This window comes from Barbus barbus (genome assembly GCF_936440315.1).
Source record: "Barbus barbus genome assembly, chromosome: 13".
Classification (NCBI taxonomy): Eukaryota; Metazoa; Chordata; class Actinopteri; order Cypriniformes; family Cyprinidae; genus Barbus; species Barbus barbus.
The window spans coordinates 24,963,680-25,032,363 of NC_136741.1; the positions used below are offsets into that span (position 1 = coordinate 24,963,680).

Genomic DNA, 68,684 nt, shown 5'->3' on the forward strand with positions numbered 1-68,684 from the left:
CACAACATGCAGTTTTTGAATTAAGTTTTTTATTATGAAGGGAAAACAAAATCCAAACCCACATGGACCTGTGTGAAAAAGTGCTTGCCCCCTAAACCTAATAACTGGTTGGGCCAACCTTAGCAGCAACAACTGCAATCAAGCATTTGCGATAACTTGCAATGAGTCTGTTACAGCACTGTGGAGGAATTTGGGGGGGGGGGATTTTGTTTTCCCTTCATAAAGAAACCCCTTCTTTTAAAAACTGCATGTTGTGTTTACTTGTGTTATCTCTGATTAATATTTAAATTTGTTTGATGATCTGAAAGTGTGACAAACATGCAAAAAAATAAAAAAATCAGGAAGGGGGCCAACACTTTTTCACACCACTGTATATATATATATATTATAATATCATCCATTTTTGAGCTAAGAATAAAAGTATATACCTTAAATAAAATAATTATGTATATAATAAAAATTGTATCTGTATTGATTTTAATTGTAACTCCATTAAACAAAAATAAAATGTTTGTGAAAAATGTGATATGCAAAAATGTTTTTAATATAAAACTACCCAGAATGACAAATGTACAATGGAAAAAGCCTTGTTTATTTAACACAATTACGACAGTGGCACAAATAAAATAGTCATTTTTCACAACATGAATCCATGAAAAAGCACAAGTTCTTTGATATAAGGATACATCCGTTTGTCTTAAAGTGAAGGAATCATACTGTCCAAGCAATAATGTGGTCCAAGCACTAAGATCCTTCTTTTCCCACCATAAGAAGTAGGTCTCCATCATCGTCACTGTCCAGTTCTTCATTGCTTATGATACGCAGTGGATTCCTCTGAAGGCACGGATCAAGTAGCTCTCTACTGGTTGCTGCTTTCGTGGCGTCTCTTTCCGTATCAGCTGCACACTGATGGTAATAATCTCCCTCTCTCTTTCTCTCTCCCTCTGTGTTACTGCCGCTAATAGAGCTTCTTTCCAGAGGCACATCCTCCTGAATCGTCAGCCCCGCCTCCAGCCTCTCTCCCAGCTCCTCAATCAACCGTCTGTGCTCTCGTGGCTCTCCACTGCCAGGCTGGAGCTCAACACAGAGGAGGGAAGCTTCAGTCACAGCATCTACCTTCAGAACCCCACAGCTAACCTGTGGTTCAAGAGGTCTGAGTTCTGTTTGGTTGTTTTCTGTACTTTCTTCAGGTTGTGTTTCTTCAGGCTGCTTTTCCTCACTCTCTTCCTCATCCTCAGAGTCACTACCACTGCTCGAGTCTTCCTCCTCCTCCTCCTCCTCCTCTTCTTCTGCTTCCTCCTTCACCACAAGTTCAGCAGCTTGTTCGAGTATCTCCAGCTCCAGGTCTAGATGGTTCTTCTGCAGTTTGGCATTATGTAGGGATTCAGCCAGCGCAAGCACATGTTTGGATCTGGTGGAAAATTAAGAAACAACATTCAATTGAGTTTATTAAATAAAAAGATACTTATGACTGGACTTCTGCATTTAAGTGGCTCGTTGCCCATACATTAAAGATCGAAAGGTTCATAATACATACTCATACTTGTATGATTTTCTTTTCTTCACAAACCGAGATAACTAGCAGATTAACCCAAATTTTCAGAAAAAAAATGTGCAAAAATTGTACAACTTGTCCCTGAGGCAGTAACCCTCAAAAGGACAACGGTGTATCTTATTTACTCATAAAAGTTTCCAAGTAGTACTTGAGGGTACATATTACTACTCTAAGGCATTAATGTACTAAGGCACTGAGGTCATTTTCTGCTGAAAATCTTGCCCTTCACCTTAATTATCAAATCTTATTTGTACCTAATTCTATACAAATAACTCTGAAACTTTGAAAGTTGCACAGGACACATTTATCATGCTTTTTGTCACTTTTAGAGCTCAATTAGCTCACCACTTACTTTGCATATTAAAGCAGCAGCATGAACATTCTGATGTACATTGCCATTCAAAAGTTTGCTGTCAGTAAGATTTTATTAAATGTTTTAGTAAGAAGTCTCTAATGCTCATCAAGGCATCATCATTATTTGATGAAAAATAATGTAAAACAGCAATATTTTGAAATTTAAATCTATTTGAAAATGTAATTCAAAAACAAAATTTTTATTCCAGTCTGATTTGGTGCTTAAGAAACATTTATTATTATAAATATCAATATTGAAAACAGTGGTGCTGATTAATATTTTCATTTAAACTATGATGATTTAAATAATAAAAAAAAATATTTAATGAATAGAAATAAAGACTTTATTTGAAAAAATAATTGCTAAATAAAAGTATACGTTTAATAATAAAAATAAAAAACAGTACTGACCCCACACTTTTGATTGGTAGTGTACCATTGCGTTCTATTGAAGAAAGAAAAGCATACAGGTTTAAAACGACATGAAGGTGAGTAAATGACAGAATCTTTACTACTGGCTGAACAAATCCTTAAATAATTCATGTACAGCCAACATGTTTTTGTGATCCAAAAAATTGGATTTGGCAGTTGAGCGAAACGTGGCAGAGTATATATTTTAGTATTCAGTTCACAATACAGATGTCTCCATGGCTACTGTAGGAAGAACTCTAGGACTTCAGCGTATGCTTATCAGCTAGTGGAGAACTCATTTTACAACAGACACTTCACAAGCACATATTTAGAGTGATATAAACATTAACCAGAGAGACTAAACATATATCTACTCACTAGCCAATAAGTCAACTGAAAAGTATCAACATACAGTTTTAACAAGCATAGAAATGATCTGAATAATAGGTCATTTATATTAATTTGATTATTAATTAGGTAATGTAACATTCAGCCAGTAGCCATTATTTTAAATTAGGTAAACATACATACATAGTATTTTTTTATTATGATTACTGCCCAGTTGGACTGATCTTGCGTGAATAATGCACAATGAGTTTTATATTTTTAATTTAATATTTGTATTATTCTTCTCTCTTTTAAACAAACAAACAAACACACACATTTTATTATGATTGCTGCCAACACCACCCTTTTTCCTTTTACTAAGATGGACTGCTCTTATGCGCATCATGCACAAAATATGTAAAACATGCAATATTAAATGTCTGGACACTACAATAAATACATCAATCTGAGTTTCACTAATATCACATGCCGCCACAAAGTTCCCCTGGGGATAAGCAATATGTAAAGCAACCTGACAAAGCATTCACCAGGAAAAAAATATATTGCTACAATACACTCAACGCAAAGATCCCAGTACTACAAGGGGCCTCGAGGCATACATTATTCATGTAGCAAATGCGACCGGGTGCTGCCAAAACTCAAGTGGCCACTATTTAGAGTTGCAAACTGCTCAAATCCTTCATCACCATGGTGATTAGCAAGCGAACGAGGGGGTCATGCTCCCTGGCGGTTTCGAGGTCGTGGTCATTCACAAAAAGGATAAAGCATGCAAGTCTGAGCCACCCTGTCTCTATTGACATGCGCCGCCGTACTCGGTGCTTCAATTAACCCACCGCTGAGAACCAAGATGCCTCGTTATCACGGCGCAGGCCTAATGATGTCCCGCACCGCCGGAGGACAGGGATTCCTAGCAGGAGAGCAGCGCTGCAGTCTCAGGAGGATACTGTGTACACAACACTTTAGTCACAAGTATGCTTGGCGCCTTCAGAAAGTGCTTATCTGAGATAAAGAGGCGGTCTGTGATATGTCGAGCTAAAGTCATGGTTAGATGAAGAAGCAAAACCGGTTGGGCACATTTCAGAGACTTTACAAGATAAATGACTCATAAAGGCCATGAAGGTGATAACATTTTTTTTGGAGAACACCACACGATGTCACTGCTAAAGATGTCTTGAGAAATGTAAATAGGATGTTAGTTTTGTTAACAGGGGAGCGGCCTGCACTTATTTATTTAAAAAAACTTTTTTTTTTTTTTTTAGAAAGCTTAGCTAAACAATGTGCTTGTGAATCATTTCATGAAATCATCAGTGAATTATCAGCAAATATGTGTTGTTTCATAGACGTTCACGGTTTTCTTTTTTTTTTAAGAGATTAATACTATTTTTATTATTTATTAACACCTACAAATAAACATCTGACAGCTACAGGTCACTGGAGTGCAGTACAAAAGTCCATAACTATAATATTATCAAATATCAGATAACAAACAAGAAGCAAACATTGAGTGTTATTTTGGCCTGAACCCTGGTTCATTTCTGACCCTGGACAAATAAAGTTCTCTGAAAAGCACCATGTGCTCTCTCCATAAAATTATTAGGCACTTCCTGGAGTAATGCGATTGGTGGAAGTCCTGCAGCAGTGGCGGCGGCGCTTCAAACATTTGCCATATTCGTTTTCTCCCCGTGGGAAGTCATTATTGAGTTAGCATTGTAGAGTCTCACTTGTTTTCTCCGTCTCCATCTCTCCCTCTCCTCCTTCACTTCTGCGGTGAGGGAATGCGTGCTTGCGGTGGAAACAAAGGCCCCTTTTGGGGTAAAGGATAATGTTGTACACAATTCAGTCATTACGATGGCACTGTTGTGGTTCGCCTTAATTAACCGAGAAGGGGCGGCTTTCAAGGTTGGGAGAAGGGGGAAATAAAAACAAGCTTGCCGCAACTAAGACACACTAGAGGCAGTTTGAGAAAATAGTAGAGACCTTTATGTCTAGAGAGACGGGGTGAACCTGCGGTGAATTACTCGTCTATTTCAAACAAAGCTCTAGGGCTGTGTCTACATTAAGCTCTTAAGATATACAAATCAAGGACACACAAGAATGAAATATACCTCTGACTTTTCAATGAGATAATTAGTCTTTAAGAACATTTAAAATGGTATTTTCACCGATTCACAGTGTCATGGAAACTAAGTAAAGTATTCATTTTAAGGCTTCATTTTTATTTAGTCATTTAGCAGACGCTTTTATCCAAAGCGACTTACAAATGAGGACAGAAGAAGCAATCAAAACCAACAAAAGAGCAACAACATGCAAGTGCCTTGGTTAGCCTAACGCAGTAAAGATAATTATTATTATTTATTCTTTAAATAAAAAGACATAGATAAAATAAAATTAGAATAGAGAGTGCTAGAGTTAGAGGGTCAAGTAAAGATGGAACAGATGAGTTTTTAGCCGTTTCTTGAAGATGGGTAAGGATTCGGCTGCTCGGATTGAGTTGGGCAGGTCATTCCACCAGATGGGAACAGTTAATGAAAAAGTCTGTGAAAGTGTTTTTGTGCGGGCACAATAATGCATCGTTCACTTGAAGAACGCAAGCTTCTAGAGGGCGCATAAGTCTGAAGTAATGAATTTAGGTAAAGGGGTGCAGAGCCAGTGGTGGTTCTGTAGGCAAACATTAATGCCTTGAATTTAATACGAGCAGTGCAAATTGATGAACAGAGGCGTGACATGCGTTCTTTTCGGCTCATTAAAGATTAATCTTGCAGCGGCATTTTGGATTAATTGTAGATGTTTAATAGAATTGGACCATTTTAACTATGAGTTGGACACATTTCAGTCAAGCCCTTACTACATTTACATTCATTGATTTTTCATTCGAAATGACTTGCAGTGTATTCTAGGTATTCATTTTACAAAATTGTGCCATTGCTTCAATCAGCCCTTTTCATATTACAAGAAGAGAGGATTCTGGGACACTAGAAGGAGAGACAGCACAGTCACTGCTCACACTGACTGTACAAGCTGAAGTGTTCAAATGCCGCTAAACCACACACTGAGAGGGAATATGATCCACTTATCTGTGTGAGCTCTAAGACCAGGATCACTTTCCTCACACCAGCGGGACACTTCAATCCCCCCCCCCCCCCCCGCCTGTCTGTCTCTCACACACTCAGAAAGACTAAGAGACTATGTCCTACAGAGAAAGGATAGTATAAATGTTCAGGACTTTTCTGTCATAGAACTCACATAATAAACAATGTAAGACTCTTGTTTGAGTGTTTCAGTAAAATCAACAAATCATAAATTAAATCTGTATTTCTGCTCACTTCTGCTCAACTAAATAATTTTTTGATATCAGTTGTCTAAAAAATAATGTTGTGATCACATGACCACCAAAACACTACTTCGTTGTAATCATGATATTGAAATATTAATACCTTTCTACATAATTATTGGATCATTCACTAAATGCAATCTTGTGGGCTTCTAAACAGAATATCACCAACTATTGTGCATTCACTGCAGGTAAGTTAATATTTTTATGTGCTGTAATTATTCACAATTTTACATAACAGCCATGTATGCTTACGATACACCAGAAATGTTTGGCATAATATTTTAAGATTAAATAAGTTAAAAAATGAAATAAAATAATGAATAATTATGTGATTTATTTCATAATGCAAAATTTGGTTTTTGTTGAAGACTAATAATTACCTAATTTTCATCATAATAAAACATGAATTTAATTAATTATTAGACTATCATTCTTATCATTATTGAAATTCAGTTGTAATCAATTTCAGCAACAAATCAGTCCTTGGTGGAAAATTCACGTGCAGGTATTTCTACATTGGCATGGGTAGCTAAAAACGTGTGTGTGATGCTAAGTCCCAAAATTGTCAGTCTAGTCCAGGGCTGTCCAAACTCGGTCCTGGAGGGCCGGTGTCCTGCAGAGTTTAGCTCCAACTTGGCTCAACACACCTGCATGGAAGTTTCTAGTATGCCTAGTAAGAGCTTGATTAGCTGCTTCAGGTGTGTTTAATTACAGTTGGAGCTAAACTCTGAGTTTGGATAGCCCTGGTCTAGTCCAACAATATTAATTCCTTTTCATAATCAGAATGCAGTCTTTCCACATTTCCCCAAACAACACCAAAGCTGATCAGTATGATCAGAAGTAAACCTCTCGAATTGGATGGCGAGCTAGTGTAATGTCAGAGAACAAAACCAAAAAGGTCACTATCAAATTCAAAGCCATCCAAACTGAAGCAACAGCAATCCTTAATAACCTAAACAGTGCTAATAACATGCACACACACCAAACTCAGATATTTTAAGCCTGATTTCCCTCAATGCTACAGGGGGATTTCACAATTCACTTAGCTACTAAAGCAAGAAGTGAAAACAGTTTCCCACACCTCTTTACTCTTTCGTGATTTAACACTAATTGACAACACTAACGTCCACTCTGGGGCAACTGACCACAAAGCTTTACGAAACCCCTGACCCATGTGGCCCCTGGAGGCCTCCTTACCCTCAAGCCATGGGCTCAAGTCCCTGGTGAAAAACACTTGGCTGAGCATCAATACTCTGACAATGTGTCGTTTCTCAATGTCAGAGAAAGCAACTTTCTCATTCTGTCAAAAGATAAACCCTTAAGCTCACCTTTAACAGGTTGCCATGGTTGCCGTTCGGAATCCGACTGACCCAATTAAGGAGTTTGAACACAAAGGGAAAATGGAAAGCAAGGCTCTGTCAGATAACAGTGCCATTTAACTTAGTGAAACACAGTAAGTTACACCTTATCTTTTCTCTTTTCTGAACCGGGCGAGGAGTCGACTCACTGGAGTGATTCTGAATGCTGGATGGGAGGGGAAGAAACGATAAGAAAATGCCAGTGGTCTCAGTAGTCTGGCACCGAATCTCAGAGCTCGGCATCAACAGCACACATTGAAGCCACACTGAAATGTATAACTGAAGTTCATCTGCACTGACCGTAATTGACTGCAGAGTTGCTATAAGGTGACTTGTAACAGTTGACAAAAGTATACATTGTATGGAAGTTTTGCAACTTAGCTAATGTCTGTAGGCAAAATTTTTTATGATTTTAGTCTCTCTAGAGCTATGAGATCATTCCATACCAGATATTTGTTAACACAAATCTTCTTTTCTTTGTCTCCCGCAAGTCTGTTGTTTTAAACAAATTTAAACCTCCGGATACGAACAAAAGGAAGCAATTTTATTGGTCTGTTTTCATTTCCAAATGTTAAATATTCCTGTTAACGATCAGAAGTTAACTAGAAGTTTACTAGAAGTTTGTAAACAAACCAAAATGCTAAACTAAATAAAATTAAAATGCATTTTATTTAATACCAAAAAGATAGAACCTTAGTGTCTATCATTATTTACTCATCCTCATGGAATTTCACAACACAACAAATTCAAAACCATTTTATATCGACAAGGACAGTCAAACTCCAAAAAGAAAGACCATATGACTTCCTATATATCTTCTGAAGATATATCATAGCTTTGTGTAGAGTATATTTGACTTTTTATGGTGTGTTTTTCTCCATTTTGAAGCTTGACAGTCTGTGATGACTATATAATTAACATTGAATGGAAAATGTGAAGATTCTTTAACAATACAATTTTTTACAGCATGTAGGTTTGGAACACCACGGGGATGAGCAAATCATTACAGAATACTATTTCAATAAGTAATTTAAATGTTATGAGTACAGCTAAAAGAAAGTTTGGATCCTCTGCAATAGCAGATGGATATGGAACAAGTTACCTGACACTATTCGAACCATTCATAAAAGTGATAGTGGCTACTTGTCAGGCATGTTGCCATCAGCATGACAGACCATGAATTCATGAATCCATGTCAGTCAAACAGCCAGAAAGGGGAGCGTCCAACCCAATCCACTTTGTTTCACTGTTGATCGGGGGGCCCGTACAGAGATTTAAATCACACTTGAAGTCTTTAAGACATCATAAATTTGAGCAAGACATTCCTGCAGTCGAAAGGACTTCAAGAGTGAGAACACCGGTCGGATTGCAGAGAGACAGTATAAATCATACCCACAGGGGCAGCTTTTATTAATCCCAGCATTCATCATGAGCATCTGATCGTGTCTGACTGCCGATAAGAGATTTGAGGAGGAACTCCTGCCACACACGAGCCTGGATAACATCTATAAACTAGAGATCTCACAAAGGCTACTTTCACACAGTCAGAGGTTAATTCACTAAACAGTTGTGTCACATTTCACGCCAAAAACCCACAGGAACAGGGTAGAACAACGATAGAACAATGCTCAGAGGAATGAATGGAACAACAGAACAATATAAGGAGGAAAGGATGGGCGAAACGATAGATTATACAGATAGATGGTATGATAAAACAATATACAGATGGATGGATGGAATGATAGAAAAATATATTGTACGGATGGATAAATGGCTAATTAGATGGATAAAATGATAGAACAATCTACAGATGGATGGATGGAACAATAAAAGAATATACAGATGGATGAATGGATGGATGGATGAAACAATCCAAATCCAAAACTGTCATCCGATCTAAGATGGCGCCGCAGATGGCAGCTACAGTGCTTTGCTCTCCAGTGTTTGTACTGTTTTTGTTTGTTTTTCCTGTTTTTTGTTTCTCAAACATGACCAGTTTTACCAGGGATGACCTGCTGAACATTCGGCAGAACACACCACAAAATCTTCTAGGCAAGGCAAGTTTATTTATATAGCACATTTCATACACAGTGGTAATTCAAAATTCTACCGGATTTTGATTATTCTGACATTTTGCTGGACATTGCTGTTGGCGGAGCCGTAGCTCTGGTCAAACGCTTCAGGACGCGCAGATGGGGGAAGCGAACAGGCGCGCTTGTGAAGTTTCGTCAGCGTGAATTTAGAACGGTGTTGCCTAGCATCCATCTGGAGAATCTCCGCTCTCTACCCAACAAATCGGACGAACTCCTTCTGCTCTCCCGGTCAAACAAGGATTTTTGTAACTCTGCTGCTCTGTGTTTCACGGAAATCTGGCTGAATGGCGACATACTGGACAGCGTGCTACATCTGGCTAACTTCCAGCTGATCAGAGCAGATCGCGATGCGGAATCAAAGGGAAAAAAAAAAATAATAATCGCACGGCGGCGGAACGTGCTTTTACATCAATGAGAGGTGGTGTACAGATGTAACTGTGTTAAAGAAGATGTGCTGTTCAGATCTAGAAATGCTCTTCATTAACTGCAAACCGTTCTACTAGCCGTGGGAGTTGTTCGTTCATTCTCGTGAGTGTCTACATTCCACCGCAAGCGCACGTCAGCTCAGCTTTACAGAAACTCGCTGATCAGATCACAGACACAGAACAACAACACCCGGACTCTGTTTTAATCATTCTAGGGGACTTTAATAAAGCAAATCTCTCATGTGAACTGCCAAAATACAGACAGCACATCACATGTCCCACCAGAGACAGTAATATATTGGATCACTGTTACACAGCGATAAAGGACACATATCACTCTGTCCCACGAGCAGCTTTAGGACTCTCTGATCACTGTTTGGTTCATCTCATACTGACCTACAGGCAGAAACTTAAATCTGCAAAACCTGTATTAAGAACAGTTAAAAGATGGACTAATGAGCGGGATTTACAAGCCTGTTTCTCTCTCACTGATTGGACTGTTTTTGAAGCTGCTGCAAACAATTTGGACGAGCTCACAGAGACTGTAACATCTTATATCATTTTCTGTGAGGATATGTGCATTCCTACCAGGACTCATCTAACTTACAACAACGACAAACCATGGTTCACTGCAAAACTCAGACAGCTCCGTCATGCCAAAGAAGATGCTTACAGAAAGGGGGATAAAGTCTTGTATAAACAGGCCAAATACACACTAGAAAAAGAGATCAGAGTGGCAAAGAGGAATTATTCTGGCAAGCTAAGGAGCAAATTCTCTTCCAGTGAATCTGCTTCAGTGTGGAAAGGTATGAACGATATCACCAGTTACAAGACACCATCCCCCAGTGCTTTGGAGAATCAGCAACTGACAGACGACCTGAACGAATTCTATTGCAGGTTTGAAAAAACACCCCACACCCGCCCTGAACACCTCTCCACACAACCATTAACACCTCAAGCAACCCCCCTCTCCCCCACACCTACAATTCAGATCAGCGAAGATGACGTGAACCAGGTCTTCAGAAAGAACAAAAGAAGGAAATCACCAGGCCCAGACGGTGTGTCACCAGCCTGCCTAAAAATCTGTGCTGACCAGCTAGCCCTCATCTTCACATAGATCTTCAACAGATCACTGGAGCTGTGCGAAGTCCCCTCATGCATCAAACGCTCCACCATCATCCTTGTCCCAAAGAAACTTTAAAATTAAATTACAAAGTCCCAAAATTACTGGACTTAATGACTACAGACCTGTGGCTCTAACGTCTGTGGCCATGAAATCATCCCGGACACCCTTCAGAATAAACCGACACAGCTCTCCATCCCCACCTCCGTCTGTCAGTGGATCAACAGCTTCCTGACAGACAGGCAGCAGCTAGTGAGGCTGGGAAAATACACATCCAGCACCCGTACGATCAGCACTGGAGCTCCTCAGGGCTGCGTTCTCTCCCCACTGCTCTTCTCCCTCTACACCAACGACTGCAAATCTAAAGTCCCCTCTGTCAAGCTCCTTAAGTTTGCAGATGACACCACACTGATTGGCCTCATCCAGGACGGTGATGAGTCTGCTTACAGACAGGAGGTTAAGGAGCTGGCTGTCTGGTGCAGTCTTAATAACCTGGAGCTCAACACGCTCAAAACTGTGGAGATGATCGTGGACTTCAGGAGAAACCCCCTGCTTTCCCCCCACTCACCATCATGAACAGCACTGTGACTGCAGTGGAGTCATTCAGATTCCTGGGCACAGCAATTTCTCAGGACCTGAAGTGGGACAATCACATTGAGTCCATTGTGAAAAAGGCCCAGCAGAGGTTGTACTTCCTTCGCCAGCTGAGGAAGTTCAATCTGCCACAGGACTTGCTGAAACAGTTCTACTCTGCAATCATTGAATCGATCCTCTGCACTTCAATAACTGTCTGGTTCAGCTTAGCTACCAAATCTGACCTCAGAAGACTATAGAAGGTAGTCCGGACTGCTGAGCGAATCATTGGTACAACCCTCCCCACTCTCCAAGAGATGTACTTATCCAGAGTGAGCAAAAGGCCTGGCAAAATCACTCTGGACCCCTCACATCCAGCACACTCCCTCTTTGAACGGTTACCGTCTGGTCGACGCTACAGAGCTCTGAGAACCAGAACGATCATCCACAGAAACAGTTTCTTCCCTCAGGCAATCCATCTCATGAACACTTGACACTAAACGTGGAACACACAACACTATTATACATTATTTATTCATCACACATACTTTTTCATTTCAAATTTGCACACATCAGACCTGTACACACATAACTGTCTATATTATATATTGTGTTTTTGCTGTTTTGTACATTGCCTATTTGTATATTTGTATATTATTCTTTTATTATCTGTGTCCTGTCCTGTCGCACTGTGGAGCTTCTATAACAAATCCCTCGTATTTATAAACATACATGGCCAATAAAGCTTATTCTGATTCTGATTCAATAGAACAATATACAGATGGATGAATGGATGGAATCATGGAACAATATATAAATGGACGGATGAACAGATGGAACAATAGAAAAATATACTGTATGGATGGTTGGATGGCTTAACAGATGGATGGAACAATAGAACAATATACGGATGGATGAATGAAACGATAGAACAATATATGGATGATGGATGGATGGATGGAATGGATGGAACAATAGAAAAATATACTGTATGGATGAATGAATGGCTAAAGAGATGGATGGAATGATAGAACAATATACAGATGGATGATGGATGTATGCATGGAATGATAGAAAAATAAAAACAATATACAGGTGGATGGATGGATGGAATGATAGAAATATAAAAAAAACAATGTACAGATGGATGGATGGATTGAGGGAATGATACAACAATATGCAATAGACAGATAGATTGATTTTGCCCAGCTCTGCTGTGAACTTAACGACAGTTTAGCATTCTAAAAAAAGACTGACAAGCGCATTCTGCTGCTGTGTGAACGCAGCCAAAGATAACTTGCTCAGATAACTGGACTGGGGCGTCCTTCTGGGAGGATTTTTTGGGAAGAGAGAATTGTTTAAATAATCTGACAGAGGATATGTCAGATGTTGAAAACGCTGTCACAACAAACCTGCTATGATAACAGGGAGTTGTCTACACAAACCAGAGCAGTGGGGATTTGATCAAACGCTCCAGCACTTAAAAGGAGGAGCAAGTCTCCAGCAGTCACTTCCCATGATAAGAGGGGCTTTGTCTGAACTCAAAGGAAAAGTTTGCAGCAGTGTTTCAAGACAACTAAAGACACTCTAAAAGGATGCAAACTGGAAATCAATTTTCAGCGTGATGTTGAGAGATGTCAAACGCCTCAAGGCAAGTATGACTAAGATACATCAGCGGCACTAGAGTGCTGTCACAGATCCTGCAAGCTGTGCCTTTCAACAGCTCTCCGGTCTGCTTTTCCTTTGTTCTGTTCAATAAAGCACGGAAGAAGGAGAGGAACACAGCATTCATTCACAGGTCAATGCTACTGATGCCTCAGATGATGCATTTAGTGATCGATGGAGAACAAGGTGCAGAATCACCCTAAAGACACTTTTTAATATTTTATATTTGTTTTATTTAAAGAAGAGGAGGAGAGAATAAAAGACACGATAGTGCTTTGCCTAATTAGTTTTTTTTTTTTTTTTTTTAATTCAGAGGCCCAGCAAATGCGATTAAGCTTTCCAGCACATTGATGGTGGAACTGTGCAGTTCTCCGAGGACCACGACAAAGAGTCCCTGTACCTACCTCCGCCTCTCTCTCTCATTTTCTCCCTTTGTCTCATTGAGAAAACAGGCACATTTAAACACACCCATTATTAATTAGCTGTCAAGGCCCCGTTCTTGCCAGAAAATCTACACTTTGGCAAAACACAGGACTGAAAAATTTCGGCATAATCCCCGCAGGACATTTATCGCGTCTGGGCACTGGGCCTACAACTTCAGATGCACATTTTTCAACTGGACTCTTTATAGACAAGCATACGACTTTAGCTGAACACCAGCCGGGAAACGGAGTATATCTCATTACTGAATTATGCACCGGCTGTAGTTTGCATTTTAAACGTGGAAGTGATTACAAAAAATGGTGAGCAGAAATCATGATTGCAATACCATTCATCATGAATCAAGTTCAAGCACTGTGGTTCTGTTTAACCACCAGAGACTGAACTAAAATAAACATGATAAAATGGATAGTTTGGACTCCTAACTTCATTTTTGTCATACTGTCATACTATTGTTTATTGATTTTGCATTGTGGCTAAGTTTGGAGAATATCTCATATTTCTTTAACACATGGTGCGAAATGTGACCTGGACGTGATTTTGTAAGATTTAGACCACTTACCCCTGGTAAAATCACTGTAAAACCCATCTCGTGTGGCTTATTGCTTTAATGGACCGATGATTTAGCTTTCATAAGGGATTAATGAAATTGGTATGATAAGCAGACAATCAGATCTTGAACACACTTAATTTAAGGTTGGCAGATTTAGGCAACATTATACTGGACTGAACATACTTGACCCTCTGGATCCAGATGCAGTAGTCTGTGATGTAGAGGTCATTGAGGATATAGGCTGGATCGTTCTCCCGGAAGATCTTATGGATGGCCAGCAGACACTTCAGGACACATGCCTTCCCTGTGACAAAGAAAACAAGCAGTAAATCAGTCTTTTTCTTGTTAAAAAAAATTAGTGAGGCTTATGCTTAAACCAATGGGGCAACAAAATTATAACAGTTTGATATAGATGGAAATAGAAAATGTGTCTCATTCTAAAGATCTTTGAATTTTTTTTTAACCAGAAAACACAAAAATACAGATAATTATTATTATTTTTTTTAGCAACGAAGACAGCTTATTTAGTGATCAACTGTGCAACTTTTGTTGGTGCAAAAGTGGGAATCTGTGCTGAGCCAATGCTTTTTGAGCACTCAGGAAGATGATTTTATTTTCTATTCTGGCAGATGCTTCCACAACACGCAACACACAAAACACACCCACAAACACCTTAAGGGCACCGTGCCACAGTGATGATATTTGTTGTCATAACACCCGTCTCCCAAATAAGGTGCAAAAATATCCCCTCAGCGCAACGCAATGGGCTCAGTCACGAAGCGAAAGAAGGGCTGCGAGGATTCTCGAGCCGCCCACAGAATAGCCTGGCAGCCGGTGGAGACATTCCAGCCGCCTCAGAAAACAAACAGTGCACCCGCACCGAGGAAAGCCTTACACAAACATTTGGTTCCCATTTAAGCTGGAGCTCATACACGGAGAAGCCATCGTGGCTTCCAGCTTCAGGACATGCGAGAAAAACTCCAGGAACTTGAACTGTACTCTGTCTTTCCCCATTCTTCCTCTCTCTCTCTCTCTTTCTCTGACCTCCATCCATCTTTAATTTAAGGGTTTTCTACTTTCCTTCACTGCTCCCTGGCAGAGTGGAGGAAAAGTAAGCTTTGGATTCTTCCGAAGACCAGCTGTGGGACTGTGCGGTGCAGTGTGTGCTGGGTTTAGATTGCATGTTGAGCCAGTTAATCATGTGCTGCAATCAGGCATCTCAGGGGAAGAAGTTGAAGAGAGGAGAGGAATGGGGTGACAAGGTTAGATTCAGGCCCTGGAAGTACAGATGGTAAAGGTCCACGGGGAGCCAATATTTAAAAGGACAAACTCACGAAGCCTGTCTAAAAAACAAATTTAAACCCATTTCAAAGGTGTGCTTTTTATTTAAAAAATAAATCGTCAAGTGCATGAATCAGCAATCATCTGAGCCTGACATGTGGTTTTATTTCCATTTCAGACTTTTAAGAGCACAACAAAGAGATTCAGTCACTGGTAAAACTTCTAATATAACAATGATATATATGCGATTATGTTGCTTGCATAGCATTTTATTTCATTAGAATACAGCTACTTTCTGAGTGGAGAAAGATTTTTTTGTTATTTTAATATAAAATTTCATGACAGTATAATTGTGCTTATTTGTCATGAAAATCATGTAAAAATGCAAAACAAATAACAGGTCCATCAAACAGACATTTTTTTTCTTTGATTTTGGCGTGAAATATGACCTGTATATGTAGTTGACAAGCTTGGTGAGATTTAGCCTCAATCCACCAATTTATTAATCATACAAAACTGTGACACTGACTGCTAGCTGTGTGGAAAACCCTTACATGACTGAACAAAGCAGCTAACCTCGAGAAACAGCTGCAAAAATTACATTAAAGAACATTGACATCAAATTATGCTGCATCAAATGGCCTACATCTATCATCATGAATTCTGCAATGTACTTCTTAAGATTGATCACGTTGGGTTAGAGATGACAATTCCTGCAGAGCAAAACAATGAATCTCAATAAGCTACGATGGAACTCGGCAAAAAGAAAAAAGTCAAGCTCTGACTGATGTTAAAGGGTTTTTAAAATGCCATGAAAATGAACCTGCTTTCAAATCAAAAGGCAAAACAACTTCCAAAAAATAAAACACAATGAATCACCTTTATAATGTATAATTGATCAAATTAAATTCATTGATTAAATTGATCAAAAATTTTGTTTTTTATAAGGTTACAAACCATTTCTATTTCTTATTTTCTAGTCAAAGAATGCTTAAAGATCTTTCATGGTTTGCTAAAAATATTAAGCTCTTTTGAACATACGATAATAAATCTTTAAGCACCAAATCAGTCAATTATTTCTGATGGATCAGGTGACACTGAAGACTAGAGGTTTTGACTGCTGAAAATTAAATTTTACATCACAGAAATAAAATCACATTTTAAATATACAGTTAAATTCCATCTGTACATACATTTTTATGAAGGGAGATTTACACCAGCAATTAAGCTTATATATACATATATATATATATATATATATATGGGGTATTTAACACGGGGCTATGGAGGTAGCTTCAACAAAATGTTGGGAAACACTGCTCTAACTGGCAAGCTGATACCGGTGCAGAGCAAAACAAGTAGAAACCGTATCCAAGCTATGCAGTTAAATGAAATACAGACAAGCCTCTGAAAGTTCAGATTATATACGAGCGTTTATATTTGCCCACAGTGCATCTTCTAGGCCGTTACCCACAGTCTCCCTCCACAATCTCCTTGAGGGCCCGCTGGCTTTAGCAGGATCTCTCGGAGAACAACCAGACAAGCTGCCAGAGGGCTGTTTAAATATTTACCCCTGGATAGCATTTCCATCACGACTTTATTCGTGCAGCATCATTAATGGGTTTGTTTTCCTACTAACTACAACTGTTTGCTTTCACTGCTGCTTAAACGAAGTGCCTCAAATTAGAGTACACACACATCAGATACACACCTCCATTCATGTTCCGCCGACAAATTAATTACCCAAGAGTCACGGTGTGACAGGGCAGTCTGCTTTCCGAGGGGAGTCACACCGCTGTTACCGTTCATTAAAGGGAACCTTATTGCACGTGGGGCTTTGATGGTTATAAATCTACAAATTGTAGACTGGAGTGAAATGTCACAGACTCTGCATGAAAATATACGCTAGTGAGTAATTACAACTCAGCGGTGTGTTTACAAATCTGTACCTTGAGGAGAAGAGTAAGAGGACCAGTGTAAACCTGATGGATATGATCCTATCAAAACACATTTAAAAACCTCTAAAGGCAGACAATTATACCGAAATACAGTTTCATTATGGAGCGTTCCGCTTTGACAGTGATTTAATTTCAGGAGGTCACTAAGTTGCTGCACTGCTGGTCGCTAGCAGGTGTTTCTACATAGTTGATCAGGCAGATCACAGGGGCACTCTTCCATTGTTTGTTACTGTTCATTTGCATAGAGTTCAACATTTATAACTGCACCTCTAACTGTCACATCCAAAACCAAACTTCATTGGAAATTAGTATTCGTATATAGTAACAGTATTCGATGCAGTGCCATGGTCCACTGAATTGTTCCTCATGGATCAATGGAGCATTAAAGGGCCCCTATTATGTAAAATCCACTTTTACATGGTGGACATAAATGCGTGTTGGCAGTGTGTGAACACAACCACCCAACTACGAAAACCCCACTCCTTATTTCCTTATTTTTAAATCCCCATTAAACCAAATCAGTCTCACTAGGCTCATTTTGATTCTATAAGCAATGTGACGTCACATTCCATAGGGTCCAGCCACGGCGGCTGATTGGCATGCATTACTATAGTTTCTGTCCTCAGTGGTTGTATGCGGTCCTCCATTTTCTCCGCTCTCGTGCAGCTGTAACGTCAACAATGTGTCGCAAGCAATCCTGGTGTTCTGTGTTTGGATGGAAGACTGAACATTAGAGGCTTCATTTCTCCAAACATTGGCCACTGAGGACACAGCAGATTACTTCTATTTTCAAGGTAATGCGCCTCGAAATTCATTTATGTCTGGGCAAATAATTTCACTCCAGCCTGCTTTGTGAATATCATGTCGTTATATTGGTTAGTGTTTTAACCGTATTTGTGTGCATACATTTTCAAAGTACTTTAATTCATCAGTGCTGCGTTTGTGAGATTAGTTCACGCCGCGCTGTCCGTTCGGTAGATGATAGGTCAGTGTGGCGCGAGCTCTGTAATATTGCGCTGTTTCGTCCCACTTTCAGTGCATTTGGCTTCCCATATGTAGAACTAAACACCGGTTCTCTCGCTCTGTCATGTTGCTTCTACCAGTTGTTCATTTCTGTACATATGCAAAGCAGAGAGACGTATACACTACACCCTCTTCTGGAGAAGGGCGGGAATATGCAGCTTATTTGCATTTAAAGTGAGACACACCAAAACAGCTCTTTTTTAGACATGCCCCAAAAGTGACATTTTCCAGATGTTTGATCTGTGGGGAATTTTGAGCTGAAACTTCACAGACACATTCTGAGGACACCCAAGCCCAATATTACATATTGTAAAAAGGGGCATAATAGGTGCCCTTTAACTATATATCTAAATGTATGCATGTCTTTTATTATCATCAACATCCAGTTTTCAAATGCCTTGTAAATATAGCCTTATAAAGACAGCGTGAAATGACATTTCTAAGCATTCAATGTAATGTGACGGTTTTTGCAAGTGTAGAGTGGGACTTGAGTTTATCCACCTTTATTTGATTGGATCATTTATCCACCTTTATTTGATTGGATCATTTATCCACCTTTATTTGATTGGATCATTTATCCACCTTTATTTGATTGGATCATTTGCTTGATTGGGCTACTGGTTTATCTTATGGCCCAATAGAGAGTATTGTTGCATTCCGTCCAATTTATGCAAGACTACTAACATGAAATGTGAATTAGGTTACTTTGTTGTAAGGTTTAGTTAGTTAAATTTACTTAGTTAAATTGTTTCTGAGGCAAGAAAATTTTACATTTTGATGAAGGATTATGAAATCCTTCCATTAGAATTATGTATTTAGAAGACTAGCAACATTTACCATGAAAGCAAAGTGTTTATTTTGGTTTTTATCTGGTCTTTAGAGTCAACATTAAATCTAAACTGATGCTCCTTTCTTAATACATTCCTTGTCTCACTGTGAAAGATACAGTGGTGGAACATTGTCCTAAGAAAAAAAAAAAATCATATTTGTAATTTTTCATTAAAGAATATCTTTTTTTTTTGCCCACCTCTGAAAAGATTTCCCAAGTCCCCTCCTTTTTCAACCACCTGTAACGATTCAATCAGTACCTGTTGGAGGAGCAATGAATTTCTTCACTGAATAACCTTTTATGGTCCTAAATGGATTGAAACACTGTTTCACATTGCCTTTATGGAATCTTCCATGAGTACTTTTTTTTATTTATTTTTTTGTCAGCAGAGGAAGTTGTTAGTACCTGACATGAACCTGTGATCGGTGAGGTGTGATTTTTCTTATCTAATCTTGTTCTGTCATCTAGTCTCTCTTCTGACTTAACTTCGCAATCAACCATACCCTGCTAATCCCAAATCTAACAAGGCCTGTAATTGCAGTTATTTATGAGCACTAAAATCAAGGTGTTGGATAATCTCACCACACACACCCGAAAACGTGTTTACACAGCGCTTCTGTCTCTTACAGATGGCTTCTTTGATTTAAAGGTTGCTCCTCTCTCAGAGATATCAAAGCCAACAGTGTCTACTCTGCAGGATTTCTTCAGAAGTGAGGAGACATCCCTCTCGGATTCCCTCGTTCTTAACCTCCCTCCCACGCTGACAGAACAGCAAGACTAAGCACACCAAGACATGACCAATCTGTTGACTGTCCTGTCATGGAAAACATCTTTTACCAAAGCACCCCGCTGTTCAGGGAGGGTTGGTGAGTGTCGTGTTAAATTCGGTCCCAAGTGAGCAGCTCTGTCTGCTGTGGGTAAATATAGGTTGCCTGTCAAACTCTTGTTCTCATTAGTCCCTTAAAGTCAACATGAAATAGCAATCGCAGCTCACACTTCCGTAAAGTGACGTATTTCTGAGATTAACCAAGAAAAAACAAAACAAAACAGTAAACATATCTAAATATCCCTAAAATCAGATAAATGATGAGAAGCAAAACTGAATAAGATTTAAGACTCGTTTTGAATAATTTTATATATATAGGATTTTTGATCAGGATTGAAGGCTGAAGGTTAGGTTCATTCTCAAGAATATCTTTATGTATTCCAATGTTAAAACCTCTTTTTTTATGTTAAAGATAAAAAAAAATATATATATATATCAGTAACAAAAATAACATCTCTAACAGTAGTCTAAAACAGTCTTAACTAGATTTTTGGTTACTAATTAAAATTTAAAGATTGTGAAGATCAGAAACATGTATTAAAGTATACAGCTCTATTTTGATTTCTTGTTGACTTTGTTGTTTTTCTGAATATTTCCATAACTGTCAAATAAATGTTAATCAGATAATTTTAAGAAACCTTCCTCCACTGAAGTTGTAAGAGATATGCTTGCTTTCATTGTGGTGGCAGCAGGGATTCTGGTAATGAGGTGGAAGCACTGCAGGGTTTATAGGGTGAGGAAGAGGTCACACGTTTAGTGTTGACCCTCAACCTGATCCCTTGGTGGCTTGGAAATGGCTAAAAGGTCTGGGTTTAACCGGGAAGTAAAGAGAGAAAGACTGAACTCACCAGACTGAAAAATGCAAGCAAGATCTTCCACAGCTCTTGTGATCAGGGAGAAGTGCCGATAGAGCGGGTAGCACAACGTCCTCCTGCCGAAAGACACCAGCACATCTTGTACAGAGTGATATGTCTGTAACACACACACAAACATGGTCTGTAAATTGCTCCAGATCTGTCCATGCATATTACATCAATCATTTTTTAACTCCACTGGTAATTACAGCAATTTGCTCTAATTATTCCCAACGACTTCTCGTTTTATTAGCAGGGTAAATAGTAGGTCACCTTTTAAACGCCTTGGCAAACGGTGTGCTTAATTGTAGACAGTGCTTAATCGCTTCCCTCCGAGTTCTTCATAGTCTAAGCATCCACAGACAAGCGCTTTGGGGGGAAAAAAACACGTCTTTTTTTCTCTCTCTCCCTTTTCTCTTTGCGTTTTCCAGCCTCCCACTCTCCCTCCCCTCCGCTATTCTCTTAGCAGCTTGTTAAGAATGCACCCGGAGTCATTCTAGCATGTCATCATAGCTCATGCACTCCCCCAGGCTATTAAACACTGGTGTAAATAAGCCTGCTGAGGGGGGGGTGGCTCACCGAGCACTGCCGGTCGGGGGGTTACAGTGGTTAGGCAAAACAGAGGGTGGGAGAGGAAGATAAATGAAGGAGATTGAGAGAGAAAGAGAGTAGGAGACAATGATAGGGTGTTGAGGAGAAACTACATTAGCATTTCCTGAAGGAAATACCAGTGCTTGCAAGATAGCTAAAGAATAGAGTTGAGGTTTTAGGACTCTTCGGTTTCAAGTCTTTGTTCTGCATAAATGAAAGCGGTGTCTTGCGTTTTATTGGCTGTGCACAAGAATCGTCACACAACGCAACAGCATCTTTGCAGAATGAAGGTGGCTTTAAATGGTTAAAAAAATGCAAGAATAATAACCTATTGAAATCATTTACTCATCACATTTAGTCAGATCTCAGTGAGAGAACCAGATCAGTCTTGAATGTTCAGCCTGACATTATGACTGGATCAACCAATTCACAGAAAAAAATTTAAAATAATAATTAACTCAAAAGAACAACTTATATGCTTTTAATGAGAAAAAAAATGCAATAGACCAAAAAATAAATAAATACAAACTACAAATAAATTACATTATAATAAAAATGTAATTACAACATATTAAAGATGAAGAATTGCCATTATTTGGCCATTATTATTTTTATTAAACGATTGATTAAATTAAACTGAACAACTCATATGGTTTTAACAAGAAAAAATAGTTTCTAGTGGGCTAAAATATATACAATATTTAATAATAACTTATTTTTTTTAAACTATTGACAAGAACCATAGAGACAAATGAGTCCAATTTGTCAACAAATAATTCAGTATGGTTTTGTGCACTAGATAAACCAGTACACTGAAAAGAACTCAAGAAGAGACTCAAAATTCACAAAGTTTTTAGGACCTCTGAAGCAGAACTAGGCCAGGTGTCAAGATTGTTCAGTAAATAACAAAAATGGCCTGTTTCTCACATAAAGCCTTCATATAATTTCATAAGTCACAAACTAAAAACACAGAACACACAAAGCTGAAATGATCTACAAATCCAATTTTGAGCCTGTACTTTAAGCCATTCAGGCTGAATTAGTTGCAGAAGTTTAATACTTAAGGTCAAAGGTTAAGAACAAACTCTTAACATGAATGTTTGAGGAATATCAATGTAGCGCTGCTTTGCAAGCACTAAAAAGGAAACAGTGAAAGAGACAATGAGAGTTTGTGCTGTGTATGTGTGAGAGAGAGAGAGAGAGAGAGAGAGAGAGAGAGAGCAGGCAGTTGGAGGATGTCATTACCACCCTTCTATTATCAGTATTGCAGTGGAGTGCTGGCTCTCAGCACTCTAAGCTGGGAGAGGTGTCGGGTTACTTGTCCTCATTGTCACACTCGCGGTGGAAATATGGGGGATTAGGGACTGTTGCCGCCCCAGGAGTCAGGATGCACGTACACACAAGGTTTGGAGCTCTCACTCAAACCACACGCAAGCAGTTTAAGGCTGAATTTGTCTCTCGCTATGGTGTCAACTTTGGCACAGGATGCATTATGCGGATGGTGAAATGTAAATGCCTGTCTGCTACATTTCACTATACACACATGCAAGTTTATGCAAACTACTGATAAGCAGGAGTAATCGAGAACACAGGAGAGACAATGATCTTTCATGAAAACGTGTTACTGAATCGTTTGTGAACTTTAAACGAGTCCTTTTTTAATATTGTGATTGGTTACGGTTGCATTTTGGGCAGTATCTTGTGACCCAATTTGCAGAATATGTTTGTTCCAAAACAGTAAAACTCCACCTAGCTGTATATTACACATCAGATGTCTTGAGATTGCTTGTTTTTTGGTTCCATTGCACAGCATGTTTATATTTAGACAAATTAATGGGTGCTGGAAACTATTTTTGTTGCTTCTGGTTAGGATACATGTTAACAATAGAATAACTTTAAAGTTGCTAAGCTTTCAGATGGGCAGTGGCATAATCTAGTAATCTGCATGTATTGCAATGTCAACAGTGGCTTCAAAAGGGAGATTCCATCAGAGGAAGACAATGCCTTATGTAATCAGAACACTCCATACCCTTATTTTAGGCTTTGTTCAGGTAGGCAGCAGAATTTAGGATGTTAAGCACAAGTAACGTCATTAAAGTCTACAATACTTTTTGGAGCTGCGTCTGAAAACACTCCCTTTCTAGTTTCTTACATAAACCAGTGTTATTTTAGTTGTATTTACATGATATGAATTGTAATATAGTTTTTTTATATTTTGAATTGCTTTATTTTTATATTTTTAAGTTTTCTTTTTGTTTTAGTAATTGTATGTGCTTTTGTCATTTTTTTTATATTTCTATTTAGATTTAATTTATTTTTATTTTAGTACTTCAACTTTAAATTTTCCATCTAATGTCTATCATTTATTTTACTTCAGCCATATTTAAATTACCAAAAATGGCTGTTAATGACACTGTGACAAACTGTGGCATTCATTATGTTGACAATCATGAATGAATGAACAAGTCGGCGGTATCTCCATGCATGTGTAAAATTTGAATGTGCAAAAATGCCTTGAGTTCAGCATGATAGACATGAGCAGAGGCACAATTTCCATATTTTTCAACCTTTCTTTCCACAGTGACAGCTACTCTCACTTGTAGTATGAGAAAGTCTTTTGGCATTGTGAGATGCTAACATTATTGCTATAGCAACTGAAGTAGATACACCGGATATTGACTACACTGTTTGAACAAACAGGTCAGATTTAATCACATGCAGAACGGCAATGCAGACAGTCAGTCCTAAATATTAGATCTGAAAAATAACTCATGAGAGAAAACGCCAGAGTCTCCATAAGTTAAAATCACTCGTTCATTTATTCGTTTGTTTGTGCATTCAAGGCCAGGTCACATTTTGTTAAGATGCTAAATGTACCACATACCTCCAGCCAGCTGAGAGTACCGCTGAGCTTCCTGATGGTCCAGGCTGACTCTACCTGCAAATCACAACAACATTAGTCAATACTGTAATCGATGCTGTGTAAACTAAACAAAACTCAACTCTACTGATGTCAGACGCTATATAACACAGACTATACAAAACTGGTCAAATGTTAGCATAATTATGACACACTTATCCTTCATGTTGTATACAATTCAGTATATGCTATAATACTGACCATTGCTGTGAATGCAATGACGTCACAAAAAACAATGCATAGTGTATCAGTACAGCATCGGTTATTAGCCAATATTATAGATTATTAAATTTTTTCCCATAGCAACTTGAACTTTCTATTCATCAAATAATACTGAAAAAATGTTTCATGGTTTCCACAAAAATATTAAGCAGTACATCTGTTTAATAATAAATGTTTTCTGAGCACCAAATCAACATATTAGAATAATTTCTCAAGGATCATGTGACACTGAAAATTCTTGCTAAAAATTCACTAGGAATAAATTACATTTTAAACAGTAAAACTTATTTTACATTGTAATCATTTTCCAAACTATTACTGTTCTTACTGTGCGTTTAATAAAAAATAATTATGGAGAATGTTTATGGTATGCATAAGAGACTTCTTTCAAAAACTGTGTTTTAATCGTACTGACACTAATTATATATATTTATACATTTAAAACTATATTTTGTGGTATCTGTTAGAAACATAATATTGTATATCCCTATTTGGTCCATTTTCATTACGTAAAAAGGGGTGAAAGAACAAGAAATGATGATGAAAAGAGGGGAAAATGTTTCCGGATTCAAACTCACGTCAGTCACATGAGCACCATGGCTCAGTGCACAAGCGCTAACCACCAAGCAAGCCACAGCTCCAAGGCTAAATTTATCACTTTAGACAAGAGAATGTTTTAAGAAGGTTTGATATGTTCTCTAACTATTATGATTGATCCAAAGCCCAGATTTTGACTGTACATTTAACATATGCTGAAAGCTTCGGAGTCAATCCAGCAGAGCTCTTCACAACCGAAGCCCTTGCAACATTCTAGTACTTCAGGTTCAGAAGCAGTGTTTTAAAACATAACCATGATTTTAATATTTTTCAAACTTATTTTTACAATTATTACCATGTGCAGTGGCCTCGAAAGAGATTCTCGGGACTGTCTGGAAAACATTACAGGAATGTACCAACTTCCTGGAGCTTTGGTGCACGTGAAAATGCCAGGACTCGCACGCCAAACCCACTTACTAGCAGAGAAATGTCTGTGGCGAACAAGCGTACACTTACATTGTGCTCTCCCTCTGTAGTGCGCACATCATAGACATACGCGAGAACGATGTCCACCAAACTGAGCCAGGCATGGAAGCGTGTTTTCTTATCCAGCATGTACGAACGGTTTGTGAATTTCCTCATCTGCTCTTTTTCTTCTTCTGTGAAAGTTATTGCTGGAAGTACAGAGAGAGAAACAAAGACATTCAGTGTTGTTTATCAAGTTATCTCAGGGAGATACAGTCAAAGTCAATCACTGACAAATTCTCCCCAAAAAACAAGTATAAACTCAGGGCTCCAGCAGGGAATGACAGATGCCTCTGCTCTGCTGAGAGCTTTCAGAAACAAAAGCATGTTCGCCACAATTATCAGAGTCAGAGACGAGGCTTTTGAAGCATAGTAAAGTTACCGCACGGGAAGAAAAAAGTTACAAAGCTTGATTGATGCCCTAAACTGACTTGATACTGCCAGGGAGGAAGGAGTCGAAGGCAGGGCAGCGAGAGAGAGAGAGAGAGAGAGAAAGAGAAAGGGCAAGTCAGCACTTTAGTAGCAGCTGAAAGTGATCCCCTTCTTGGCTGCAGCACTGCCCCTGATAGAGCCCCTCGTGTGCATGCTTGCATGTCCATATACACACACACACTTAAAGCTAGTGCTGGCAGAGGTCGAGTTCTGGCTCTGTTGGGAGCTGCTGGATTCCAGTGACATGACGACTGAACAGCTCCCCCATTTTCTCTCTCTCTCTACCTGATTTACCCTCTAACACAGCTGCCTCTGCCTGGCAAGAAACACTGACTCCTGTGAGACCAAAACCAGGAGCTGAGGAGGGAGTTCAGCTCCACCCCAGCTCTCATCTTATCTTTATATTAAATTGTTTCTGTCACCAATTACAGATTTTGTTTTTGTTTCATTGTTGTTTATGAAGGAACTCTTAAAACTTGTGCAACTGTTATTTGGTAGGATAAAGATTTCAAAACCGTTTCATCTAAATAAAAAATAGGTGTTTTAAAGAAACAGGTTGCACTTTATTTTACAGTACATGTACTTACAGTGTACATAAAGTGTACTTACCTAAGAAAGTACTGGTAATATAAGGTAACTACATGGGGTAGGGTTAGGTTCAGGGTTAGTACCTAGTTATTGTAATTACTATAATAAGTACATAGTATGTACATGAGGAACAGGACTGTATATTAAAGTGGTACCAAGAAACAGTTCATCCAAAAAATAAACAATAAATTTAATTAATTAATTAATTAATAACTATCATCATTTACTCACCCTCATTCTAAACCTGTAGGGTAGTTGGGTTGTAGAGATCCCCCCAGAAAACCAAAAACAAAAAAAACAAGCACCAAAGAAAAAAATCTGGGGTTTTGAATGACAAAAGGCTATGGAAGCCTATTTCAGATTCAGATTAAATAGGTAAGTGTGACTATTTATCTTTAAACATTTTATATTTCATTTATATTTTCACTTAATATCTAACACATACTATTTCTCTACAGTATTGTAAACTTTCGTCTATTGTTTTTAGTATACTTACACATTTTTAATGTACAAATACTAGCAATGACTCGTTGAGGCTATAACGTTCTTCTTTTATGGAATGCATTATAATTTGTTATTCATTTAATGGCAAAATCAGCAAAATCAACATCTGACACCACACAGGTGCCCAGACCACTGACACAAGCATTTATTGTAGTGAGATGGGGGAGTGGACTAATGAAGTGCATACATGCATAAACACATATGGTGAGGCTGTCATCTCCATTGGGACCTAGAGTGTGAAGATACCCGATACACATGGGAAGGCAAGCACGGGGAGAAGACAAGGAAGAAGCAGAAATCTTGAATTAGAATCTCAAGCAGTAAACAGAACATGTTTTTATGTGTGTGATCTCTGTCATGCAGGAAGGTTTCTCATCATGAAGACAAAGAGAAAGAGTGAAGCCTTTGGGTATACCTATTCACAAATCTGTGAATTGCACTTAGAATGTACCGACTAGCTTGTAAAGAAAATGTCTGGGTTGGAAGTGTTTCTCTCTTCCAACAACCACGAGTGCACCTTTTCTCCTGAGGGCCACAGTGGAAATCATGGCCAACTTGGTGTCCTGGGGTGATAAAACATGACCAGAGGGAAATGATTAAATAATTATTTTGAAAATTTAACTTGAAATCCCCTTGGCACTACTGTGTGGTACAATGTATAAGATGCTTCTTTGTCGACTAGTCGTGGATTTCAGTAGTGAGAGTAGGTTGTGGACATTCAACCATCTTAAACCATTACAAAGAAATAAAGCCTACCTGGTTTCTCATATCTAATGATAGCTAAACGATATTGAAAAACAAACAAGCTCATCCTAATACCCAAAGAGCGAAGGCCCTAATTAACTTTAATGGCTTAATGAGCCATATCCAGTCAGGAAAAACTTAGAAAACAGTGAGGAGTAGATATATTGGCACCAATTTGTGTGCACTTCACTCAGGATGGTCTGTCCAAGCATTCAGCAGCAATTAATCTGCTCCATACATTCAGCATACTGATGAGAACACTAAAAATATAGTTGTATAGAAGTGCCTGTGTGCTAAGTAGCTGCACAATGTTATTTGATTGATTGACAGCAGAGAACGGAACGCATATCTTGAAATATCTCCATCTCCCTCTGTTTAATCCTTCTCCATCTTCTTCTTCTGTGATAGGACCAGCTGTGTAACCCCCCCGCCCCCCCTGCACCAACATATGCTCGCAGCTCAGAGTAATTTCCTCATTCTGTAATCGGGCACTGAGGAATTAGCACACTACTCTAGTGATCAAGAACATGCTGGTGTGGGACACAATCGCTTCTCGTCTGTCCATGTCTGTGCCGCTTTATCACACACATCTCACACGCGTCAATATTCCATGCAACTTTAAACGTGTTCAGAGATTGTACTATTACAACAGATGTGCCAAGAAAGAAAGAGACAGACAGACAGACAGAAAAATACAGCTAAGACAGATGGAAAGAAAATGACAGACGGATTGAAGAAATAAAAAAAGGAATAGATAGACAGAATGCTAGACAAAACAACAGACAGAACAACATAATGATAGACAGACCAGACAAAAAACAGAATGACAGAGAGATAAAATAATGGATAGACAAAGCAATAGATAGAAATAGATGAAAGAAAGAGCAAAAGCTGCTTTGTGGGCACAAAAGTGGGCTGAGAGGTGGTTTGTACCTCGCTAACTCTGTGACTCACACACAGAATCATCAATATGACTCAGCAGTTATAAAACAATGACAAAAACACATATAAATCTCCCAAAGAGTAAAAGTATGAGTGTTAAAACAGTGCGAGTCCACAAATAGCTTCAAATCTCCTCCCATGTGCAACGTGAATGCACAATGCTGTCGTTAGTCTAATATTCGGGTCCCAAGATGATCAGTGTCCACCTGCTGGCAGAGACTAGGAACAGCACCTCTGGAAATATTCCATTTATCATTTTCAACTTGGCGACCTTTACTAAACCCGCCCCCTAATTCTTCATCCAGACCCAAAAAGAGAGACACACCAGACAAAGCGGTAATTATGCACTGAATGTGTAAATACATTTGGGGAGTTTAACTTTATTCTCTAAAGACAGAACAAAGCTATATATTGAATCTGAGGAGGTAAAGGTCTCACAGGTGTCGGAGTATGTTGAAGGGTCCGAGCTCAGTTCTCTCCACCACGGTTTAAACTTCAGCAGGTTTCTGATCTCCTCCTCGTCCTCATACAAGTTCACCCTGCAGAAAAAAAAAAAAAACAATCTGAATGTGTGGATGTTCTGTCATGTGCAAGATGTGAAATGAAAATGTTTTAAATGTTCTTTTAACTGTAGACAAATGTGATGAAATTCAGTACAGGAACAGACATTTAACAGTGGACTTACATGTAATGGTCAGCACAAAAGATTGTGGTCTCTGCGTCTAGTCGATTGCGTCTCCTGAGCTCAGGAGCAGTTTTGTCAGGATCCTTCACATCAATCACCTCATTCAACTCCTCCTGATTGACACAAAGCAAAACAATGGGTTGTCCACAACAACTCCAAGTCATTTATTTATTTGTCGTCTTTATCAAAAACTTTGTAAAAAGACCATGTCTATTGTCTCATCAGGGGCAGATGTTCTTACTTGCAGTCTGGTGAAGACTCCAGACCTAAGGTTTCCAAAGCCATACTTGTGGTATTCTTTCAGCGTCTCTGCTGGGGTTTCAGTATAAACCTCCTGTTCTATCTGCCAATCAAACTCCTCCTCTTCATCTTCCTCCTCCTCACATCCTCCACCACAGGATTCTGAGAGAACGCCAACAGAGGGCGTTCAGTGAATACAGAATGAATGGAACATGAAATAAAAATAAAACACCAGAGGAACATGCTGGAAGATGATCAGCTTTTCATTCCCAAGGGAGAATTAAACCTTACCTGTGTCCTCCACCAGTGGTTTGGCTGACCTTGATCCCTTAGGAGCCAGGAGACTGGTGAGCATCTCCAAACCCTCAAAGTGCTGTCCGGCCGTCTCTTTAGGGACATGCAGTGTGAAGAGGCCTGATACATACACAGATACTTAAAGTCATGTAACATAGAGAACAATCATTTATACTGTTTTGTGACATACATTTGAGAGAAACTGATTACTGAAAAAAAAAAGTAGGATGGGGTTCAATCTATCAGTTGCTGATTGGCTAGAGGCCGATCTAATTGTGAGCTTGCAGACATTTTTAAGAAAAGGGTCCAAGAGGGCTACATGATTGGAGAATACTAAGATGCTACAATGCAGTTTCTGAATGCGTTCTGAATGATTGTTAAAGCATTGTTTTAATGTTACTAGGTTGTTCTTTTTAAGGCATTACTAGGTGAGGTTACCTGTATGTACTGGACCAAGTCTGGACCAAGAGTGTCTATTCTTTGCTTGTCTTTGGTCTGTATGTGCACTCCAGAAAGGGAGTTTGATAGAAACTGCAATTCTGTTTGGTTCCAATGATAATGGTGCAGAAATGATCCGCTTTGCCTTTAAATCGCTAAATAGCTCATTAGGCAAGCAACTTTACATATTGCACTGGCATTGAAACAAAACAGTAGGACACAAAAAAATGAACTCATTAAAGTCGGCATGAAATGGAAATTCACTCTATTGTCTATAGATTATATTGTGGATTCTTCCATGCACATTTCATTTCATATTCACATTCACAACTCTTGACCTTTTAATCAAAGTGTCATCTCTCTCCATCCAATCAATAGCTGGTGGACTGATTCAAATCCCTGACCTCCCCTTTTTTTCTTTTAATAAGTAGTTTCACACAGATGTTTTTCACAATATGGAAGAACAGATCTGTTGAATATTTCAGTTACATCACAACTTTAAAGTGACAATTCACCCCCCAAAAAATAAAAAAATCAGTTCTTTCTTCTGTGGAATGCAAAAGATATTTTTTGCCCATACAATGCAAGTCTGTGGTGTACAAAACAACATTCTTTAAAATACCATCCTTTGTGTTTAACAGAAGAAAAATAGAAAATAGAATAGAATAGAAAAACACTCTCCCCAGCTGCCATTGGTCCAGCAAACAGATAGTCCCACCCCAAACTCAAACCATTGGTTAAGCCACTGTTGCCGTGTAGGTCTGGTCAGGATTCTTAAACAAACAGAGGAATGTTTTGAAAGCAGCCACAATATTTACTCTTTTCTGGGAAATCAGCCTACATGTGGCTTACTTATAGTTGTCTCTACCTATTAAGCTGTGACAGGAGAAAATATTTTAAGCACTAAATATGCACATATCACCCTTAAAATGACAATAATTGCCTTGATTATAGTCCTTACATGCAGATTTGTGAACGATTTATAATTTCTTATGTAAACAGAAAGCAATTAGAGGTACTTTATGATAGACGACAGCTAAATTATTCACTGGCTGTCGATCAAAGACAATGCGTTGAAACGAGGCCAGTGAGATGTCAAGCAGTGGATCCCGTGGCCATTAGTTATAATTAAAAGCGCTAATAGGCAGCTCATTAAAAGACATGTCGGGACTACGGCAGATCGGTCAGACACAATCGCAGCGCTGCTTCTGCTGTTTCTTTCTGAATGAAAGATTGATAAGCACTGCACAAAAGAGAGCGAGCGAGTATAATCAAAGTGAAGGTGTATCATAGTAAAGAATGAACAGAGTGATGGAATCGGTGAGATGGATCGTTATGATGCTGACAGCTCAACCGAATGATTAAATATGAGAATTCTTTGCTATAATTAAGTCTGCTCTGCAGAAAGAAAGACAGCGAGAGAAAGAAAGAAGATCTCCATTTCTAAAACGGTGTTCATTATTCCCATTACTGAAGACAAATAACATTTTAACTAAGCTGGCTTGCTGGTCTTAGTTGCACCAACTTGGGCTGTTTTCAGATAGACTAGCTTGCTGCCAAGCTAAACCAGATAAAAGCAGTTGGGTCAAGTTGAAAGACCATCTTAAACCATCTAAGCCCAGCTTAAACATGTTAAGACCAACTTTGCTGACCGACTTTAAGTGTTTTTTTAGCAGGTATTTCTTATTGTTTAAACTCATTTTACTCCTGTTGTTCCAAACCTGTATGAATTTCGGTTTTTCTGGGGAACATAAAATATTTGATTTATGGCTTCACGTTTTTCCCATACAATAAAATTCAATGTTCACCAAAACTGTTTGGTTGCAAACATTCTTCAAAATATCTTCTTTTGAGCTTCACAGTAAAAGCAGACTTCATATTGAATTTTCACTTTTGGGTGATCTGTTCCTCTAACTCCTCTTTTTATTATTTTATTTGATTGAAGACGCACAGAGTGAGAGTGAGGATGGAAAATTATGAGAAGGAAACTAACAATCCAAACATGCTTCTCACACGTGCACAATATTTGGTGTGTGACGGTGTGCTAATTGCTAATCCATCATAATGATTTTTGATCTTCGACTGTGTGTTTTCTTATGTAAACAGGAATTTGTGGAAAGAACAAAATTGTTGGGATTATATTCCACACATTACATGCCAAACGGTTACAATCTCAAAGTCTGTGCTTGAGACAACCTTGCATTAAACAACCTATAATTTTAGACCCACTAGAAAGATTAAAACGGTGTTACGTTAAAATGACAATAACTGCTTTGACTGTAGTCATTCCAGATTTGTGAATGATTAATAATTACTTGTTACTCTATGTAAACACAAAGCAATTAGGCATTCTTTATGATAGACTACTGCTAAATTATTCACTGGCTGTCGATCAAAGTAGACACGCTGAAACGAGGCCAACGAGATGTCAGGAACAGGATCCTGTGGCCTTTACTAAGCAATTGGAAATCTTCATGCTATTTGGAGAGCAGTTTGACAGCCTGAACTATTGTGGAAATTGTAAAATCACAGACATGTATAATTATAAACAATAATAATAATAAAAAAATAAGCTATCAATCAATTCCATGGGAACTGTAAGAAAAAGCAAATCCTTGGCAGTCAAGTAGCATTGTGCTGCCTTAAATTCCTTAATTTATCTTTTAATTACTTATTTATTTTTGTAAAGATGTAATTTTGGTTGGTATACTGTATACTGTATGATTTTTACCAAAACCAGTTTAACGCAAACTCCATCCCTAGCCAATTCTAAATATTAGTGTTCCTAGACATTATAATGAATGGTGCTTTTGCCTTGTACAGGTACATCTCAAAAAATTAGAAACTTTCATATATTTTAGATTCTTTACATGTAAAGTAAAACATTTCAAAAGGTTTTTGTTTTGTTTTAATTTTGATGATTAGAGCTTACAGCTCATTAAAAGTAAAAAATCAGTATCTCAAAATATTAGAATATTTACATTTGAGTTTCAATTAATGACCATCCCTACAGTATAAATTAAGGGTATCTCTTGTTCTTTGAAACCACAATAATGGGGAACACTGCTGACTTGGCAATGGTCCAGAAGAAGAACATTGATGCCCTCCACAAAGAGGGTAAGTCACAGAGGGTCATTACTGAAAGGTGTGGCTGTTCACAGAGGGCTGTATCAAAGCATATTAAATGCAAAGTTGACTGGAATGAAGAATTTGGGTAGGAAAAGGAGCACAAGCAACAGGGATGAGAATAGCTTGAGAATATTGGCAAGCAAAGCTGATTTGACACTTGTGAGAGCTTCACAAGGAGTGGACTGAAGCTGGAGTCAGTGCATCAAGAGTCACCACGCTCCGACGTCTTCAGGAAAAGGGCTACCAAGCCACTTCTGAACCAGAAACAACATCAGAAGCGTCTTACCTGGGCTGTGGAGTAAAAGAACTGGACTGTTGCTCAGTGGTCCAAAGTCCTCTTTTCAGATTAAAGTAAATTTTGCATTTCATTTGGAAATCAAGGTCCCAAATCTGGAGGAGGAAGACTGGAGAGGCACAGAATCCATGTTGCTTGAAGTCCAGTGTGAAGTTTCCACAGTCAGTGATGATTTGGGCTGCCATGTCATCTTCTGGTGTTGATCCACTGTGTTTTCTGAAGTCCACAGTCAACGAAGCCATCTACCAGGAAATTTTAGAGCACTTCATGCTTCCTTCTGCTGACAAGCTTTATGGAGATGCTGATTTCATTTTACAGCAGAACTTGGCACCTGCCCACACTGCCAAAGGTACCAAAAGCTGGTTCAATGACCATGGTGTTACTGTGCTTGATTGGCCAGCAAACTCGCCTGACCTGAACCCCATAGAGAATCTATGGGGTATTGTCAAGAGGAAGATGAGAGACACCAGACCCAACAATGCAGATGACCTGAAGGCCGCTATCAAAGCAACCTGGGCTTCCATTACACCTGAGCAGTGCCACAGGCTGATTGCCTCCATGCCACGCCACATTGATGCAGTAATTCATGCAAAAGGAGCCCCAACCAAGTATTGAGTGCATAGAAATGAACATACTTTTCAGAAGCCTGACCTGACATTTCTGTTTAAAATATCCTTTTTTTATTGATCTTATGTAATATTCTAATTTTCTGAGACACTGAATTTTGGGTTTTCATTATCTGTAAGCCATAATCATCAATTTCAAGAAATAAAGGCTTGATATATTTCACCCTATGCGTAATGAATTTATATAATATATGGGTTTCACTTTCTGAAATGAGTGGCAAAAAATATTGACCTTTTTCATGATATTCCTATGTACCTATATATAATATTAGTCAAAAACCAAATGAATGTATGTTGCCCTGAGTAAGTTTTTTAAAGCATAATTGCTTAATAAGGTCGTCCTTTATCTTGTTCTGTCCCTCACTATCCTTTTTTAGATATAATTATGATAATGACAATAACTGCTCTAAAACTGCACAGCAGTTCTTTGTTACACAGAATTGTTATGAAATACTGACATTTCACTCAGGCAATACAGCTATCTACATCTACTAGTCCTTAATTACTATGTTCTATTTGCCTTAGACCTTCTAAGTAGAAGTTGGTAAGTTAAGACAAAGGGGAACCTTTTAAGAAATTGATTTTCAAAAGACTAGGTCAATTTTGCTGCTTCTGCTGAAGCTTGTTCATGTTTTATCTTAAAAAATGGCCAGGTGTGAAGTACTGAGTGGTTAAAAAAAAGGCAGCATGGGTTTTCTAAGGCAAGAAACAATAAAAGGAAGTGATTGTTACCTTTATCAATTTCGAATGAAGCTTTTTCCCGGCCATCTTCAACTATTCTCCCAGGCAGAGTCAATCTTCAAGGTAGATGATTACACAGATTTATTAATAAATTAATTTAATTTTATATAGTGGTGGCCAAAATTATTAGAACACTAGTATTTTCACCAGCTAAAAAAAAAAAGTCAGTTATTCCTTTCTTTTGCTGTTGTGTGTCAGTAGGAAATATTAGTTTACATTTCCAGACATTCATAGAGCCATTAATTGTAATAATCCAGTGAGATTTTTGTTTGCACAAGGAGTCTGACAACAGCCAGTGCTCCACACAGAGATCTGATCACACCATCATCCAGTCTGTCTGGAATGACATGAAGAAACAGAACAAACTGAGACAGACTGAATCCAGAAGAACTGTGGCAACGTCTCCAAGATGCTTCAAGAGACCTAATAATTTTCAACGCCACTGTTTATACAGATCACATATACATACATACATACATACATACATATATATATATATCTCACACACATATGTGTGTGTGTGTGTGTGTGTGTGTATTATTATGCAATATGCTTTAGATAACCAAACAAAAAAAACTAATGGTATCTACAAACAAATTATTCCAGCTTTTTCTCACAACTTGTCTTAGTGGTTTCAGCAATAACTTGCGATTGAATTTAGTGTGGACAAAGTGTCCTAATGCTTTTTGGGGTCTCTGTCTTTGCATTTGTAGTTAAAAATCATTGTAAACATCTTATTAGGACCTATGAGTATTTTTCTGTTTTAACAGAACGCCAATCATGGTGTTTGCAGGTGAGTCACCTGAGAAAGTAGGGCTTGGCATAGAACTTAAAATCTTCTCCCTGGATGTAGATGTCAAACTCAGATGTCCTGGTGTAGGGTACACGAATAACCACAGTAAGGAAATCGGCATCTTGACTCAGTTCAAACGCCGGTGTTATCATGATTACACACGGACAAGTACTGCAGTGAAAGGAGAAAAACACAAACAGTTATTCAGACATCTTTAACTGGTTGGGTCAAATTTAAGTTTATTCAGCAGGATCTTACTGATTCTGCATTAAAAATATAATATAGTTACAATGTACAACACACTCCTAATGGAATCAAATTTTTATTCCAATTGTCAGAGGTGACGTTCATCCATATTATTTTAACTTGAAGCTCCATTTTTTTCTGTTTTTTCTGTTGTGTTAATCTATCAATCATGTCATCTAGGCACAGTTTCACAATCATTACTAATTACAGACAGCATACAGAAAGTTCTCATTACTTTGACTGTGAGCAAATCTCTAAAAGTTACTTCTAAACAGAAAACCAACTACCTGACAGTGTAATGGGAAGTGAAGTCCTTAGAAAGTCTGCTCATCTAGTCCCTGGTATATTTAACATTCAGTCAAATAGATATTTGAAGAGCAGAAAGAATAGGGCAGCTTACAACTCCACCTTGTGGCTAACGTTACTCAATTTGAACTCAATGAGACATAAACAAGCCATTTGCCAACTAGCACATTATAAACCTTGAAATGTTATTCAGGTGTATAATAGCCATTGTTATTCAGCAGTTAAGACACATTCTTAAAATACTGAGGACTAAAATGAAAAAACACCTTGTTAAATGTTTTCCAAGTAACCAAAGTCGCTATACTAACATGATACGTGCACGCAGGACAAAACCAAACCCAAAATAATAAACTAAATGATAACTAAAGCCCGACGCAGGTAAGCTGTCATAAATCTGCCTATGTTGTTTGAGCGTGCAATATTTACGCCAATATAAAGTACACACTTCATGCACTATTTACGTTTTCAAATTATATAGTACGATTTAAATAAGGCAATGGCAAACAACATAAACATAATAAAAGGAAACTGATACCTTCACGCCTGTTCTGTGAAGATCTCTAAACAACATCAGTAACACATATGCAGCACATGGACTACTTCCTGCTTTCTCCACTGGCCATGTTTTACCGTAATGCCACATATAAGGAGGACTACAAACTCGCTTGGATTTTACACTCCAGTTCCAATATGCAATTCTACATGGTGACGATGATTAAATAAATATCAATATGCATTTAAAATAAATCAAATTCAATTAATCAGTGTAAGTGCAGTCAAAGATTAAAGATTAAAGAAGTTCATAAAGAAGAAAAATATACATTTGAAAAAATAAAAATAAATAAACAAGTGTAGAATAATAAAAAAAATATGTTTATTATGTTTCTGGGTTGAACAATTCTTTCAGCGGATTATTATTATTATTATTATTTTATTCAGAAACTGGTCAGAAGCATAAACCAGTAGCCACCATTATAGAATGAATATACAATTATGCAATATACAAAAATAGCATTATTATGTCAGACACTGTCAATATCCTTCGGGCAGCCACGCGTCTATATTTAAAAATATAATAAAGACTCTTAATATTAATATAGCATTAATATAATAATGTGATATGATTAATGTGAACAAATATGGCCAAGCATAATGATGATTTAAAAAAAATAATAAATCTAAACACCGGAAAAGTATTTATGTAATTTATAGGTACAGTGCTTCCTCTACGGGCAGCAGTAACAGAGCTATTATAAGTATTACGGTGAGTAATGTAAGGTCCGCCTTCAGAGATTCATTTACGTGTGTTATATCGGCGCTAAGCTGAGCAGCATCGTCTTCATCATCACAGTTCAAATGAAGAAGTATGGCTGCACACTACAAATATGTCCCCATGTTTTAACCAGAGCCATGGTTAGGACACTTCCAAGCGGACGGAAGACTTTTTCACCATGAGGATCCACTGCAAGATTGTGGCGATCGCGGTATGTTTCGGAGTTTTTCTACTTTTGTACTTTTTCGGGGGGAACGCTGCGGACGAGCCGCCGCTGAACGAAGTTGCGAAAGAAAAACATTTTCAACCCTTCAATCATATCGAGGATGTAGCACCGGCGAAAGAAGCGAAACAAACCAACGAAAAGCCACAAAAACCACCGAAACTAATCCGCAAAGAGCCGAAGTTGAGCAGCAGAGGAGGAGGGGATGTCAACGCAAAGACTCGGTAGGAAATTCTTCAAGTGCAACATCATTAACAACAACCAGTTTGATCAAAGCTGAATGTATGTGTTCCAGATTGTGTTCAAGCTGAATATAATATAATGCAGTTTTTCCTCGTACTAAAGTTGATATATAGGCATCCTTTCAACTCCCTTCTGTGCACTTGATCAGTGCTTTAGTTTCTCAAGGGCATTTATGACCTCAGTGTGTTTTGCAAATCAATGCAAACGCATGATTTAATACCAATCCATAAATCACTGATCTTTCCCGAGTGTCAGCACAGCCAATCCAACCAGACAATGCTGTCAAAAGCCTGCTTTGACAATGGAGATTTAGGCAAGAATATCTTGCACTGATTGTGCAATTTTAATGTAACAAGAAGGAAACCATGCATGACACAATTTTTGCACTATCCTCCAGATTACCATGCACTAATGTCTTAAATCTTACCAGAGACCAGTGTGTGTTGCGCATGCTGCAAAGTCGAGTCCAAGAGCCCCCTGTGTGTATCTCAGCCACAATTATCTCAATTGTATTTTCATTATGGCTTTATTAAAAAGGTCACCTTGAATGCAGTTGCCTCGTTCCCAAAGGGTCTCAACAGAGGACAAATTCAATGATTGGTTGTGCTGAGTGAGTGTACACGCTCCCTTGTGAGTGGAGGATGGAGTAGTTTATTCATCAAGATGATCAGCCCTTTCCGAGACGTAATTAAAAGGAGCTGTCACATTCATCCTTTAAGTGCACTGGAGATTGGTTCATTTGTGTCAGTATTTTGATAGTGCAAAATCAATAATGTCAAGGTAGGCCAACTATAGACAGATGTCTTTTTAATAGTGTAAAATCAATCCTGCACTGAGGATGAGTTTAATATTCATTGCTTGTCTTCTTTCAGCAAGCATATGTTATCGCCCCTCTGACAGCTTCACATAAACGCCACTAATTGCAGTTGTGAGATATATCTCAAACCTTTAACCCTCCTGTTGGGTTTCCAGCAGTGATCCGTCTTGATGTCCACACCCCTGTGACTGCTCTCTGCTGATAAACCCACAATGCAAAGGGACAACGCAGCCACGGGGAAATTAGTTAAACAGATCCACCGTACAAACAGGAGGGATGAGAGGGTGTGATTTGGAAAACGCTCTACATGTTTAATTCCTGGCTCTCTATCCATCTCCGCGGAGGGGCAAAACCGTCTTGTCTCGTATGACCTGTTGTTTTATGTGGAAGTGATTAACTCTTCCGCACATTTTTACTTTAAGCTCATCCTCCAGACGTGCTTCCTGCCTTGTTGCTGCAAAACACACAAACGTGTCCCTGATGATACGTTTCATCACGAACTGGGGCCCGGAGGGGTTGTTTTGTCCCGAGGGCTCTAACAAACACAAACCTTTTGTTCCCAATCTCTAATTTCTAATTTTTCTATTTTATTATTAGCTAAGGTTGTATTATAAACAATAATCACCAACGAGTGAAAATTCCTTTGTGTACTTAAAGGGATAGTTCACCCCAAAATGAAAATTCTGTCATTAATTGCTTAGCCTCATGTCGTTCCAAACTCGTAAGACCTTCGTTCATCTTCGGAGCACAAATTAAGATATTTTTGATGAAATCCGAGAGCTTTCTGACACTGCAGTGACCGTAACGCAACTCCAATGTTCCCAGTCCCAGAAACGTAGCACGGACATCGGTAAAACAGTCCATGACATGAGTGGCTCAACATCAATTTTGCGAAGCTACAAGAATCCTTTTTGTGCGCCAAGAAAACAAAATTAACAGAATTTATTCAACAATTCTTCTCCCCGATTTACCATCTTCTGCCATTTTGGAGAGTACCAAGACACATGTGCGTGTTTTCCCCAGAACGTATTCAATGTAATCAGCGTTTTTTTAAGTTCGGCATGCGCACGCTTTCTCCTGGACGTAAACAATGCTGATTGAAGTCATGTGGTCATGATGTACTTCATTTATTGCCTATGTTTAGCTTTTTACTTCTGGGGATTGTATTTAGGCTTAAATTTATGAAAGTTTTTTTAATTTTTATGAACATAAGTTACATAACATGTAAGAATCCTATGGAAACAATATCACAATGGAAAAATCTATTGGGTTTTTGTCAAGGGAACCAGGGTGATGTGATCTTCCATGTTGGCCAACAAAAAATACATTATCACTACACTGTTTTAATCGAAATAATATTGGCCATTATTGACTTTGATTGTGTAGACATTGTATGGGCATTTTTCTAAATATCTTTTTTTATTCCATAGATCAAAGTAAGTCATACAGGTTTGTAATGACATGATGGTGAGTAAATGATGACAGATTTTTTCTTTTAATACAACTAAGTAAAATTATGCTGAGGTAACAAACGTGCAGCTGTACATTCATGTTTCTTTCGCACCCTTTTCCAAAAGAACCTGCTTTACTGGAAAGCTGGGTGCTTATAACACCTCTGTTGCGTTTTGCCAAAACCGGAAAACACCGCTGCACACGTTCCTGCAGCACCTAGGAATAAGTGTCTACTAACTGTCAGACGAATGGCTCGCTCTGTCATCTGTAATGCAGCTATGACTGGAGGCAACTGCCGCGTGGCAGCTACATTATATGAAGCCATAAACATGTCCCGGAGGAAGACTAAGAACCCTCCATTTGTGTGTCTTTCTCTCTTTATCACAGTTTCTACACGGAACACAGATATCTCTCCATTGTCACTCGTGCCTTTTTCAATATGTTGATTCCTCCCCTGCGATCTTTATCTTTTAGCCTAGAGCACTCTAACGTTTCAATTCAGGTTTTAAAGTCAGAGTGCCATGGAACAGCTGGCTCTGCCAGGACAGGCATGCAGACATTCTGAAGAAGGGAAAAGTGCTAATAATTTTGACAGTTTATGGAGTGTGCTGCATAGCTCTAGAAAAAAGCACTCACTGAATTCCATGCACGCAGCCTTGCAGGCCTGGATTGAATAAGCCATCATATTTGTTCTAAACGAGTGTTTTAGCCTAAAATGAATTGAAATTATGCTGGACTTCATGCTGAATTGTAGGATTGTGTGAAGCTTTGGTGGTTTGTGCGTTGTGCACATTACAGATCTGCTTTATGCCAGCTTATTGTAATTTTCTGTTCATGCCATGCTGTCCAGTGGGACAGATAATTGGATGAAAAACATTCGCCTGCTTCACGAAATATTAAAGCAATTACAGTTGTGAAGTTACTTTTTTATTATTACATAAAAAAAAAAAAAGTAAGCAGTGCACAAACAATGAATACTGTCTTCTGATTATAAATATTGCAAGTATCTATGACATTAATATCAAAGTTACTTTTGTTGATGTTGCATAATCAATTGTGCAGCCAATTTATGTAAGAAGTAATAAATTGTTGCACTAATTTGAATGCATCCAAACATAAAACAGATTTGTTCAAAATCAAAACTTAAGGGAAGAGAGATATTTATAGTTCACAATGAAGTTCCACCTTGTACACAATATAAATTAATTTTCATTAATTTTTTGCGTTGATTTCATATTGCTCGTCTGTTTCACTTATCTGTGATCAACTGTATTGCTCAACAAGGAATCATCAGTATCAGCCTTAAAACTGTTTTAGGAACTTTTACTCAATAAGGAGTGCATTATTTAATCGCCTTCTCAGAGTCTGAATGTTTCCAGATGTGTCCACTCAGCCTGCAAGAATTTTTATAAGCTCAGAATCTCATTAGAAATGGTACCAAATTCAGTAGAGTATTGGTCATATGCTCAAAACGTTATGAGCAAAGCATAAATGCCTCTCAGTGTTGGACAAATGATTGAAAAAATGAAAAGAATAAATAGTTTGATATCATTCAGCAATTCCTGTTGCTTAATTTGCAGTGCTGTAAACAAGGAAAGCTTTTCCACAGGAAACCACAGCCATCAAAGCAGATTCTACAGTCTTTTGTGATACTAGTCAGAAAAATCAGAAAACTTTCAGGTCTGAAAATATCCCTTTTGTCTGTGGATCACTTGAAATGAGAGCAAGAGTGTTTGCACGTCCTTGGCTTAATGGAAGCTCTTTGATGTCTGTCTGAAAGGCTGCGTGCTTTTCTTGTGGTATGAATTTGTTTCCTCGACCAAAGCTTTGGATAAATGGAGGACTTTTTTCCCCAGAGGTCGTCTCTTGGGTAGAGCTTAGAGGGTTAGAGAGCTTACTTCTCTGGAGTGATGGAGACTCACCACACCAATAACAATTATGTTTTGGTGACTCAAGACAAGGAAATGTGTATTCAAGTGAAACACCGGGTCATGGCGAAAAGAGTGCTACTCGTCTACATGTTTAATGTCTCCTGTATTAATTTCTTTGAGAAATGAAGATGAAACTTCTACAGGTGACATCTTTCATTTGAGTTATCTTTAATATAAATAATTTGATATTTTTATTAAATTAAGTTTGCCCTTGTGTACTCCCATCAAGTTACTTGCAAGCTGGTCTGTCTCTGACTCGGATTTGTTTATCCTTGAATCATTTACAAGAGGTTCTCAATGTGCCAGAGGAACCGTGTGCAGGATAAGGAATATTTCACCAGTGTGTCGTCTCATGGTTTGACCTAGCTGATTCCTGCCAGATGTTTTTGTTGTTGATGTCACAGTTTGGATGAGTTTTGATTGGAAGGTTTTATTGTTTTGTTTTGTTTTTTTCTTTACCTCTAGGCAGAAAAGTGAGGTGGGGCGGCCTGGGTCAAAGGTCACACAAGCAGAGGATGTCATGCACCTGGCAGTGGTGGCTTGTGGGAACCGTCTAGATGAAACGCTCAACATGGTGAAATCAGCACTGCTCTTCAGCATAAAGAAGATCAAATTTCACATTTTTGCAGAGGAGGACCTGGCCGAACAATTTGAAAAAGGGGTGAGAGCATGTCCCATGATTCTTTCATCTTTTCTGTGGCCACCTGAGGTTTTGAGGTAATGTCTAGCAGACTGGTGACCTAATTTATTTATTTTTTAAACCGTGATTTGAGTATCTACACTTATCTAAGGGATATCTTTATTCTCAGAAAAGCAGTGCAGTGGGTAACTGAATTTTAGTTCCTACTGAAAAGAACATCTTGCTGGCTCTCCAGCTATTTAATCTCTGCAGTGGGCTATATTTTACCTCAGACAAAGCTTCATCCCCTAACTATGCAGTTCTCTTGGACCGAAAAAATCTGGCACAGATTTCAGGCTTAATTTTGTGTATGATTGCTTCACTCTTTTCCTTTAAAATCTAGATGTAATATTCCAGTATAACTTATAGGGTTGTAAATATTTGCTTTTTTGATAATGATTCAGTTTGATTACTTTTTTTTTTTTTTTTTTTTTTTCTCAGTTGATTTATTATTTTGGTACAATTCACAGTTTTTTCAGTGCTTTGCTAAGGCAGACTTACAGTTATTATCACTTATATTTGGGGTTATGGACCTTTTGCAAACCTCCAATAAAATCACCATTGCTCTTGTTCAGGTGATATTTTTTATGTGATTATAATTATTGTTTATAGTAATTCTAATTGAATATTATGATGAATGTCTTTTTACATCCTTAGTAACTGGCTATACAGTTTGTACCCAAGATGTCTTATTGTATTTAAACAGGCCTTTGACAGAAATCCTGATTGTCAGTTTTATTGTACTAGTGGTTTGTGGTAACCCTCAGACAATGTCAGGCTAACCCTGAAAACCAGTCTGGTAAGAAAGGTAATGTGAGAAACCTCTGTGCATACATCTATCGATCTCTTGCTCTTAACGCATTAGAGTGATCTTTCGTCACAGTCCTAATCGTTTGCAGTGTTTCTCTCACCGTTATTGAAAATAGCAGTACATTGTTTTTTACGCTTAGACAGCCGATGCTTTTTGAGAAGTGCCCTCTGGCCTAGAACTGATCTTGATCTAGTCATGCACCATATTGCTGGAGATAAAGAAACTGAAGGCTTTGTAGAGCAATAGAGAAGGAATGCAATGTCATGTTTGTTATTCAAAAGGTTTCCTCACTATTTTTCTACAGCCTTTTCAGCAGTTGTTATTTGGTAGTTCTTAACTGGTGGGTTATGACCCTTAAATGGATTGCAGGTCTGTTCTAATGGGGTCGTGGATGGCTGGAGAAAAATAATGCCTAAATGAGAATTAAAAAATGCAACCAACTGTATAATCACGGATGGTTAGGATTGGAAAAATAAGATGATTTTTAACATTCATAAGAACTGGAAAAAATGCTTTAAATGTGTTTTGATGTTGACATGCATTTAAACAAATTTACACAGTTAAATATAAATTTAATTAAAATGAAATGTACAATAAAATACTGTCAGGTTTACAGTCAATTGGTATTATGGCTAATAATAAAAATGTATTATTTGTATTAATTTTTGTTATTTATTTACCCTGAGTTTGGTTCATGTGTTGCATTTTGAAAATGTTTTCTGATTCTGAATAATTTTGCATATTGCTTGGCCTTTGCAGTTTTTGGTGATATTAATACAAATCTTTTTTTTTTTTTGCCATTGTGTACAACAGGGGTGTTCAATCCTGGTTCTTGAGGGCCAACATCCTGCAGAGCTTAGCTCCAACTTGTCCCATCATACCTCCCTGGAATATTGTAGCAATCCTGAAAACCTTGATTACTTTGGTTTAGGTGTGTTTAATTGAAGCCTGAGCTAAACTATGCAGCACATTGGCCATCCAAAGGCAGGATTGGACACCCAATCCCTATGATAAGCAGTTTTAGTACTGTATTGGATTGTTTCTTAATGCCTAATGTAAAGTCTAGGTTGTGAAGTAAAGCCTGCATGAACCAGAGGTGGTTTATTCTTTACCTTGATATAATATTTGTCTAAGTTAGCAAAAAAACATAAAATTACACACAGGTTCGTGCCAAAGCAGGGAAAATTGACCTTCAAGATGTTAAAAACATGTCATGTCTAACAATATGGGTAGGCATCTTTGCTCAAGGGCACCCCCACCTACAATTCCTGCTGGACCTGAGACTCGAACACTTTAGGTTACGAGTCCGACTCTCAAACCATTAGGCCATGACTTCCCCACCAAAATGGCATTCTATAAATCACAATTCTTACAAATATTACAAAATGTTGCTGTTTTTAAAGAATTGGTATAGGTTTCCTCACTAACTTCTCTTCGCTGCCACCTGTAAGGAATAGATATGCGGTTTAATGAAGACTGACAGCCATGACATGGACTGATTCTTTCAATTTCCTCTCACAGTTCAGTCAGTGGCCTCAGACGGTGTCCTCCAGGTTTTACTACAGCATATATCCAATCACCTTCTCTGTGGGGAATGCAGACGAATGGAAGAAACTCTTCAAGCCATGTGCTGCCCAGAGGCTGTTTCTTCCTGTAGGTTCCTGCCGCTGTTTAAAGTTCTCTCTTCATTTGTTTGTTTTGCACCTCACCACACCGACTGTAACCAAGTATTCCTCTGATATCAGGTTATCCTGAAAGACGTGGACTCTCTGTTGTATGTGGACACAGATGTTCTCTTTCTCCGGCCTATGGATGACATCTGGAAGTTTCTGAAGGCTTTCAACAGCACTCAGCTAGCTGCCATGGCCCCAGAGCACGAGATCCCTAAGATCGGCTGGTATAGCCGCTTCGCAAGACACCCCTTTTATGGAGTCACAGGGGTCAATTCAGGGGTCATGCTAATGAACCTCACACGGATTCGTAGCACTCTGTTCAGGGTGAGGAACAATAGAATTGACTTGACTTTTTTTTTTTTTTTTTCACTTGCCCAAACTTCAGAGGTCCAAAATCCACATTTTAAAGTTCAAACACTAGAGGCACTGAAATATCAGTACCAGTGTTCAGCTAATATTAGAGATTTTTTATTTATTAATATCAGCCGATATTTACACTTAATTAATAAAAAAACCCACTAATAATTAATAACAATGTGAAGTGTAATCTTTAGCAAATTTTAAAATAAATATCTATTTTTATACTATACCTCATATTGCTGTTCTAGCAAATTATTGATTATAGTTTTTTTGCTTTATTTTTAATTTATTTCGACATCATAAAAGTTTGAATGCCTTCCATTTATTGGTTGTATTACTTAAATAATTATCATCAGTATCAGCTAGAATTTTAATATTGATGTATCTCTTTTTAAATACTTTTTTTAATACTTTTTTTTTTCAAACAGAAAATACTTGAGTTTGTGAATATTTTAGATTTCACATTTTTTGCTGTACTATATTTTTGTGCTTGATTATTACTAGATATTGCCAGTGTTTTCCTTGTGTGGTTTATATCTCTTGGTAGTGGGCTGAGGCTTTGGCGTTCAGATGTCTTCTGAGGTTTCTTTGCGCACTTAAACCCCTTTAACCTCGGGCTGTTTTTAGTAGGCAGTGATGGAAGTCTACTGATTGCCATCCGTCGAGAGCGAGTGGGTGACAGCAGCCTGGATTAGCATATTTCTGTAACTCTGCTAGAAGTGTAATTTCCAACCCAAGCACATTTTCAAGGCTGTCTGAGTGGACAAAAAGGAAATTTCTTCTTCTGGAAAAAACCCCCTCAATTTCCATATCAACAGCTGTCTGAAAAGTGGCTGCCAGACTCACTGTTGAGGAAAATAACCTGCCACTATTGATTTTACAGAACAGCATGATCGCCAGCGGTCTGTCATGGGAAAATCTGCTTCACCCTCTCTATCAGAAATACAAGAACCACATCACATGGGGAGACCAAGACCTCCTCAACATCATCTTCCACTACAATCCAGGTACAAGACATGCTTGATTATGATGTGTAATTTGACAACACTAGCAAAAAAGTACTATGGTAATGCAGTGGGTTTTTTGGACACGTACCATGGTATTTTTTGAAGTACCGTGGAGTATGCTGTAAATACAATGGTATATATCAAAATACCTCGGTTTTACTGTGTTTTCTGGACATGTACTACTAATAATACCATGTTTTTGGAAATGTGCCACAGTAATACCATGCCTTTCTTAAAATAACTTCAAGTATCTTGCAAATACATACATTTAAATCAAAATACCTTGATTTTAGCATGTTTTTTGGAAATGTTCCATGGTATTTTTTTAAACGCCTTTGGCGTATCCTGTAAATACAAATAGGTATGTTTCAAAATACATCGTAATACATGTACTATATTAATGCCATGTTTTTTGTCCATGTGCTATGGTATATTTCAAAATACTTTGGTTTCAGACATGTACCATCACAATGCTATGATCAAAAGGACTTTGTACATACTGTGGTCAATATCAAAATACACATTAGTAGCATGTTCTTGCACATGTAACATGGTGCATATATGAAAGTATCACCATCTGATACCATTACTGAACCTTAAAAAAGTAAGAAACCATTTCTTACTCAAACATAAGAGACGTTTTCTGAGTGCATCTTTGAAACTGGCATAGAAATCTGTCTACTGTCTTTATTTTTGTTGTTTTGCACTCTAGAGTGTTATAGCACTAATTTTTTGCTTGAGGCTTAAATCCAATTTGAAAAGCAATTTTACTTATGTTACTTGTGAAGCCCTTGCAGCATTGTATCATTAGCATCTTAACTAAACTTTCGAACTGTGTTTGCTATTTCTAATGCAGAGCAAGAAGACAGCTTCCATGTATTTTTTCTCAGAAAATCAAAAAGATCTGATGTCACAAGAAAAAAATTTTTCAGCTCTCTTTCCTCGTCCTCCTGAAAGTTGTCATTTTATCTGTTTTTTTTTATAGAGATAAGGCTCTTTTGTGTAGGTAAATACTTCTATTGACTGGAACAGGTGTGACAGATACTGGCAGGTGCAGTTATTAAGGTCTCTGGATTGGTGAGACACTTGGCAAGCATAGTGTTTGTTTGACAACTCTAATGGAACGGGTCCAAAAGATTAGACCAACCACAAACAAAAATGAAGACACTAAGCGCATGTGTTGCATGGGTATGTTATTTGCAATTTGGATAAAATGTTGAATATTTGTCTTTGTGTCTGCAGAGTGTCTGTACATATTCCCATGCCAGTGGAACTACAGGCCAGATCACTGCATGTATGGAAGCAACTGCAAGGCTGCGGAGGAGGAGGGGGTGTCTATTCTTCATGGTAACCGTGGTGTGTACCATGACGAGAAGCAGCCCGCCTTCAGAGTCGTGTATGATGCCATACGTGAGGTGAGCTGCCACTGTCTCTTCAGGAGACAACTGACAATGTGTTTTATTCAGCAAGTTTGTGTTATATGGATAAAAAAATGATAGTAATGACTTCAAAAAATAAAACTTAGATTTTTTTTAATGAATAAAAAGTAAAAAAAAACAGAATTTATTCAAAGAAAATATATCACAGGTTCCAAAAAATAATATTAAGCAGCACAACAGTTTCAACACTGATAATAAATCAGCATATTAGAATGATTTCTGAAGGATCATGTGAGACTGAAGACTGGAGTAATGGCTGATGAAAATTCAGCGCTGCATTTTTTTTTTTTTTTGATCAAATAAATACAGCCTTGATGAGCATAAGAGACTCCATTAAAAATCTTACTGATTCCAAACTTTTGAACGGCACACACATTCATGTAATAAACTGGACACAAAACACCCCCATAGCACCACACTAAAAACATGTGAGAACACCCTACCAACCACATAGCAACGCCCTGGCGTTTCATAAAGTGTAAAAGCCTAGTGTTGCATTGTACATTGAATCTCTCCTTGAAGGCTAATAGCAGGAAAGTGTCTCTTCAAGAGGAAGCTTTTTGTATGGTTGAGTCACATGGGCCCTCTGCTGTTCAGAATTCAGTCAAATATGAAATGTGGACCTTGTTCATTTTGCCTCAACAAATAACACTTTGAAATGTAATGTATTTAATTTTCTCTTTCAGTATCCTTTTGAGGAGAACTTGTTCCAGTCTTTGTTTTACCCTCTTCAGACTAAGTTCCTAGACACAGTTAACACCCTTTGTGGAAGGATACCACAAGTGTTCCTCAAACAGATCGAGAAGACCATGAGGGCAGTTTATGAGAAAAAAGTGGTGCGCCATGTCCGACTGCCACGCGAGTAATGAGCCTCGACTGCGTTTCAGTATCACAAGGAAGAATCTCGGCCTGCTGCTTGGATCAGAGCGATCTTTTTCATCAAAGACGAGCAATGCCAGAAGCAAGCTACATTTGGTCCATTAGGCACAGTATGAGATTCAGTATGAGTTGGAGATTCAAGCTGGAACAATTTTTTTTTTTTTGAGCAGACGTTTTGGTCTGCTGGATGGAAACAGCAATGCAGGATGAATGCAACACTAGCGAAACCATCAACACTCTTGAGAGAGAGTAGTGAGCATATGCATTGAGTGTCTCCAACTGTGGGTAACCAACCACTTGAATGTTCCTGAAAGAACATGAGAGACTCGTTGGCAAAGCTGTTTTTAGCCAATCCAAAAAGATGGATTCAGAGCTGTTTATTTACAACTGTGTTGTACCATTTTACAGCATCTAGTTCATTACGCAATTGGAGCATTTGTGTCTCACTTTATCTAATTCTTGTATTTAAGTGGCTGCACCAATTTGTTTGTGCATTCTGCTGCTTAATAGCATGAGGTAAGGCTTTGCTTTCAAGCCACAAAAATGAATGTAGCACGCAGAAACAACCAAAGAGAACTAGCCTGTAGAGCTCAGTAAGATATATATTCAGTTTAAGCACAGTCCTAATGGTGGATGTTCACACTGTTTACATTGAAGATGTCTTGTTAGTAAGAATAGAAAGGGGCCTGATGTTGGAATGTTGTCATTGGGATTTGAATTTTAATATATGTATAGAGAATTTCACGAGGAAACCTTTGGCCTTTTGTGAGAATTACAATTAAGTCTGTTGTCCTGTATATTGATACGACAAGCCTATTCTGATGGACATAATGAAATTGATGTTGAATTTGTGGTGGAATGTTTTTTTTAAGGTAATCTGCAACAGTTTGTGAGAGCTACGCAAAAGGTCCAAGTGTTCAAGTATTTTTAGCAATATTCAGTCCAGTCAAGTTCAAAGAAAACATTTTGTTGTTTTACCCTGTTTGTTAGGAGTTTGATTTTCTGCCATAGTGGGATTGAACTAATATGATCATTTAAAATAAATCATATGTGCTGATTAGAAAGGTTTATACATCATAACAGTATGATATACATAAAAACAAAACTATAAAACCATACACATGTACAGTTAAGTGCACTTTGTAATAAATGCAAAGTATGATCAGTTTACCCATTTCTTAAAAAAAAAAGTCTGAAATCATTTTTAATTTTGTGTAACCACCACCTGTTAATTTGTTGACTGCTTCTGTGTGAAAGTATGGACGCCATATAGAAAGCAAGAGTGTGTTGTGATGTGTGATTTGATGTGTTCATTAGCACAATGTGCTTAATTATATGTGTGACCGGTTTCCAGCCTGCTGTCACTGGTCTGGGATCAGTGATGACATTTCTTTAACTCCGCGGTCTCAAACTCAATTCCTGGAGGGCCGCAGCTCTGCACAGTTTAGCACCAACCAGCTCCAAATCACACCCGCTCAGAAGTTTCTAGTGATCCTGAAGAGCTTGATTAGCTGGATCAGGTGTGTTTGATTAGGGTTGGAGCTAAACTGTGCAGAGCTGTGGCCCTCCAGGAATTGAGTTTGAGAACAATTAACTGGAGACTCTTATACATCTCATGTTATCTCTGTGTGAAGAGATGCACCAGCGATGTTCATTGTATCCAGTCTGCTTTTCTGTCTTTCTGAATGTCTTACAATGTATGTATTGTTGTCCTTTTTATACAAAAGTGTGGATGTCAGAAATGTAATAAATATGCATTTAATATTGATTTAGCTTTGTCTCACAATTATTTTTGCATTATATTTACAGTGGTGGCCAAAAGGAGACATTGCCACAGTTCGTCTGGATTTAGTCTGTCTCCGTTTTTTTCATGTCATTCCAGACAGACTGGATGATGAGATCAGGGGCCGGTTGCATAAACGGTTTAGACTAGTCTTAAAAAGTTAGTCACCTAATGTTTTTTTTCTTCAAGACTGGGCATAACTTTTTAAATTCAGTTATGAAAAGGTAGATTGGTCTTATTTGTATTGGGAAAAGTAAGACTGATTACCCCTTGGCAACTGCTAGTTGGTCAAACTAGTTCTTAAGGCACAGTCTTCACATGGTGGCTAAGTTTATGCAACTGGCCCATGAGATCTCTGTGTGGAGCACTGGCTGTTGTCAAACTCCTTGTGCAATCAAAAATCTCACTGGATTATTACAGTTAATGGCAAAATGAATGTTTTGAAATGTAAACTTGTATTTCCTATGGACACGCAACAGCAAATTATAGAAATAACAGACTTAAAACCATTTTTAGCTGGTGAAAATACTAGTGTTTAATCATTTTGGCCGCCACTGTATCTATTATAAACATATATTTCCATAATACAACCTCATGATCTTCAGACAGTATTTTCCCAAGCAACTCTTCATAATTAGTTTCATTAAGAATGTTTTAATACTCTAAATTACAAACATTGTTATACATTATAATATTAGTTTGGTATTTTGGTCTGGTTGCTACAGTAAATTTTGTAGGTGGAGAAAACAACAGAGCAGACATTTTACACTAAGTAGGTTAAAATTGAGATGACTCATACTTGCTTTTAAATAAACGTGAAGATGATAAATAGGCTAATAAATCCAGCCAGACTGCACACGAAATTCAAAACCTATTGAATCTGCCAAAACAGCATTTATGGGCATACATTTGTTCGAAACTCCAGCTATTGTGCTGTCTACATAGGCAGCTCACTAGATTTTGAGGCACATTTCCAAAACTCTTTACGCCTACAACGCCCCAAAAATGATGTCTTGGTAGGTAAGCAGCTGACAAGGTTTGAGACACAGCCATGCTATTGCGCAACAGTCAGCACTCCAGAAAAGACACGGCCGGCAGTGACGTCGCAGACGCCGCCATATTGAAATGTTTCTCCTCTCCTCCTCTTCTTCACTGAGCTCAACAGCAGCCATCAGCTCTCGCTTTCCGACTGGAGACAGGGACAACAACGCAGACATGGAGATAGACACTCTTCTGGAAGCTCTTAAAGGTACCCGGTTGTGTGTTGAGGTGGTCTGCGTGAGTTTAGAGAGGAGTTATATGTGCTTATAAGCTGATAGTGAGTTAGCTAATGTTAGCATGGCCTGTAGCTAAATGGCTTTTCCTGTTTTTCGAGGTCTGTTGTGTGTTAAGAGCAGATGAACAGGTCTCTTTTCCTATTTTATGACTTCTATCACTTTTTTGGCCAAAACGACGGGTTAGTTAAGTAATTCGTTAATAAATAAGAGTAAAGACTATTGTTGATTGAGATAACTAGTTAGTGGTTTGGGATGATCTAGAGTTGATTTGAGTATATTACACAACTGGTTATTCAGTGTTAACTCTAAATTAGTGAATAATAAAGTCCGATTTTCTTGATAAGTTTTCTTTATAACGTGATTTTTTTGGGGGCATTTACACCTTGATTGAAGTTGTACTACTCAGTTATATGTTCTAATTTTATATGTTCTAACTTTAATAAAAGCATGCATATTATTCCAAGAGCGATTATAGATTAGTTTATAGACTAGTTGTCTAAATAGTTGTAGAAAATAAAATGCTGATTTTGGAGCTTGAATATGACCTTAACCTAGGTGCACTGCAGTTGTTCTCATTTAAAATGTGAGATATAGTTAAAAAATGCTAGAATGGACTAACTAGATTTCGAATGGAGGGTATTTTAAAGTTTGTAGTTGCTTGGACTGCATCCAGTACAGATGTTTATATGAAACCATAATGCGATCTTATTATTATGTTTGTTGCAGATTTCGACAAGAAGGTGAAGAAAGAGTCATCTCTGGTGTTGGATCAGTTTTTGTGCCATATTGCGAAAACCGGGGAAACCTTGTAAGTACCTCCAGATATCAGTGGGTGATCTAAGAGGGGCATTGGAACCCCCTTTACCTTTGTGTGACCCCTTTTTCAGTGGTTTGTTTAAAATCATAACTACTTTTCTAGGTAACACCACAAGGTGGTTTATTGCACTACCACAGCACTTTTGGTTTTGTTCCAAAACACACTGAACCTTGTACTGATCTACTAGATCTGCTTTAGACGACCTGTTCTCATTTCATGAAGTAATTGTGAGAATACATAGTCAGGTGCATATCAGAAGATCGAATCCCTGTATGTCTCTGGAATACCTGCTCCTGATTGGTCAGTAGAGTTCTGTGGTCAATTATTTTTGCATAATGATCACTGAACTGTGTGGCAGTGTTTATTTGATCCTACATAGTTGTTAGTTTCATATCTCTCATCACTCTGGTCTCTTCACGCATAAAACAATTTTAACTGAATCAATTTTCAAATAAAAAAATTCTGTGCTCATTTATTTGGTTGGTAGCCATGTCATGACCGGCGAATGTTGTCCCTTACAAAGTTTAGCTGTCTAGGAGTTACTAATGCTTAATATTGTTGCCTTTTCAGGGTGTCCTGGTGTCAGTTTAAAAGCTACTTCATATTCAAACTGGAGAAAGTAATGGAGGATTTCCAAGCATCGGCCCCAGAACAGCGAGGGCCGGCTAATCCCAATGTAGAGTCGGTTCCTTTTGAAGAAATGAAGGATAGAATTCTTAAGATAGTGAATGGATACAATGGGTGAGTAGTGTGGTGCTATCACCAGTTTTCCTTTCAGAAAAGCACTGTGTTTGTTCCGGTCTCTTTACCCCCAGAGCAAGTGTGCCATCTTCTGGCTTTTGAATATAACCTAGCCTACACTGTTGTGGAGGATACAGCAGCTAATTCAAACATTTTCTTTATCCAGGATCCCATTCACTATCCAGCGCTTGTGTGAGCTGCTCACTGAACCTAAGAGGAACTACACAGGGACAGAGAAATTTCTCAGAGGGGTAGAGAAGGTTAGTATGTGATGCATTATTCAGTTTAAGAACTAATCGGGCCAGATGGATGCTATTTAGTTGAATGTAGTGGTGCACTTTCTATAAAATACTTTGAGGAATCTTTTTCACCCTGTTCTTATTCCCAGTATGTTCAGTTTGTATTTTTATTCCATGTGTTCCATCCGAAGTCAGATGTGAAATATTATTACTTGCTATCTTTGACTTCCATAAAGGCACCCTGTTGATTTATGGTCACTTGTATTTGTTTTGCAGGTGTGATTTATAAATCTAGAGGATCGTTTACAGTGTTTTACACACTTGTGTCTTCAAATGTTTGCTGAAGGGGTTTTATTACCATGTGTTGGAGGAACTTTGACACATCAATGTGTTTTATGTGCTTGCGTGATTTTATTACAAATCAAGGCCCACATTTTAGTCCAACTTAAAGATTCACTCATACATTTTCTCATATAGGAGGTAGTAAATTAATTTGCATTGTTTGTTATTGATACTGAATGATTTCTCTCTTCATCAGAATGTGATGGTGGTCAGTTGCATTTATCCTACATCTGAGTAAGTAATTACTCTTTACTATTAAAATGTAAAGTTGCTACATATTAATTAAACACTTAGATAACTTAAATCTATTGCTGGCCTCTTTGTAGGAAGAATGGCTGCAGTGGTATCAACAGAATGAATGGAGTCATGTTGTCAGGGAATGCATCTGCCTTTACAGAAAGGTGAGGAAAGTATATGGAGGTCAGGACTAGTCATTTAAAAACAATAAGCATAAACTTGATTTCCCTCTATATTACAGGAAAGTAAATGGTCCAGGAACGCCCAGACCATTAAACAGACAGAAACACTCCATGTCCAGTTCACTGGCCACAAATGGCCTTCCAGACAGTACAGAAAACAAAGAGACAAACACAGCACAAGGACACAGCAAATCGGCCAGGTAGGCTAAATTTGCCATTGTATCTCATCTCATCTGATCATCACTCAAAACCAGAGATGGTAAACAGCAAAAATGAAATGCCAATGTCAATGAACATGTTCACTTATCTTTCACATGATGTGTGTATCATGTATCATATCTATATAAATGCATCATTCGTTCAATATATCTTTGTCTTCCAGTGATGCATCTGTATCAGGCGTTGGCGGGCCTCTTGGCAGCTCTGTAAAGAACAAACACTTAGATGACGAGGAAGATGAGGGGATGGAGGCAGAGGAACATGAAGTAAAAAGGCTGAAATTCAACCAGGATGGCAATGATGAAGAGGATGAAGATGAAGTAGACCAGCAGGTTGTCGAGAGACCGAGATCTACATCAACTAATAGCTCCTCAGATAAGTCAGAAGATGCTGAATCACCGTCATCCATGTTGCAGGAGGGGAGTGAGGAAGAGGAGGAAATTAAACCTCATGGATCAGCTGGAGGCTCTGAGGACCAAGGTATCATCATCCTCCCCCCCCCTTCTTTTAGGTTGTTTACACACTACATAAAGCACTAACATGATCTGTTCTTTGCTAACATAGAGCCTTCCAGCACACAGTCCGAGTGTCCTGTGGCAGATTCCAGAGAGGCTTTTACTGAGCGAGAGGTTCCCTGTGGCTCTGATGACTCTTCAGAAGAGCCCAGCGATATGGACCAATCAGAGCAGAGAGCCCCAGCAGGCGTGGCCTCTAGCCCTGAGGTGAGAGAAGGGGAGGAGCCAAGCGAGCAGGTCAGCAGCAGTAGCACTGATGAAAATGCCTCTGGACCCACATCCAGCAGCAGTAGCGTAGAGTCACCCACAGAGGGCGACTGTGGGTCAGGGGCCCTGGACTCGGAGAGCGCAGAGGAGGAGCCAATGGAGCAGGACTAGAAGTCTGCAGACTCAACAATATCTGAGTGCTTTTGTGGAGATTAAGACGACACACATTTAAGTGGCCTTCCACAAAGGCCATCAGAAGCAACATCCAACCTACCGCCATGCGCCTTTTGGTCCATAGTCAACCTAACTTCTCCAACCTCCCCAACCGGACACTTTATGCAGATGTACATAGGATTTTATTGCTGAAGTGAGTCTTTTTTACAGGTTTTTTTTTCTCTCCCCTTAATTGCATTCATGTCATTGGTTTCTGCTTGTCTGTTTTGTCACACAACTTAAAGCGGTTTGACTGAAGTTTTTTGATGTCTAGTAATCACACTGTCAACTGAAATCACTAAAAAGCTAATTAAAGAAATATTCACAGTTAAATACAAGTTAAACACTACACAGCTGTAGCATTCCTTTGGTTACTACAGGAAATTCCAACTCAGAAAAAGCAAAAGTGGAAGTTGCTTACTCAGACTTTTATAATAAATTTATTTCAGAGCAAAAATATGTTGTCATAATTTACAGCATGGCTGTTGTTAAATCTTAACTTGTATTTAACCATGAATATTTCTTTTAAAATTTAAGTCTTGGTTCATGAGATTTTAATCTGTATCCAGTCTTGTTCTTAGATTTGAGTCAGCTAGGATGTGTCTGCTCTGCATTGGTGTATTAATATTTTAGTCACCTAGTGTCAAGCATCAGGGCAGTGGAGTTTATCGTCCTGCTCTCTCTGAAGACCCATAACTGGCTGCTGTTCAGGTTACGTTCCAAGCAAATACAAGCCATAGCTATCTTTGTTCTGTTAAATGATTCAAGCCTAGCGTAACATTGTTTCTTTCTGGTCGTTTGTGTGTAACTGACGGGATGTAAAATCTCTTCTCACTTTTGTATTCTTGTGCGGTCTGCTCTGCATTGAAAGTGAGTGGTTTATGTCAGGTACATTTACCTCTTGATTCATACCGATTTCATGACTCACGTTAATTTATACCAGCAATTCAATCTCCTGTTTTATGAGAAGTTTTGGTTGTTGTTGTTTTGGCAGGTGGTTGTTGACTGCTCTGACTAGCTCAATTACAGTGTCATTTGTGGCAGTCCAACCCCAAGTTGTCTCACCGATAACAGCTGGCTGCTGTTTTGCAGCTGTGTGTTTTTGATATTTAGAATTTTTAAATTTCTGTAAAGTAGTGTTTTGTAGAGCATTGTGTTCACTGCCTTTTGTGCATCCATATATAATTGTATAATTTCTTTTTTTTTGGTGTATTACTGAATGCGTGTGATTTCAATACAGTATTCAGACGAAGCAATAAATGTTATTGTTTTAAATGTTTGGAAGACCCTTTAATTTGTCAAACATATTTCTGCAGCTGAAATTCCAAAATGTTTGTTTCTTGTTCTGTCTGTTTTTTTTATTTCATTTACCATTGACATGTTTAAGGTAAACTTGATTTTTATGTAAAGGTGTTCCTATGATTTCATGATCAAAGACTTTATGATATTCAGGTTTCTAGATGTCTTTAAATCTGTGGGATTATTTTTACCTATTTTATTGAAATCAAAAGCCTGATCATTTCGAGAAGTAATAACACAACTATCCTCAACAAGCCACACTATTTGATGTGTTTTTCAAGTTCACTGTTTGTGCTGTGGATGAGTTTTACTCCAAAGTTTAATGCTTGGTGAGCACCACTAACTTGTAGGATGTCATTCATAGGAGGATTATCGTTACATAACGTCTCTTATGCTTTCATCTGGGCCTTTTCATAATCCTTAATCATGTTCCTCAAATTAATACATGCCTACTAATTCATTTTGCTGTTATTAAGCTCTTGCACAAATTTTTCTGCTTCATTTCCCAAATACAAGTTTCCTTTTCTTATGTCCCAGTCATATGTCTAACAGGCTCCTGCTGACACAGAACAATGATTTCTGCAAGTTCTTTCAAGAAAGGAAAGCTTTATTTCACCTGTCTGGCAGGCTAATTTCAGAGTCGCATGAGTATGATCTACTGAAATTTACCCAGCCCTCTCAGAGGAAATAAAAAGTGGATTTCTGCCATGATGCGTGGCAAGAGGTTACATTTAACTGTCGTCTTTGAACACTCGTCTCTTGGGAAATAAGCCTGCATGCTATGGGAATAGAAACAAGTCTTAAGTAAATTAATTGTAATTTGATCCACGGGACAGCGAACTGAAGTACTTATTAATAGTGATGAAGTTGAGTGACTATTAAGAAGTAGCTCAGCTAAAAGAATACTTTCTCAGGATCTAAAATATAAAAAAATGTTGTACATAGGTAAAATATCATGCCAATATGTTCAGGTCATCTTTAAATCAAGAGAAAAATATTTTCCTTTAAAATGAAAATTAAGCCTATCTTTCAGACTATTCTTTGCAGTAACAACGCAAATAATTCATCTATTATCATTATGCAGTATTTTTTCTCGGTAAAAATTAAATGAACTCTTAGCATTAAAAGCTGCACAACAATAAAATGTGCTCAATTGTCAAAATGCAAAAATGAGGATAAGCAACCTAAAAGTAGGATTCATTTTTTGATATGTTTGCTTATTTCTTTTATTTTCGTGGTGAAATATGACCTTGGCATGGGTTTCATGAAATTCACCCATACAGTATATGGTTGCTCGATTGTTCATTACAGCCAAAAAGCTGTATTATTTCATCAAACATTGTGTGCCAACTGCCAAGGACTCATTACTTTGGGATAAAGAGGGTAAATAAGCACAATAATGTCAGATTTGCATGAGAAAACATCGCCATGTCGTAAACATGATCTGAAACACAAAGTTAGCACACTTATGGTAAGCTGATGCATTGACAATGTGAGCATTATTGACGTTTTCCTGCACTCTTAATTGTTGGTCTGCCCCAATGTCATAACTCGAAATAAGACTTAATAAAGCAGAGAGTGGCCTGTTATTTACAAAGCTCAGGACAAAACAGATGTCAGTCTTAATGTTATTCACTGGGTTACAGGATATTAGTGGTCAGATATTGGGGATTGACTCTTTACTCCTTCTGTATAACCAATCAGGCCAATTCATAATTTGCAATTACCACAAGCCCACTTCATAAAACGCATGTCTAATTTTATATTATTCCCAACAGAGGACGTGTTAAAAGTGTCTGAGACTTAGACTAATGAAAAGTGTTCAAACGTTTGGCTGCTGTGGGGAAGTGGTCCTGCAGATCTTATTCTAAAGAGGAGGTCTTTATCTTGTCACGAGGACCAAATAACAAAGGCAAAAGTGTGTTGATCATGAATGCACTGGGCTGTTAGATGTTGTTTGCAACATCTAACAGCACAGTTGTTTGCATGAAATAAAAATGGACTATTTACTTATTTAATGCAGGTTTTGGTCTTGTTGTGAACAATTTATCAGTGCATGCTATTGCAAAGAAAATATATTGTCTTAATTATCTTTAATAAAAATGTAACATTGCTAGTCATTTTGTAGACATAGCTTATCTATTGACTCGGTATAAAAAAAAAATATATGTATAGTTGAATACTATTTTATTTAGAATTAAATTACTATAAAAAAGACCTGATCTAAATAACTTCTATGTATATAAAATATTATCTATTGAATAAAAATAACCAGGAGCCAAATATTTAGGCATTGCTTTAGCAAACTCAAATTCAGTTTTGAATAAGATGCCAACTTTTCTTGATTCAGGATGGATAAAATTAAGGTGAATGTCATGTTTCTCTGACAAATGTCAAATAAAGTAAAATGAGTTGCAAATGGCAATCACACTGACTTCAGAATCTGCATTTCAAAACACAGAACACAAACCTGATATGTAAGCAGCTAATTTCTAATTCTAAACCAGTAATATATCATTTCATTCCAAAATGAAAAGTAGCTTACGTCCTTCATGTGCATGATCACATTTGCATTCTAGACGTGGCTTGACTCGGATCGGATTGGAAGTTCACTGCTTGGTCATTGCTGCAACTCTTAACGTGGTTCGAGTGAGGGTCAACCTCACCATGCACAATCTCTGTGTCATCCAATAGAGGGTAGTGTTTAGTCTCCCAGCCAGGCCTAACAGGTTTACCCCTCCCCAGAACGAGGACACAGACTGACAGCCCCAGGGCTGTAGATATGGGATGCTGTCGTCCTCTGTTCTGCTTCCCCTTTATCCTTCTCCCTGGCATGAAGTCTCGATGACTGCTCAACTGCTGTGGGCACCGTGGCCAATGCAACCTTCAGCTGAGACTCCCACGTGGCTCTCAGCTTTTAAAGAGCCGTTTAAAATATGTGGAAGCTGAAATGAGAGAGCAATCACAAACTCTAAAAACGTATGACTTTTTGAACTTGGTTAAAGGATACTGAGTGTCATGTAGCCAGACTACTTAAAGTATGTTCCACTTTCCAATTTATCCTGGTCAAAAACTGCCCAATTTACAGGAAGAAACTGCTTGAGCTGCATGCAAAGTGACCAGTCACAGAACGGTCAATTAGATGTTAAATAACATATTTATAATTTTACATTACATTTATGCAAGATGAACTGGGTTAAGGATGAACTGGGTTTCTTGTGTAATGTCAAGGCAAAAGAGTGGGCTTTCAGCACGTGGATGACAACTGGCAAGGACGCAAGGAAAGTGGAGAGAAAGACGTTTGAATAGGGCAGTTCTAGTTTTTATTTTAAAGATTTAAACCTCTCGATGATCAAACATTTGTTTGAATACCCTGTAGAGGGATGAGTTCCCCAAAAAAGCTTGAAGTCTTGGAATTGCCAGACTGCTGAAGAAGTGCGATGGAAAACATACACTGTTCCCAGGCTCATGTTGTTTGAACTACCACTGACTTGTCAGACAGACACTGACCAAGACCATCCAGGACCTCATGTTCAAGGATGAGGCAGAGTCAGTTCACTTGTTTTGCCTATGAATGAGCTTTCAGTATCTAAAGATATACCATTAAATGGGAAAATAACTCACAGATCCTCCCATGTGTGCGATTTGGAATTTCTACTGAGACTTAAAACGAAGCTTGGCGAGAGATGAAGTAACAAGAAAATGCAAAATGTATCCGACATCTGCTTTTTGCCATCTGTTTTCTCTGCCTAAACAGGTGAGGGAACATATTGAGCGCAGTCTGCCAAGCCCATTTTCTTGGCTCAACTCTTTACAGGGTAGTTACGAAATGGAAACGGTGGCAAAACGCCTGTCATGTAAAGTCCCTTGCCTGTTATGAATGGTCCTAAAGTACCCTTAGAAAAGTTGACCTCAGTGACCATATTTTCTAACTAAATAAAAAAAAGTGTAAGAGGCATTTAAATATTTTGTCGTTATTTTCTTGTGGATAATAATAAGTTACACAGTTTAATTGTAGTGCCAGTTAACTAGTAACCTATTCTGACAATCTATTGTCAAGATTTTACGTAACTGATTGCATTAAAACGTTCAGGTAAAGAGTGACAGAAAAATAATTTAAGACTCCTGTTATATTTATGTGTAATATCTCACCCATTGGACTGAATCATCCCTCGAGTGTAAAAATAAATGTGAGATTATATACAGTACAGCACCTGTTCAATATCAAGGGTTTGAAACGGTGTTATACAAAGCATTTCAGACTTTTCTAGTTATTTTTCGGGGCACAATCTATCATTTAGGGCACTAGTACACATCTAATTGCCAGCTATCTACATTTTACATGTATATATATTTGGCAGATGTTTTTATCCAAAGCAACTTGTGTTGCATTATAGGCATACATTTGATCTACTCATGCATTTCCTGAGAACCAAACCCATAATGCAGTTGTTACATGTTACCTACTGCTTGAGCTACAGAATACAATACAACATTTTCTGTGATACATTTGTGATGTGTATTAATAATGATATAAATGTGAGAAATACTGAGAGGACTTGTGATGTTTTGTTGATGTGCTGGCCGATAATGATCACAACGCAAATTGTCCACAGTGTACTGTTGCTATGGTTCCTTCAGGTGAATGGGACTTCTTGTCATTAATATCCATTTGGCAACATCTGAAAATACGCACTTTCATTTGTAATAGAACATCTGTTATGAAAACACCATTAAAATGTTCAGAAATAAATGTTGTTTTCATTTGCTTTAAGGGGTTCAAGCCTTAATGTGAGGGGGTCAGACCTCCACAAAACCCAACATAATTTGCACCCTGGTTTTAAATAATTTTAATGTTGGTGAAATGCAGTGCAATCAATCAATCAATCAATCAATAATCAATCGCTTTGAGTGAGAGTGTTTGATGCTTTTTGTTGGATTTTTGGTTGTTCTTTTCTTCTTCTCTCTCTGTTTTTTTTTTGTGACAGCATTCTGTTCTCTTTTTTATGATCTTCTTGTAATGGCTTGGAATTTTGAAAATGACAACCTGCTTAATGGGATTTTTTGGAAAAAAGTTGCTGTTTCAACAAACAAAAAACTCATTTCATATTTTGTCATACTTTCTGACTCATTATTCATCGTAGCATTGTTAAGATCTAGTCCTGCTTCAGAGAGTTGGTGGCTAATTCTGAGTAATACACACATTGATTGGCATCATTACAGGGTTCGCGGGCCTGTGGCCTCTGCTGGAGTATTACAGTCTAATGAAGTGCTTTAATTGACTCTTGTGGAGGCTGTTCCATCATTGCTCCATTTATAGATGTACCCTCAGCCTCTCAGGCTAATAGCGGCTGAGGACCTGGTTTACTACACAGCTAGGCTTTTAGCAGCCATTTTGTGCAGGGAATGCTGCTTTTTGCAAGAGGCTGTTAAAAGTGTAAATGGGAGACTAATAAAGAGGCAATTTGAGTGATTTTGCTCCTGATATAGCAGGAAAAAAGGTGCCTGTCTGCATGTGTATGTTCACTACCTGAGGATAAGGACTTGGGAAATGGTGGGGAACATTTTGTGTTTTGGTTCTGCAACACATAAATTTTATGGCTGGTATTTTATGGCTGACTGGTATGGAAAAACCACATCTGCCTATGTGATGCACGCTTGTGCAACATGCTACTATAAAGCTACGTTCAGTGTTTTGGGTGGTTGGCAGGGTTTTCTCAATGGCCCTTGCCTGGCCAAAGTCAAAAGTGCTAAAAATGACTGATATTCTGCATCCCACCTTCAATGCACATCTATAAGTCTGTTTTACAATTATAAGTCTAATATCTTAAACGTAACAGCAAACCTTTCAGAAAAATATTCAGTATGAAAAAAATGGGTACTGTGTGTTGTAATTTAGCAATGGAGAAATGAAATCCCTTACCGTCAAGGTACAGAACAGGTCAATCTTGACATCCAATTTGAGCATGTGCACTAGTTAGTGTTGATTATTGCAGTGAGTGCACAATTATGTGGACGGCTCTTAGTGGTCATGCACTTAATCAATTTCCCAGTGTGACTGCATAGCAGCTCATATACTGGTGACTAAACAAGCTACATATTACCAGAGGTTAAAATATGATGTAATCTTCACCATTATAACTATGCAAAATAGTCGATTCTTCATAATTGGGGTTGACGGGTATTAAAGGACCTGACAAGTGAAAACCAATAAAATCAATAACGTCTAAATACAGTGAGTGGATTGATTTTGCGAAAGCTTGTGGATTTAGGACTTGTGCTGCCGTTAAGCTGGTCTTTGAACTGGCGTGTTGCTCTGCGGGCTCTGCCATCAGTTCTGCATCATCCCCCGAGGGAGCTATTAATAGTTCTGATGGTCAATAAACCAAATCTCCCATGACATATTATATGTGACTCACTGTAGCTACACAGGACTGATGTAGGCCACCCAATGTAAGGCTGTACTGTAAAGACATTTCTTACATGAAATAAATAAGGTGGACAATTTAGTGGAACAATTTAGCTAAATAATGTAAAATATTTTGATCTGTCAGATTAATACAATTTCTATTTATGTAATTAAGAAATAAATGTCATTTAAGTTCAATTTAAATAAAATATCCGCAAAACAAACTAAATCTATGTCATTTATTTATCTTGCTCTTTCAGTGGCACAACATTCCACGGAATCCTTAGAATTCCATTTTGGTCCTGCTTTCCCAACACACTGAAAGGCAGTAAATCTACAACACTTTCACTCTAACATATAAAAAGAGGGGCAGTAAATTAAATGAGATGCTACACCGCATTGTTACACTGTCAAAGACCTTTTAACATAAGTCACATTGGAGGATTACGTTTATTTGTAGCATTCAGAATGTTCTGTTCCATTTAAAACACTTGGCAATTTTGGAAACGTTATGCTAGCGACTTGTATCCGGCACCATCAAATCATCAATTTAGTGCCGCATTTATCTCAGTAGAGTTCCGTTATGCTCATCACTAAACTTAAATTAAACGGTTAAATAATTACTAAAGTCTATGATTCATCATCATATAATCTGTTGGCTTGCTGACTTGCTTAACAAAACCGGCAGTTTTTTTGGCATAGCTCATCGAAACTCAATTATGAGCCACCAAGGCGTGCATAAGCCATTTTCAATGGGGAAAAAAAATCAGAAGTGTATTTACAACAGCATAGCAGTACAAAGGAAATACATGTAAAGCACTGTGCCTTTGAGGTTCAACATGATGTTTAGCTTCTCAAAGAGAGGGTGAATGCTGAAGAAACAGATATTGGATGGATGCCTCAAGGTGCTCAGGGAAAACATAATGGAACGATGCTGTACCAGAGGAGAGCAGAGCAGAGCGACTTGCACCTCAATGACAGCTCCGACACAACAGTGCCTACGGCAACCAACATGATTGAAATATCATGTGGTTCAGGGTACCGTTTATATTGCACAGCACTTGTTTTCACCACTGTTCTCACTTCCAAAATTTTGACTTTGACCTACAGGTTTGGAAAAGTAAATGCAATGAGAAAATGTAGATAATGCTGCAGTTCTACATTTTTAGACAGTAGGCCTATTTTAGTAAGACACAAAGAGAATTTAAGCATAGAGACAAGACATGACTTTTTGTTTGATTGTTTGATCTCTTAAGTTCTACAAAAACACTTAAGATGAACATGCTTTTAGATTTTGAATTTATTTTCTTTTGGGGGTGAATCACATTGTATCTCACAAACCCCACAAATATCACGGTCTTCCAAAATAAATAAATAAAAATAAATAAATAAATATTTTGTTTTTCATTTGGCAAGGTCAGTTCAAATAGAATAATCCAATAGAACTTCGTGATATTCATTATTCAAAAAATGAAATTCATAAAATACAAATATTTTTACTTTAAACATGTTTGAAAACTTAAAAAAAATTATTTACATAGTTTTCACTCACATGCATTACAGTAAAAAGGGAAGGACATTTTTTTTTATTTTTAGTTTTCTCATAAAAGCACATTGTATTAAAGTTTTTCATGATTTTAACTAACATGATTTTGTTTTAAACAGTGATGTCCTCCCTATTTTTATTCTGTCCCTTTTAAATGATGGGAATAAAGCCCTTCTGCAGCGCTAAAGAGAAAAGCACACTTTGAGTTACTGCAATACTAAGCCATAAACAACATGGCTTAACAGACCTTTGAACCTAACAAGTCCGTGCTAAGTTCATGGGTCAGATGACTAGTGGGGGTACATTTTACTTGCGGTCATGCACAGTGTCAAGACCATTCTTTAGCATTCGTGTGTTCACAAAACAAATGCATGAATTGCATATTTTCTGACTTGTATAATTTCCTGAATTGCACCGCAGGGATCAATAAAGAACCTCTATTTAATTTAGGACTGATGTGAAAGTCACAACAGCATTTGAGATAATATATTGCTACAAAACCATAATCAACCAGGCGAAAATATGAAGTGTGATGCTTGAACACTGCCATTCATTTCGTGTAGTCAAATGGGAGAAAGTTCTCTGCGACAAGCAAGCTGCTGAAACATTACTGAATAAATGCAATGCATCATTGTTGAGTGAACTCCCAAAAGGACTTGTCTCAAACAAAGCTGAATGAATAGATGGCAGGCATGTTTCCTCGTAACGAGAATCAAAATGGTTCAATTACCAAAACTCTATCATCTATTTCAAAGACTGTCATCATAGTCATTAGCTTTTCACATTAAAACATAAACAGAACAATAGATCTCACTTTTTGTGGAATGTTTTGCTGTGCAGCTGTCCTCCACAGATCATTTCTAGAGTTCAATTCACTGGTCCAAATGCATCTATGGCCCGGAGCCTGAAAGATAACAGTGTAAGCTTTGTGAGAGATGTGTGGATAAAGAAAAGGTCAGTGTGACTGAAGTGTGGGCTTTTTCAGATGAGGGGACAGTGACAGCTCAGTGTTTGAAGACTGAAAGATTTCCACAGTTTGGTAGAATCTGTCAGTGCAAGAACATTTGAATCTAGAAACCAGAATAGAATCATAAGGTGCATTCAAGTCCTCTTGAGATGTTGTAATTTTCAACCTTTCCAACATGAAGCTCAAGATTTTTTATGAATAAGGAGTGAATAATAGCTGTTTTTGCCTTTTTATGTTTTTATTCAAATGCGCTGTATTGAATCTTTATAGGTTATTCTATTGTAATTGTACAATGCTATGGTATTTTGTAGATAGATTAAAAAAAAATTATTCATATTAACAAATTTAACATCCATATTAACAAATTTAAATAATACAGATGCTAGATCAATGATATCCTGACATGTTTTCTTACTGACATGCTCTCAAATCAGAAACTCTGTGCTTAAAGAAAATCCAGTTTCCCACTCATAACTTTGTAGTGACGATCATGTCCGTTGATACTCATGAATACAATATTTCAGATATTACTTGAATGCCAGTAAGCCCTAGCCCTAGCAACTGTATAGCCACCATCATATCAATGTGGACTACTTTTGCACCAGCAAAGGCCACTCACGCTGTTTTCAGAAAATGTAAAAAACTAAAAGTCTTTGCTTTCTACAGAGACTTTTCAGTGCTTTTGGTTATTCTTCAGTTTTGATCAAATAAACATTTTTGTTTTCTATCACCTTGCACACCAAAACAGAAATCCGTTTTAGAAAACTATTAAAACTATGGAAGAATGGGTGCTCACATCGAAATCTGAACGTGTGACCTGCTATTATTCTACGTTCCTTTGAATTGAGACTGTGAAATTGTGCGAGTCTACATGCCTATGCACTGCAGTGCTATACGCTATGCAGTTGAGCGCACTCTGAAAATTGCACATAAACTCTGTCCCACTTTTCAACTGACTGAAGTGTTTCAGTGCATTGACAGTGGGCTTTTTTTAATAAACTATACCATCTTAAAAATGATGAGATGTCACTATTCAGAATTCATGGGTCTGGGAAACGGACAGCCTTGCAGAGGAGGTTTAATTGAATTGGGTGCATACTTCATGTTCTTCCTGACGTCTTCATGTTGGAGGGTCTGTGGGTGTCTTTTATGGTGGATGATCAGATAGGAGTGTATTTTCCTGCAGTCATTGTTATGTCTGATGCCATTTCATCTGTGTAATATGAGAAATGTATACAGTCAGTTTTGCAGCTTGTATTTACAAGCGTGCATGTTTTACATTCTGGTTTATATATTCTGACATACATTTCTTAAAGTAAATGGTAAGAACAACCCCCGTGGCTGGTCCACTGTGCTGTTTTCATTTAACGAGTATTTTGAATGAAGGATTGCAACAAGGTTTCCCATATTATCATAGCAAAATTTCAAAATCTGAACCACACTGTATTTATAGCAGCTTGTTGGGAGACTAAATTCAGTTTATGCTGTTTGAAACACTAAAATGCAACATGTACACATGACTTAATAACAGGTCATCATGCAGATGGCTGAACGAAGAGACAGCAATCATACAACGCACATGAATGCAATCTGTGATTTTTAGTAATCAAGCTGACTGCTCATGCTGGAATTGATGCAGTGTTATGAATGATGTTGTATGGTATTTGCACGCAAAGTACTTGTCAATTAATTAACAACACAAGACAAGAAACCAAACATGACATAAGTGCAGTTGCCTATAGCAAATAAAAAAATGAGTAATTTAGGCTTAAATTAATTAACATTCAGTAAGTTTTCTCATTTTCATCTTGTACGGTGACCTTTTCGGGACTTGGAGAAGTGTGAAACAAGAAACCTAAAATATTAATTGTGATGGGAAAATTACCAATTATTCAGAGCTGAATATTTTTCTTTTGATAAACGAATAGTTCTGAATCCCATATCTGACAGGACCAACCATGTCTGAATTTGTTGTGAAGTAACAAACTTGTGAGGAACATTCCACATGTCACATATTAACGCGCCAAGTTGCAAAGTTAATTGGCAAATAACCAACCGCGAAGTGATAAGATCCACCTCAGGCGTTGTTTATATCCACGTTA

The 68,684-nt window shown here is 38.0% G+C and overlaps 3 protein-coding genes across 6 annotated transcripts; 2 read left to right on the plus strand and 1 right to left on the minus strand.

Annotated features, from left to right (window-relative positions):
* Positions 1-524: 524 nt before the first annotated feature.
* On the minus strand, positions 525-37,438 carry LOC306879432 (protein SHQ1 homolog). Of its 3 annotated transcripts, XM_079432370.1 has the most exons (12): positions 37,338-37,438; positions 36,260-36,421; positions 35,449-35,513; positions 30,226-30,348; positions 29,936-30,096; positions 29,695-29,807; positions 29,448-29,548; positions 25,791-25,948; positions 24,480-24,533; positions 20,999-21,122; positions 14,417-14,537; positions 525-1,411 (listed from the first exon to the last, which is right to left on the minus strand). In XM_079432370.1, exons 2-12 carry the CDS (start codon positions 36,400-36,402, stop codon positions 745-747), a joined length of 1,830 nt encoding a protein of 609 aa, XP_079288496.1. In that variant the 5' UTR covers positions 36,403-36,421; positions 37,338-37,438; the 3' UTR covers positions 525-744. The 3 variants fall into 3 exon arrangements, with proteins under 3 accessions (XP_079288496.1, XP_079288497.1, XP_079288498.1); XM_079432371.1 differs by lacking the exon at positions 35,449-35,513 and having other exon boundaries at positions 573-1,411; XM_079432372.1 differs by lacking the exons at positions 35,449-35,513; positions 36,260-36,421; positions 37,338-37,438 and adding an exon at positions 34,082-34,210 and having other exon boundaries at positions 573-1,411.
* A 644-nt stretch (positions 37,439-38,082) lies between these two features.
* On the plus strand, positions 38,083-51,362 carry LOC306879034 (glucoside xylosyltransferase 2-like). Of its 2 annotated transcripts, none has more exons than XM_079431713.1 (8): positions 38,083-38,522; positions 43,207-43,402; positions 45,753-45,884; positions 45,977-46,228; positions 47,148-47,271; positions 48,514-48,686; positions 49,397-50,942; positions 51,161-51,362. In XM_079431713.1, exons 1-7 carry the CDS (start codon positions 38,254-38,256, stop codon positions 49,574-49,576), a joined length of 1,326 nt encoding a protein of 441 aa, XP_079287839.1. In that variant the 5' UTR covers positions 38,083-38,253; the 3' UTR covers positions 49,577-50,942; positions 51,161-51,362. The 2 variants fall into 2 exon arrangements, with proteins under 2 accessions (XP_079287839.1, XP_079287838.1); XM_079431712.1 differs by having other exon boundaries at positions 49,397-50,992; positions 51,161-51,356.
* A 1,093-nt stretch (positions 51,363-52,455) lies between these two features.
* On the plus strand, positions 52,456-58,387 carry ppp4r2b (protein phosphatase 4, regulatory subunit 2b). The gene is made up of 9 exons (XM_079431710.1): positions 52,456-52,621; positions 53,376-53,457; positions 54,037-54,207; positions 54,374-54,467; positions 54,985-55,022; positions 55,115-55,189; positions 55,267-55,407; positions 55,590-55,906; positions 55,991-58,387. Exons 1-9 carry the CDS (start codon positions 52,498-52,500, stop codon positions 56,317-56,319), a joined length of 1,371 nt encoding a protein of 456 aa, XP_079287836.1. The 5' UTR covers positions 52,456-52,497; the 3' UTR covers positions 56,320-58,387.
* Positions 58,388-68,684: the final 10,297 nt, after the last annotated feature.

Coding starts and splice junctions, on each gene's coding strand:
- LOC306879432 (XM_079432370.1), bottom strand. CDS start 36,402: ATGATAACACCGGCGTTTGAACTGAGTCAAGATGCCGATTTCCTTACT. Junction 29,808..29,935: donor GAGTCTTCACCAGACTGCAA/GTAAGAACATCT, acceptor TGTGTCAATCAG/GAGGAGTTGAATGAGGTGAT. Junction 29,549..29,694: donor TTTTGTGCTGACCATTACAT/GTAAGTCCACTG, acceptor TTTTTTCTGCAG/GGTGAACTTGTATGAGGACG.
- LOC306879034 (XM_079431713.1), top strand. CDS start 38,254: ATGAGGATCCACTGCAAGATTGTGGCGATCGCGGTATGTTTCGGAGTT. Junction 38,523..43,206: donor GATGTCAACGCAAAGACTCG/GTAGGAAATTCT, acceptor CTTTACCTCTAG/GCAGAAAAGTGAGGTGGGGC. Junction 45,885..45,976: donor CCCAGAGGCTGTTTCTTCCT/GTAGGTTCCTGC, acceptor CTCTGATATCAG/GTTATCCTGAAAGACGTGGA.
- ppp4r2b (XM_079431710.1), top strand. CDS start 52,498: ATGTTTCTCCTCTCCTCCTCTTCTTCACTGAGCTCAACAGCAGCCATC. Junction 54,468..54,984: donor TTCTCAGAGGGGTAGAGAAG/GTTAGTATGTGA, acceptor TCTCTTCATCAG/AATGTGATGGTGGTCAGTTG. Junction 55,190..55,266: donor GCATCTGCCTTTACAGAAAG/GTGAGGAAAGTA, acceptor TCTATATTACAG/GAAAGTAAATGGTCCAGGAA.